Here is a 70,049-nt window from a genome sequence, read left to right as displayed (position 1 = left end):
CCAGGAAGGGTCAGTAAGAAGTAAAGATCTGATAAGAAACACAAATTGAGATGGATGAATAAACAATTTGTTGGCAGTAAGGAAACGACTCAGTATTCGCTCACGTGGATGCTGTAATTATAGTCTTGTCGGCCTTTCCCCTTCCCTTTCCCAAGCTGAAAGGGGGCCCTTGAAGCGCCGACCATAGGGTCTCTCCACCTAGGTGTATACCAGTGAAATGTCTAAGCAACCACAGAAAAATAAGAAAGAGGTGAGAGGAAGGGGAGCCGGAGGAACCTGCATCTGAATTAGACGTGCATCCCATCAATGGGAAGTAGCAAGTTTCCTTGACGATGTTCAGGGCCGTATCTAGCGGGAGGGGGGATTCAGGGGGGGGGGGGGTGGCAGTTGCTCCAGCAAGAAAGACTAAAAAACTAAGAAAACTAAAGAAAAAAAAAACTAAAACAAAAAGTTGCCCCGCCAGGAAAACTTGCCCCGTAGACAAAAAACCCTAGGTACGGCCTTGATGTTGCTATAGAAACCTGAGTTAACCACTGTTGCGGATGGACCGTTAAGTTTCTCCGAACCCTAGGAATTAAAAGCGATTACTCTCTCCTCCCCCGTAGAGTTTTGGTAAGAGAGGATGGTGGTAGCCCTAGCACGCTGGTGACCACCCTACACATCCCTGACCAAAGCTTACCTATTATTGTCGCTAAGCAGCTGGGCTCAGTTGCAAATAAATGCAAGCTTGAACCAGATCTTAGCGGTTAAATGTAAAGGAAACAAACTGACTGTCATCGCCTCCCCTCGCAGACAGCAATTAACCACCGTCCCGGGGCTCCCTGGTGCTGTAAGGACTACGTTTTCAAGAAAGCGACCTTTCTTCAATTTGATAGTCGCAAACAGCTTGGATCTGACGGCATACGTAAAATCAAAGCAGGTTTAGCTTTAAAGTGAATGTTGATGAACTCTCCATACATGCTCCAAAACTAGATAATTGTTTAATTATCTATTTATCATGTTGACTCAAGTATCCAACGCTTTGCTGACCTGTAGCTACCTGTGCTTTGATATGATAGATTAATACTACTATCCTATAGCAGTTGACGTTTTAAAAAAGGTACCGTTATATTAACATCAAATGACGTATACTTAACAATTATGCCATGATTGCGCGTTGGATATGAGTTGGTAGATAGCCAACGAGGCGCGAAGCGACGAGTTGGCTATAACTACAGAGGTATCTCATATCCAACAAGCGCGAGTGAAGTAATTGTTTTATTAAAAACACCCAAAGAATTGCATTGAAATCCCGATTGATTTCGATATGAGCTCATATACCATGGCATGTAAACCAATCAAAACTCAGGAATTTCAATACACCATGGTTAGTTTTTAATAAAAAAATATAGATATAGTGTATAATTATAGAGGGTTGTGGTATCAGTTCGTCCAAGTTCAAGGGCTTTAATCCTTGGAAAATTGACAACACTTACTTCTAAAAAGCTTGTCTCTGAAAAATAATTAACAATTATTCACCGAAGTGGAGGTGAATAGTACTTTGCTAATCACCTCCGAGTTAACCAATCAGCGCGCACGAAAAGCACTATTCACTTGTGTGGTATAAACTAATACAAAATAACAAATGGAAAGATAAAAGCTGTGTTTACATACAATCATTGAAATAGTTCAGCAGTGTTACGGAGAGGTTGATGCTTGAATGAACGTAAGAAATCCTCATCTAGGGAAACGTCAATTTTCAAAACCTCAGAAACGCTATTTTAGGCATTTTGTGACAGATACATCCTGCCAACACAATACTTCAGGTAATACTTAAGGAGATTCTCTAGTATTGCATTGCGCATCCTTACTGTGCAGAATTCTACGCGTAATTAGCGCGCTCACACAAACAAAATGGCGGCTTTTCTCTATGCGGCTTGGCTCGCAAGAGAAATAAATCATCGTTTTCTCATAAACGAGTACGGTGACCTATCGTTTTCTTCTCTTAGTTCGAGAGTAGCGATCAAATTCCTTTAATAAAATAAATACAGATCAATTTCTATGGCAGGATAATACATTAACACCGAAAACGTGTACTTTGCCAGTAATCGCAAAGGAATTATTAAGGGATTATGTGGTAAATGCAAGGTCTTTCTGCAGCTAAACGAAAACGGTGACCCCGCTTTTTTATTTCAAAATTGGTAAACAACCAACCGGCAAAGTTTGGTTGGAAATCTAGGAACAGTTCTATTTCACGTGAATTACCTACAGTTACTTTATTCATACTATTGTTTTTCGCTACCCGACCCTCTCCATTTTGAAGCCATACTTTTACACACCTTGTCCCGCTCCATTCCCAACCGGTTGGTCGGTATATTTGAAAAATCGCTTACCATTATGTAACAGACACAGACACCAACCGGATTTTCCTGAAAATGATCACCACCCGAATGGCAAGCTAGACCTGTTCGGCTCTGTCAAAAACGTTTAGGGCTATCATAACTGACGTCAGAGCTATATGCGGAACGGATAATATATGACGTCATATTTCCACGGAATGATGTAAAACGTATCAAATCAGTAACGGCACATGAATGTTTAAAATACCTTTTAAAATAGTAAAGTGTTGTTTGGATAACGACATTCTAGTTACATTTATTCACCTCTGGGCCTAGAAAAGCCTAGTTAAACAGAAGAAAAATGCCTTTAATTTTTGGTCAAAACGGAATCAGAAAACACACGTACGCAAGTAAAAAAGCAGAAACGCGAATGCGTAATTTGGGAGTTTCCTTGAGAAACAATGACGCAATGTCGTGCGTCAATGCAAAGTGGGTCGAAGTTTGTAGTCCATAAATATAATTTGCGCGCATTCAGCTTTTTGCTTTGTAAATTCACAAACCACTTTTTAACGAAGTATCCTGTGATTTTTCAGCAAAAACATCGTAATATTGAATTATTTCGCACTCACTAGGTGAAGAGAAACTTGGACAAAAAGTTACCAGGTAAGGTGTCATTTTTGATGATTTTTTTTAAATATTTTTTGATATTTTTAAATTGCCCCTTCGAGCTTTCTGCATGTTCATAGGTTTTGTGAAAGCACTAAATTAAAACTGGCAATGATATATTTTTGCTGTAACCCGATCGAGCTCTGAAACTCACTGGTAGTTTTTGAATTTTAATTTACTGGAGGCCATTTACTGACGTTCAAACACCGAAATAAAAATCAAAAATGACTGTTAGCGATATCGTTCCAGTGTTGTAGCTACAACAGAAAAAAACTAAACATTTGACGTCTCGCGGGGTATTACAAAGGCTGAGGCCTATTACATGGCCCAGCAAACTAAGGTTTGTTTTGCAGAGCTAATATAACTTTAACAACATAGTTTAGTTAGGAGGCATTCGCTTTGAATGAGAGTGGTTCAACAGATATTATGATCTGAATCGATACAGAAATGTTATAAACCATTCGAATGTGTGTTAATCGATAGTAAAATTTTTATGAGTCATAAGTCATGATTCAATGAGTCAAATCTTAAATAAGAGTTATAAATTTGAAAAAAGTGCTGCCCTTAATAACAAATAAAAGCTAGTCGCAAGCAAACCGGGGAGGAACAAACTGCAAGCAGACCGGAGAGAAACTAATTAACCGCAAGCAATTTACAACTTGCTCTCGCAATCTCACGCTCAACGTTTACTCCAGACCTCTCGTTCGAAGACCGAGCGCGTTCGCAAAAAAATACAACTGTTTTGCAGTCTCGGCTTTGCCTTACTACGATTTTCAACAATCAAAAAAAAAAAACAGCAAGAATCGTGATTCGCTCACACACACGTTTTCCCGAGCTTCGAGCTAGCCTGTGTAACCGGCGTTCAAAGGGGAAGGAGAAGGGGGAGTTTAAGCGCAAAGCGCGATCAGAGAAGCGGGAGGGGGACGCCTGCAATGAAGCTATTGTTTTTTTCATACCGCCCCCTTTAGTAGTTCGATACAAAATCCTACATCGGCCGTTATAATTTCTTTCAAAGAATCAAGCGCTTCGCAGAGAAATCGCTCAAAACATTCGTCACTGAATTCATCCATATTGAATGAAAGTTGAGAACAGACCACATGAATCGATTGAATGACATACATCTGACCAACCAGAACAATCAATTTTGACAATCTACAAATTCTAACCAATCACGATTTTTGCGTCCAGAATCTAGACGTAAAAACGATGAAAACATAAGCGTCATTGCAGGCGTTCCCCTTCCCACTTCTCCGATCGCCCTTCTCGCTCTCTCCTCGCGCTCGAACTCCCCTTCTCCTTCCCCTTTGAACGCCGGCCACGCAGGCTAGCTTCGAGCCGGCTACATGTACTTGCTTCGAGTTTTGATTACTTCACAGGATGTCCTTTATGATAAGTACGAGTGATTATTTTTGTTTTAATTTTGTTTTATGCTCAATTGAAAAAAGCTCTTTTTACATATATTTTCTTGTTCAGTAGCGATCCACCGAAGCGGAGCTTTGATATCATGAATGCACGAAGATCATCTTCATTATCTGAAATTCCCGAGTTACCAGGTATTGATGCGGCAAAACCACTCGTATTTCATCCAAGTAGCCACGGCTCAAAAGGCAAAAAAGAGCAACGCAAGAAAAACAGGATAAAGGAATCTCTTCGAAGATGCAAATCAACCCCCGAGAAGAAACTAGCGACACAGAACCAAGAAACAAAGCCAGATGCGTGGAAGTGTGCTTGGGACAGAGAAAGAGGCTACGTCACAGACTTGATAGCTAAACAAACACCGACTACAAAGCAACCCCAGCTCTCCTACTTTGCCTATCTGGGTAACAACCACCAAAAGAGGGGGCGATATCAAGCCGTGTCAGGTGATTCAGAGGTGGTTATTAACTTGGGCAGTGGCATCGTCGTTCAAAACTGCTCTTCAGCTTATACCAATTTAGAAGAAAAGAGATTCCAAGGAAACACTGTGCACATCAGCGAGCCGATAAAAACTGACACGGCACAACTTGTAGAATGTTGCTCGTGCATGTGCTGCGTAAAAGCTGTATTCTATCACTGTACCAAGGACGATGAATTCGAGAGAAACTGGGCTGACGAGCCCTGTGCGTGCGAGATGCCTGGGACTGAGTGTGTTGCAAGGTGGAGCATTCTGGGAATGCTCTCTGTATTTATGCCCTGTTTGGTGTGCTATCCTATCACAAAAGTATGCTGTAAATCTCCTTTATAATTCCTCTAAAAAAGATGAATGTCACAGACTTATTGACGTTGGTTTCTCCTGTAATTTTTGGCAGATATTAGTTGCTTTTGTAAAATAACTATTTTATTCACTCGGGGATTCAAGCAATTCAGGTTGCATCCACAATTGAGTGTTGTCAAATCACTGCAAACAGTGAGCCTAGTATTAGTTAACCAGTCGCGTAAGAAATCCACTTTGGGTCTTGACCTCAATCTTTCTGACTCCTCCATTCACTACGTACTTGGTTGAATTTTGACAACTCGAACAAGAGGCCAATGCCTTGCTGGCTAACGTTGTATTATAAACAATACATATAAAAGACAAGTGAGCAAAGAGCTAACGTTGTGTTTACATATAACACAAACACCTGTTATATAGGTGTAGAAAGAATTGGAAATATGTTTTTAAAATTATTCAGTTTACTGAGTTAACGTAAAACACACATGGTGTCTTTTTTTGTATGTATTTCTTTAAAATGATGCAAAGCATTTTTCAAACCAAAAGAGCATAATTTTGAAAAACGAGCATAATTTGAGCATTTTTGGTTAAAAAACGAGCATTGCTAGGAGCAAAAAATGCCAGTTTTACTAGCAAAAACGGGTAATGCCTAGCCAATGGTCTCGAGCTACATTTGGCTCTGTTCCGATAACGACTACCCCTTTTTCCAAATTTCTGGATTCAGTAGTCTTCTTTGGTCTGACGATCAGGTTTGGCAAGTACTCAAGACGACAACGGGCCCTGAACATATTGGCGAGGGCAAGTGCCTGTAATATCTCTTTTTGGAATTGATTTCTCGTTCTTCTACATCAGCAATCGGAGGCGACGAGGATGATCGTTGAATTTGTAATGACTCAATGATCGTTGAATTTTATTTTTTGTTAACAATAACCAAGCAAGCTTGCTGTGGACATCCGTGAACGAAATTTACAAATGATCAAAGTGGCTATAAGCCACTAAACTCGGAAAAGCTATTATGAAACAAGAATCAAAGACAACAAACTGACAAATAAATATTGGCCAAAACAAATGATGTTAAACTTTCAACACTGAAGTTCACTTTACTTAGTTTGATTGTCATCTAGCTGCTAATCGAGAGCAGGCTGAAAGGCCAAGAGATAGAGTTCCCATCCATTGCAAATTGTTTTCTTTTCTTTTCTTTTCTCTTTTTGGTTTTTTGAAGGTTAGGCAAAATAACAATATCATTGGAAAAATTAAGTTTTGGTCTATTTTAGGAAAACTGTTATTAATATAATATTTCTGCTGGTAATTAAGCATGTTATTATTATGTTTTTTAACAAGAAATGTAGGTAATCAGAGAACAGGTCTCATTCTCTAGAGGCCTTAAAACACTTGCACGCATTGCGTGCCTATGTTAACGGGAATCGAGTGAAATTCACTCCTCTCACTACAACTCTTTTCCGAGTTAAAAATGAGGGAAATTACTGTAATAATGAAATAAAGCTAACGATCGACTACTTAGAGTTGCAATTGATAGTGTACTTTGTGTGCATTATGTAGAGTGTGAGATCCCCCCCCAAATTTTTCGAAATTTTCCGAAGATTTCTAAGAAAGTTCAATGGATGTTTTAACTTTCAGACCATTCAGCATTAAAAACTCGTCAGCAAATATGACGTCATTAGTATCATCACGAAAAAAATCTTCACGATTGTTATTTAATGATAGCGAAAGAAATCCTTGTAATTCAACAAATTTTGGCCTAAAAATGTAGAATATTTTGTTGCAGTTATATTGCGTTAAAATGCTTAGAAACCCTACCTTCAAATAATAAGCACATATTTGGAGAATTTTCTTATTTAAAAGCAACGTTTTTAATCTTTTGCAACGTTCGAGCATCCTTGGGAGAAATTTTGAGCATCTACAGTATTTTAGTGATTCCAGTTCAGTCTGAGTAAGTTATGATACATCCATATCTGTTGAAGCCTTGGGTGGGTGTTGTGTTCTTAGGCAAAAAACCTTACTTTCACAGTGCCTCCCTCCACCCAGGTGTATAAATGGGTACCGGCAAATTAAATGCTAATAGTAGTTTAACCCTAGGATGTACTAGCTAGCATCCCGTCCAGGGGGAGTAAAAAACTTCAAGTCGCTTCATGCTATAGAAACCAGTACAAGCCCCAACCTGATGGGCCCCTAGGCTCGAATTCAGACTTAACCTACCTACTCTTGTCTACGTAGACTGCGAGCAGTCTCTCGTTTGCTCAAAGGCCGTGGGGACGAACGCAAAAGCGAGCGTGCGCGACTTCACAGCGGTCAAACGCAAAAATGACGTCACGTCCGGTTTTTGGCGCCTCGAACTTTTCTAAGAATTTGACTCGAAAGTGTGCAAACTTTTGTAGAAAATTGTTATAGAAATAGCAAGGTGAAAGAAAATTTCAAGATGGGAAACTCATGATCAGTGGAGATAAATTATCAAATTTCCCACCCATAAGCTGCGTATAAACCTTAACTTTCCAGGGACGGCGTTAACTTTTGGCTTTAAAGCGAAAGCTATCGGAAATTTAAGACTTTGTTTGGAGAATTTTGGCGGGAATTGCGCACGAATTGCGCACGCGCCTGGCGTTTGACCGCTGTATGGCTGTATGGCTTGTATGGCGATATATGGTTATATACATTCTCGTCCCCAGAGGCCGCGATCCTTCTGGTCAGCACCAGAAGGATCGCGGCCTCTGGGGACGAGAATGAGCGATATACGGGCGGCGAAGCCGCGAGTTCTTTTCCAGCGACCGCGCTTCTCGCACCTCGCGGCTTCGCCCCTCACATATCGCGCCCGCTCGTTTCGCGTTAATCCCCACGGACTTTATTGTACAGGCCAATATAGTCAGAATTTTTGACCAATGAAATCACACTGGACCTTGCCCCAAATATTTTTGAGCAGGGATAGCGCAGTGATGAGTGCGCGCGCTCGCCTTCCACCAATGTGACCTGGGTTCGAATCCCGGACCTGGCCGGCGTCATATGTGGGTTGAGTTTGTTGTTGGTTCTCGTCCTTGCTCCGAGGGTTTTCCTCCGGTCCCTTCAATCGGTTTTCCTCCCTCCACAGAAACCAACAACTTCCAAATTCCAATTCGATCATGGAACAATGGATTATAATTAGGAGCCACTTTGTGGAAATGCCACTACAAATTCCAATCAGTTTTTTTTTTATTTTAATACGTGTGGCTTCAAAGCTCAGTTAGTAGCTATAGAACATCGCAATAGCATAACGCGTAGGTCATGGGTTTTAATCTCGACAATCTCGTTAAGGCCGTGGATTTTTTGTTTATTTCTGGCTTCTTTGAAATTGCTGAAATTGCAAATACAGTTGCGACAATCAACTCTACAAAAAAGTACTATATATAATGCTCACACCGCACACTGTATATAAGTAGTTTTTATTGCAAATATTTGACAATAAAGTACCTTAATTAAAGGGTTGGGTAAAAAAATGAATAAACAAATAAAGATGACATTTGCTTACCCTCGGTAACTAATTTAGCACAAGTGCTAATGGTGTCGAGCATTCAAACGTTAGAAACCAATTAAGAGTGTGCCCGTGAGAGAACAGGGCAGAACCATGCAACAGGTGATACAGCTCATATTACCGATTTCGCCCAAACTTAGCATAAATGTTGGGTATGGTGAGCTATTTACTGTGGCAAAACATCAACTCAAAATATTTTATTCCCCTCAAGTTATGGCACCTTTTGCAAAAATGGCCATTTTTCACTAATTTATGCATATTTAATTAGCTGACTTTGATTGACCAGTTCCACAAGAAAAAAAGACTTCTGAAAATAAAATTCACTGCATTATATTCTGTGGTTATTAGGCTTTAAGTACAATAATTCACTTTAACCGTCTGATTTGATTTCTTCTCCTCAAACGGTCTTTTGGAAGGTACACATTTCGTACTGTTGGAAATAGCCTTTAACTAGTGCCCAATATCTCCCATGAGCAACAACTTATATACATTATTCTTACATGGGTAATGAAATCCATCATTAAACTTCACAAAAATGCCACAAAATGTCTGGGGACTTCAATATTTTATTAGTATTGAGGAACTAAACACACGTGACTTAACGATTTCTTGCTATTTCATCAAAATTCACCGAAACACAGAAGCCATTTATTTGCCTCAATTTGGCACAAAATCGGTACGAAATAGCTAATCAAGCATAAATTTATAGATAACAATCAAAATATTGGCGAAGATTGGCAGTTAGGGCATTTTTCGGAGCGTTTTCAGAGCCATATAATTCGGCAATGTTGTGATAGTAAATGTAAAAATAGCAGCGAAAGATTTTCTTCAAAAGCTCGCTAGCGCTCAACTCAACATTTAGGCACATCAAAGTTAAGAAACAAGAAAGTAATACTACATACATGCCACTTATCGACACACAGATGCTTTCTTTTGAAGAATTTGTTCTTCCTCGCTGCACTTCGATCCTTCGATCGATCTCAATTGACATGTACTGTTGCTTTGAGGCGCGATGAACTTAGCCAATACATCGTGGTTCATTCTTCGTGAAAGGTGTAAACAGGTTGTCAATAAAGTCATTCAAAGAGCTGTTTAAAGTTCACGGAAGGACATTTGTCTCAGCCAGTTTGAATGAAATAAATTTAACTGGAAAATAAACAGCCGCCATGTTGTATTTGTACCTTTGAGCCTGCCGTTTCAGTCAGCGGTACGGCCGTTCACTGGGCATCACGCGTCCATCACGCGTGACCACACGCGCGATCATTTGCTTTTTTTCTCCGCGAGTGTTCGTTGGATGCGTTTGTCATGAAAATGAGAATATTTTCAAATTGTCGTAGGGAAAACAATTTCCTCCGCTACAGCTTGACGTGTTTACCGCAATGTGATGCTGAACGAACTCTAGGGTGCTTACCATTTGTTGGAGAGAACCGGTTGGAATGACCACTGAAAAATGGAAAGGCTTCTTTCCAAATTAAAATTAGCAAACTAACCGAAATAGATGTCGCTTACCATTTGTAGCTCAGTTTCCTGTTATTTCTTTCCGTTGGTGGGAGACCTGAAGGATGGGAGACTAGAACTGGGAAACCTTACAAATGGTAAGAAAATTTCTGACGTTCCGTCAATCTCCGAAGAGATTTTCCAGAAAAAATACTGTTCCATTTGACTTTCACCGAAACAGAGTTCTTGATTTTTCTGTTCAACGGTCGGCATGCACGGCAACCAAATCAAAATAATTGTTTATGTTCCAAAATGACGCTAAATGGCGGTATAAAACTGCTCCGACGTCTCGGCAATACTGCCTTTTTGGGGGTGGCACCCTGAAGAAGGCAGTATTGCCGAAACGTCGGAGCAGTTTTATACCGCCATTTAGCGTCATTTTGGAACATAATAAGTATTTTTAGCATAAAAGACGCTACACAGTTAAACAAATCAAAATGTCGACGTCTCCCAGTTACTTTCCAGACATTTGTATTTTTTATTGCTTGTTCAAATTCCCCTCCCCTGGCGGAAATAGTGATTAATACCGCGCATAACGATTACATTTTTTGACCAAATTCCCCTACCCCCGGGGCATAAATGGGAAAAAATGAATAACTCAGCAAAATTGGAGAATAACGTTTACCACGGGATAAATCACTATACGGTGGATAGCCAGGTAGGTTTTGTAATCGTTTCTTGCGCAAGTGCTTTAGTTGGGGGAGCGTCTGTGCTGAACTGAACAAAAGTATTCACGTACGAAATGCCTTTAGCGACGTAGTCTATATGGCGCAGCAAATATATACATATATCTATAAAGGTGTGAATGTAGAGATGTGGATATCTTTCATCAGCACCTCAACACCATTGATCCAAACATCCAGTTTACCATTGAGCGCGCAAGCCAGAATGAGAAAGGTCAAAGCATATCTTTCCTTGACACACGGGTAACAGCTCTCAGTGACGGCTCGCTAGAGGTAGATGTCTTCAGAAAGAAAACACACACCAACAAGTACCTCGACTACAATTCACACAATCTCCTCCAGCACAAAGAAGCAGTGGTGAGAACGCTACTCAACAGAGCTACCAATTTACCATCGAATGAAAGCCTCAAAAGCGCAGAGACGAAACGTGTGGCTAAAGTCCTAAGGGCAAATGGGTACCCAGACAGGCTTTTGCAGAAGTGCCTTACAGTCAACTCTCGGCCTGAACGTACGCAAGAAAGACCTGCGAACTTTGCCAGCATACCGTACGTACGCGGTGCCTCAGACAGGGTTGGTCGCGTGCTTAGAAAGTTCAACATCCGCACGGCTTTCAAACCATGCCAAACGCTTAGCCAGATTTTTAAGAAACCAAAAGATCGGCCACAAGACCACCAAAGAAGAGGAATCGTCTATAAGGTCAGATGCAATGACTGCGTGTTTACTTACATTGGAGAAAGTAAGCGCTCTTGGAGCTAACGCGGAGCCGAGCACGATCCCGGCCGCGCTTGTAATATGGAGAGTCTGCAATTAAACAACGCGCGGAATCAACCGAGCATGACATCCACCCAAGAAATGCCACGATCCTTGAACGAGGAATCTCAAGTTACACCAAGAGACTGTTCCTAGAGTCGTGTCACTCTACGGTGGATTCCAACGCGGTTAACGAAAGGAAACCTCTTCCGCGCGCTTACACTCCACTATTAAGGAATTAAAGATTGGATGGCGTATTCAAACATGCCTAGCGCGCACTAATATTTTAACGAACTCATTTTCAATACTCTGATGAAGGTGGACAGAGGCCACCGAAAATTTAGTGTTTAATAATCTCAGATCGGATGAATCATTCTACTGAAAGTAGAGAGAGAACTTGACAACAAAGAATAAAACGGGTTTCCCTCGCGTTGACCTCGAAGAAGACAAAAGACTACCTGTGCTGGTTGAAACATTAGCTAATAAGTTTTGCCGTCTTGCGTAGTCCTAGCCTTGCAATAAATTTGTTTAGTTTTAATGCGGGGTTTAAAAGTCTGCATTCGCGTCTTTGTAACTCACATAGCCACTTAAATTGAGTCGGTGATGAAGAAAATTATCATTTGAAGCCGCAATTCGTCACTTGCAATGTGGGCATTCAGGAGGAAAAATTTGTCTCCATAAAAGCCCTTTTCTAAAACAAATTAATAAAACTGCAGTAATGACGTTTATCGGTAAATGGACAGATGGAGAACTTTGTGGGATCCCGAAAAAGAGAGTGGGTACAAATTCAGTCCCCTAGCTGCCAAAGTGTAATATAATATAGACGATTTGAACAGAAGGAATAGATGTACACAGGCCAGGCTGACAACCTGACCGCCATTTCTTCGAATGTCCATATTCACCCCCTCCCCACCTACCAAAAAGACAGAAACAACAACAAAAACAACAATAAACATACTAGTTTTAACCTGATATAAGATGGAAAAACTTGCTCTGATTATTTAATGGTTTCCGACATTTCAGAGCTCAATTTCAGAGCATCAAAACCGATTGCATCGCATACATTACACTGCATCTAGTGTATTTCTCTTCAACTATTTATCAAAAAAATTCAATGGAGAAGTTGAAAAAAATTCTCACTTTTACAAGAAACGCACACTACTTATAAGGCTAAGATCAACCCCGGTTGTTCAGAGGGTAGATAACACCATCCGCTACTCATTCCGACGAAAACAAACATTTGCGGAGGAAAAGCAAATGAACACGCGTGTGTATAGCTGTGTATAGCTGTGTTGGGCTATGTATAGGCGTGTATAGCTGTGTAGGGCTAGGCTATGTATCCCCTCTATGAATATCCCTATATAGGATTTAGTCAAACAACTATATGATGACTACACTACGTACTTGCCCAAGTGCACGGCTTTACCGCTGACTGAAACGGCAGGCTCAAAGGTACAAATACAACATGGCGGCTGTTTATTTTCCAGTTAAATTTATTTCATTCAAACTGGCTGAGACAGGTGTCCTTCCGTGAACTTTAAACAGCTCTTTGAATGACTTTATTGACAACCTGTTTACAACTTTCACGAAGAATGAACCACGATGTATTGGCTAAGTTCATCGCGCCTCAAAGCAACAGTACATGTCAATTGAGATCGATCGAAGGATCGAAGTGCAGCGAGGAAGAACAAATTCTTCAAAAGAAAGCATCTGTGTGTCGATAAGTGGCATGTATGTAGTGTTACTTTCTTGTTTCTTAACTTTGATGTGCCTAAATGTTGAATTGAGCGCTAGCGAGCTTTTGAAGAAAATCTTTCGCTGCTATTTTTACATTTACTATCACAACATTGCCGAATTATATGGCTCTGAAAACGCTCCGAAAAATGCCCTAACTGCCAATCTTCGCCAATATTTTGATTGTTATCTATAAATTTATGCTTGATTAGCTATTTCGTACCGATTTTGTGCCAAATTGAGGCAAATAAATGGCTTCTGTGTTTCGGTGAATTTTGATGAAATAGCAAGAAATCGTTAAGTCACGTGTGTTTAGTTCCTCAATACTAATAAAATATTGAAGTCCCCAGACATTTTGTGGCATTTTTGTGAAGTTTAATGATGGATTTCATTACCCATGTAAGAATAATGTATATAAGTTGTTGCTCATGGGAGATATTGGGCACTAGTTAAAGGCTATTTCCAACAGTACGAAATGTGTACCTTCCAAAAGACCGTTTGAGGAGAAGAAATCAAATCAGACGGTTAAAGTGAATTATTGTACTTAAAGCCTAATAACCACAGAATATAATGCAGTGAATTTTATTTTCAGAAGTCTTTTTTTCTTGTGGAACTGGTCAATCAAAGTCAGCTAATTAAATATGCATAAATTTGTGAAAATGGCCATTTTTGCAAAAGGTGCCATAACTTGAAGGGAATAAAATATTTTGAGCTGATGTTTTGTCACAGTAAATAGCTCACCATACCCAACATTTATGCTAAGTTTGGGCGAAATCGGTGATATGAGCTGTATCACCTGTTGCCTGGTCCTCTTATGGATACACTCTTAAACATAACAAGGTTAAAAATCCTAACTGGTAGGAGGCTTTTCTGTTGGCTATCTACAAGCGTGGACGAGGATTTGAACTTGGGTCTACAGTGAAACAACTCCAAGTAGTGCTCTGAGAACGGGATTTGAACCCGAAACCTCCGGATTTCACTTCCCGCGCCCTGACCACTCGGAAGTGCTACGCTTACATGAAAAAAAAATCTTTCAGTTTAAATAAATTATTGTGCCTTTAGTCTCCTTAATGATCCAGATTATTAAATCTTACGTTGGTTTTGTTTCTTATGTAACTACTTTACTCAAGTTAGCTAATTAAACATGCACACATTAGGTCAAAATGATCGTTTTTGTGGGGCTTCCAAGGGAACGAAATGTTTTGAGCTAATGTTTTGTCATTATTAATCGGGCGTGGTCGATTCGTATTTTACCCTTTGGGCGTCCTAGACGATAGTCTCCTGTCGGCCAAAAAAGACGGGGATAGCCTGGGGTTGCTACAAAACCGCTACGGGTGACGCATACTGCAATGGTTTTCATTTTAGTTTTGACAAGAAATCGTTGCAGGCACACTGGGTCGACTTTTGGGTTAATGTGTAATCAGGTTGTGTTTTTTTCCTTCGGCGGAAGGACAGAGAAAAAAGCTCAAGGGCAAAGTACTGATATTCACCATTGTGAAACTGCACTTACTTTGACAAGTTGAAGTTATTTTTGTAAATGAAAAAGGTAACGTCATTGATGTCACGCAGTGTTTTTTATTTTAGCAAACTAGACGGTTTGCTGGTTTCTGACCGTGAATGGGGGTGTGATCTTGCGGTATATTTTTTGAGCCGAACTCCGCCGTAAAACTCTTTTTTTTATTTAGCAAGAACTGTGTCGATTTTCATTTCTGAACAATTGGTCGTCAAGTCGTTTGTCACAAAGAGTTGAATGTTTGTACAGCATGTTTTGGAATTATTTTAGATTTGGTTAGTAAGACGCTTCTGAAGACCTGAGCAAAACACTGGGAATGTACAGTATTGATAGGAACTTGAATGGAATTTTCCACAAGTTGGATAAAGCTATCAACTGAAAAAAATGGACTTCAAAATGAAAACTTTGAATAATGAGATGTTAATTGGATTTTGTTGTAATTAAATTTTATCGCTGATTGGATGCATAATATCACGGCTTTAAAAGTCTTCAAATAATCAGAAAGGTTCCTTTCTTCCTTCTGATTTTATTGTTATTTTCATGTATTGATTATTTGAAAGTGGTTTCGTTGATAAGAAAAAAAACAGGTTTTCACTGAACTGCTTGAAGTATTTTTAGACGTGATAATATTGGCTTAATCAAATTACATTGTCAGTGCACGAAATATTTTTTATTCTTTTGTCTTGAAACTTTGAGGAAATTGAAATTTTTGTTTGACAGTAGTGTAAGAAAGGCAGTTTATATAACTGAATAAAAAATAAGAAACATTGATAAAGGTTATTTCAAAAGTTTATTTTGCCTGATTTTGAAGGGTTTCAGGAGTTTTAAAGAGTGCTGGTAAACGGCTGTATCTTGTTTGTCTCTATTAATAAACAGATTAAAGGATCTTATTTAGTTTCGAACGCTCTAATTTTTGAAAGGTTAAAACAGGTTAAAACCGGACGGTTTCATGAGTTTTTTTGGGTAGAAAGGTACGGTGGTGCTCAATAAGAAATGTTTAGAAAGGAATGACTGTAGTAGCACGTAAGTCGGAGGTTTGCGTGAGTCACGGGGTATAGTATGGAAGATAAAAAATTTAATTGATGAGGAACTAGTACTGTTATTTTCCAGATATTTCGATCTTTTAATCGAGAAATAAATTATTTTTTGGTTCGTCATTCAAGCGTTTTAAGTTTAGTTTTGGAATCGGGGAAATTTATTTCCCGTAGAGGGATGACGCGACGGGCGTTACTAAACACCGGAACGGAACGGAATGGGCCGGAATGGAGCGAAATGAACCGGAATGAGCCGGAATGAACTGGAATGAGACCGGAATGGGCCGAAATGAGACCGGAACGAACCGGAATGAGACCGGAATGAACCGGAATGAGCCGGAATGAACCAGAATGAGCCGGAATGAGACTGGAATGAGACCGGAATGGTCCGAAATGGACAGGAACAATACAGAATGAGACCACAATTGGCTGGAAAGAAAGAATGGACCGGAATAGAACTACCTTAGACTTGCACATGTCAGCGAATATTCTTTATACGGTATGCTAAATATAATATAGCTAAAGGATTTCAAAAACAATTCTGTATTTTCTAAATTTTTTGTTGTGGGTTGGGAGGGATTAAATCGCTTTTGCGAGGATGTTTTTGATTATTTCCCAGTCACTACTTCCCGAGTATCCGTTCGATGGTAAGTAACCACTTCATTGAGGGAAGTGTCCGCGGTGGGCCTGGGTATAATAAAATTGTGGTGCATAATGGTACAGAAGTAGAAAGCGATTCTATAAAATTGCTAATTCTTTAGGTGAACTCAGTAATCTAAATAATTGACCTTATTTTTTATATCAACAAGCTTTTTAAATTCCTGATCTTGGAAAACACGGCTGTTTGGCATCGACACCTTTCTCCTTATGTCCAGTGTTCCGAAACAAACAAAAAGAAATTAAATCATTTAAATACGTTTAGTCTCCAAATTTCCCTTAGTTTCTCTTTTTTTTTCGCGGTGACGAGCTAAGTTTCTTTAGCTGAGCTTCATTTTCAAGTTTTTCACGCTCAAAGTTTATGTCGTCTGTCACAGACGGCATCGACAATTTTTTGGAAGACAATATGCCCGTTCTATTTTGAAAACAAAGCGTTAAAAAACTAATAAATATACTGATATACTCTTACTACTAGAAATGTTTGGAACGTCAAAGGCTCAAAGTCAGCTTCTAGAAACTCGAAGCTACGATTTTTTTGGGTCTGAATACCGCAACTGCCACGCTAGAACGCGAACTATTTTGAAGTAGTTCGCTGGCCAATAACACCGCGTTTCACGGTGTTAGAACAACCAATTTTTGCTGTAGATTTTTGGTGTCAAACAACAACCTTGCAAAAGCGACTTAATCCCTCCCAACCCGCAACAAAGAATTTAGAAAAAAGAGAAAACGTAGAACTATTTTTGAAACTGAAATTGTGAGTCTCATTTAGTTCTATCAAGAATCTGGACTCATTCCGTCTCATTCCTGTCCATTCTGGATCAGTCCGGTCTCATTACGGTCAATTCAGGTCTTATTCCGGCTTATTCTGGTCCATTCCGGTCTCATTCCGGTTCGTTCCGGTCTCATTCCGGTCCATTCCGTCTCATTCCAGTTCATTCCGGCTCATTCCGGTTCATTTCGCTCCATTCCGGTCCATTCCGTTCCGTTCCGGTGTTTAGTAACGCCCCTGACGCGACATGGCAGAATATGAGTGGAACTTGAATAGGGCCGGTAGCCGGCTGAAACAACCGGCTACTTGCCAAACTTTGGCCGTCTACTTTCGTCTCACCTTACCCTAAACTTTCACAAAAAATAAATAAAATAATGGAAAGATGCCGCAAAAATACTGCAAGACATCCGTGTCTAATGTCTGAGTCCAATTGTAAACGTGTTGCAAGAGTTTTTAATATGTTTACCTTAAAATAAAGCAGTGAAACGCAATATTAATGCGGTGAAATCTACATCTTTTGATGAGAAATTCCGGATGGGACATCTGTGTTCAAAAAAAAAAATTTGCACAACTTCCAAAGTTCCGAAAAAAAGACAACATGTTTTGTAAAAATCACAGGCAAACATGATCGGGAAAACAAAACAGGCCAATGGGTTTTATTCACGAAAATACAACTTTTTTAAGAAAGAGTTTGTTTTCACCATTCATGAACATGGGAAACATGACAGTGGAATCAAATTACATTTCACACGAAATTTGCATACATTTGAACTTGCAACAAAGAAGTATCTCTGGCGAGACATAAAAGTGAAACCTTGCATTAATAATTATTGTATTCTGATCTGATTGTTATTTTTTATGCATTAACTATTTGAAAGTGGTTCTCATTGATAAAAACAGATTAGTACGCGTACAAACGAAAAAGCAAGAAAAAAGGATACTGAAACGGTCAGGAAATGTATGCAAACATTGAATTGAATGAAAAATGCCGAAAATAGCATTTTCAAGCATCTAAATTTCATTTTTTTTTTAGGGGGGGGGGATGCCCTCAGACCCTCCTAGGCGACTCGCGCCTTTGGCGCTCGAAAAGTACCCTGCCGCCTACTTTCCAAAACCATGTTATTGAAAGCCCTGATTTGTGAAAGCTTTAACGCTTCTATATTTTTCCACATTATTCTTTTTTTGTTTTGACGTGAAATGAATTTCCTTTTTATGCCATTCGACTGGTTTGAGCTGATTTTGTTGAAGATTTGTAACGCAATATAAATTTTGAAACCTAAGCTGGAGCTTGCCTAGGCGTGTGTGTTAAAAAGAAGATGACTTCTAGAGCTTACGGAAACTGCGTGACATATGCAGACCTCGGACTATCGTTTAACGGTCACCCAAAACCTCCGCTTCGTTGACACCACCCCCCTTCCCTCCCCCAAAACGCTGGTGAGGGGGGGGAGGTAATTGGAGTAGAAAGCTCGATGGGAAAGGATAGATAAAAGACTGCAGGAGAGGGGAGGGAGTGGGAGGATGGGAGTAGAAAGTGAGGGACAGGTGGGGGTGAAAGGCTAAGGAGAGGGGAATCGAAGGGAGGGAGAATTAAAATCTATGCTTGGTTATATCACACAACCTTTGACTTCTGTTGTTTTCTCACAAGAACAAAACTTAAGGTGGGGTTCTACCTGAATTTGAATGAAATTTTAAGAGATTTAAAGAAGGGATTGAAGAAAAAAAATAGAAACACAACCAAACAGTTGACCCCCTCGCAAGAGCACTCCAGGTTGTCAGGGGACTGTTTGGTGTCCGTCCACCAATTTTTAACTTCAAATTCTAACTTTAAAATCACATTAAATCTCCAAGATTTCTTGTTTGTCTAAATTTTACTAATCCTTTGAGAAAATCTATCGCCTCCCAGACATCCCCCAAATTGCCCAAAAATTAACAAAATACTGCAAAACAAAGATATATGGGATAATTAAAGCTTTTTTTGGATTTCTTGAAACGCGGCTGAAATGGTTTTCAGTATTTTCCCGCCCTTATACTTTGGGTCAGTACTACTATTCTTCATCAGTTGTTATTACAGTAATGGTATGAAACAAATACTTAATCATTGGTCAACAAGTTGTGATCATTTTCTTGACAATAGTAGTTACCTGATAAAGAATTGTAGTACTGTTCCATCAAAGTGTAAGGGCTGGAAAATACCGAAATGCGTCAGCCACCTAAAGCGTTGGAAAAATGGTCTTCAGGTAAAACCCCGCCTTTATTAAGTTTTTTTTCGAAAAGGCTGCACTTTGCTAAGTGTTAAAAATTTATATTTTGTAGTCGTCTAGTTCAATCGTTTATTTGTACTGTGCGAAATATATTTATAAATTGAGACCATTATGTCATTAAGTAATAATGCAATCTTGAAAACACACACTAATACAGACTAATACAGACTACACATTAATACAGCTCATGCAGACTGTGACTTGCGCAAACCTCCGACTGAGTGTTACTTAAGTGACTCTTTTTCCAGTGATTTTTACTGTACTGTACCCTGCCTTTCAAGTCAAAGAAGATAGTTAATTATTAAACGCCCTATTTTAAGCTTCTCAAGCTTCTTGTTATTTTTTACGACATTCTCCATCTGTGCCAAGTTTGAAGGAAATGTAAAATTTGAGCTGTAACTTCACCAGTCTATTATTACAGTAATTTTCCCCGATTTTCGTTTGTAACTTTCGTTCATGAATGAACACGGCTAGCTTGGTAGGTTATTTTACAATAGCAGCTAATATCTGCCAGAAAATAAAAGGAAAACCAACATCAATGAGTCTCTGACTTCCATTTTCTTAGAGAATTAAAAGGAGATTTGCAGCATACTTTTATGATAGGATAGCACACCAAACAGGGTATAAATAAAGAAAACATTCCCAGAATGCTCCATCTTGCCACACACTCAGTCCCAGGCACCTCGCACGCACAGGGCTCGTCGGCCCAGTTTTTCTCGAATTCATCGTCCTTGGTACAGTGATAGAATACAGCTTTTACGCAGCACATGCATGAGCAACATTCTACAAGCTGTTTTGTGTAAGTTTTTATCGGCTGGCTGATGTGAACAGTGTTTCCTTGGAATCCCTTTTCTTCTGAATTTGTATTAGCCAAAGAGCAGTTTTGAGCGACGATGCCGTTTCCCAGGTTAATAATCACCTCTGCATTATCTGACACGGCTTGATATCGCCCCTTCTTTTGATGGTTGTTACCCAGATAAGCAAAGTAGGAGAGCTGGGGTTGTTTTGTAGTCGGTGTTTGTTCAGCTATCAAGTCTGTAACATAGCCTCTTTCTTTGTCCCAAGCACACCTCCACGCATCTGGCTTTGTTTCTTGGTTCTGTATCGCTGGTTTCTTCTCGGGGGTTGATTTGCATCTTCGAAGAGATTCCTTTATCCTGTTTTGCTTGCGTTGCTCTTTTTTTGCTTTTGAGCCGTGGCTGCTTGAATGCCATATGAGAGGTCTTGCCGCATCAACACCTGGTGTCTTTGGAATTTCAGATAATGAAGATGATCTCCGTGCAGCCATATGCATGATGTCAAAGGGTCTGCTTCGGTTGATCGCTATACAAATAAGAAAATATATGTTATTGCGGTTTTCAGTGAAATGCGAACTCTAAGGATGGGCCGATACTCGATACCAAACATTCGATACACCGATATTTTGACAGTTTTGAAAAGTATCGATACTTTAGAAAAATATCGCACTTTCGATACGTTTTCGATATTGCACACGTGACCTGAGCCTACGGTCTTCTGGTCAGCACCTGCGGTTGAAAAATACAATTTTGCTCAAAGAAATATTGATGTTCTTGTCAATAGTTGAATTTTTCTTGCCCATACTTTATGTCCACACATTGCTGATGCAATAGTGAAACAAAAAGACCAAAATCAGCATTCTCGGCTAACATTTATAATGCCAGGTCTGTCTTTTGTATGGTCACGTGACAAACCAATGACATCAGGACAGAAATGACGTCATAATATCGATATCGATATCGATATCGAGAAAAAAGGCAAATATCGTATCGATATCGTATGGTTTTGAAAAACCAGTATCGGCCCATCCTTAGCGAACTCCGAAATGCAATCCTCAACCAACTGTTTACGCTTTTTGCTGCCGTCAATCATCTTAGCGGACCTCTCAGGAAACAGAAGTTCGCATCAAACGGGTCAAAAGGTCACCACTTTCAGTTGTGATTGGTAGATTTCGATCCATTTTGTTTGTTTCTGTTTTTCATGGTCCGATGGCTGTCGCCGTAATTATGATTGACGGCAGCGAAAAACGCAATCGTTAGTTGGATTTTGAATCTTAGAATTCGCATTTCACTGAAAACCGCAATAATCGAGCGGTTTTCAATTGAGCATCGCCGGTAAATTTAAAAGCGAAGTAATCACTCGATATAATCACAAAGGACACAGACAATCCAGTGAGCCAATTAAAACTCGAAATGCAGCCGACGCGAAGCGTGCGCAAGCGAGGCCGATTGGTTTTGGTTTTACTTCTGATTGTTTGAAAAAAAAAGTTGCGCGAGTTTTTGAAACCGATCACTAAACGTAGCAAAGCAAACCCAAAGCAAATGCATGTGACAACCGCTCTACACCCCGTTAGTCTAGATAAAAATGATTGACACGTCGAGATATCGAGAGGCAGGTTTTTAGGGGGCCTGAAGTATTGGAATGTGGTACAAGGGTAACCGCTGAAAAGTTTTCTAACACACTGTACTTTGGTCGATCAATGCTAACCCTCTATATTAGCTTATGTCAAAATAATCACATCAAAGGAATGCTCAATCATTCGAGAGCAAGTAATGGCTATCTGCGTGACGTAGCAGGTTACCATGGCAACAGTATAACACTAAAAGGGTATTAACGTTTTGCGAAGGTTCCTAAAAAATTCCTTAGAGATTAACAAAAATATGAGGTAGAGCTTTCAAAATTTAAATCATAACATTTCTGGATTTGTTTTAAAATATCTGTTAAATCACTCTCCTTCAGAAGCAAATGCACTTCCAAGTGAAGTATGTTGTTGTGAACTTTAACCTCTTAAAAACCAACCTTAGATTGTCGGGCCAAGCATAATGACTTGAGCCTTCGTAATATTCCGCGTGATATTCAAATGTTTCGTTTTTTTCTGTTGTAGCTACAACAGAAAACGGTGGTTGGTGCTTTAGTCATATATGGCTGGAACTACAAAAAGTTTTTAATTAGAGTCCGCCGAAAATATCCGCGACTATAAATTTTTTTAGTGTTAGTATAAATGAACACTAGTCCTGCGATGAATCACAATTTATTTACTAACTCTGCGAAAAAAATAGGCACTGCTCGTAGTCTACCATGCAGTGCAATTCAGGACTCGATCGGATTACAGCAGAAAACATGTTGTTGTCAATTTTAGTACTGTCACAAATATGCACATACGGAACGCTCGAACTCGGGGCCATTTAAATATATTATAACAACATTTTTTGTTTCAAAAATCATCAACAGAATGCAGACTTACCAGCTAACGTTTGCCCAAGTTGCTCTTCTCCCAATGAGCGATTAACTGTGCAAAATAATTCAATATTGCGATAGTTTTGCTGAAAAATTCAAGCAAACGTTTGAAAAATAGACCTGGTTTGTTGTTTACAAAGGAAAAGTGACACGCAAAATAATTTTTGTGGACTATAACATTGTTTATTTCAACTCACTTTGCATTGACGTACGCCAATGTGAAAACTTACGTCATTGTCTTAATTCTAAAATAAACTGTCGACTTCTTTTTAATACTATTTCTAAAACTTGGAAATACTCGATGGGTTTTTTATTTTGTTTCGACTTATTTCATGGCCTTTACTTCTGTTTGGTTTGACTTTTCCAAGCCCAGGCGTGAACTGATAAATGTAAAAAGAATCTTGTAGGCAAAATAGTCATTTTATGTTTTGAAAACTATTTTAAACCACACATGTAACGTAACTCTTACTAAAGCTAATTGATTATTTGATACGTTTTACGTCATTCGGTGGAAATATGACGTCAGTTATGATCAGTTCGTACCTACAGGTCTTAGCTAAATAGCAAAGCTAAACGAAAAGGTTTATTTCGCCATAACCATAAAAGAACAGGTTAAGAGAACAGGTTTAGCTCGCCATAACAACTCGGGGATTAAATGGCTGAGAAAAACGAGCAAAACAAAGGCGGGACAAACGGGACAGGCAAGCAAGGGACTAGGCTCGAGTTCCAGCCGCTTTTCGGGAAAATGCATGAGCCCGCGCTTCTCCCCCCGAAAGCACCGAGACTCGAGAAGGCGGCAGAAATCGAGCCTAGCAAGGAACAAGCGGGACAAAGTATCAACGTGGTACGGTGTTTAAAATTACTTCGTGTGGCATGTAATTTGAAATTGTTACATTTTATGTTTATGTCTAGACATAATGTTCGGTTATTTTTGACGCTCTGATTTCCAACAAACATTTTTCGATTTGTTGATATAAGAAATTCGGAAAAGTGGGTAGGTGGGACGAATTATCTCATCTATTTTTGGCATGGGAGAGGAGGGGGTGGGGAATGCAGGAGGGAGGGGAAGAGGCGTGCAAAACTATAGTTTCAAAATGGAGAGAGCCTCGCGACAAAAAACAGTTACTGTGAATAAAGTAATTTAACTAATAGACCATATTCACATTCACGCCATGATGGTTTTCATATTATAATGCAAATTAGCTGCGTAGTTTGTTTACATGCCGTTTCTCTGAAAATCGGCTCTTCGAAATAGTGAACTATGTGCGCCAAAATAACATTTGAGAGCCAAGTTATGGAATAATGATTTCATTATTAAGGTTGTTTGAAAAAACTGCTCGATATACTTGACTTGTTACTTACGCAAACCGTTTTCGTTTTATCGAAAGCGCCAAATTGCGTAAAACTTAGAATATTATAATAAAGTATTTTTTTCGTTTGTCTCACGATGTAGTCAATTGTGATGGAGATCGCGACGTTTCGACTGCACACTGCTAGTCTTTATCAGGCGATAAGGTCGACTGGTTATGCGTTGCTGCGCTGTGATTGGTTGGTTTTCAACAGCTGTGATTGGTGCATTTTGATCCTCGCTGTTCCGGTGTCCATTTGTTCCCTCGGCGGTCCGCTGTCGTACAGTTCTCCTGTTGCTGTGTTGTTTGATCGTGGGCATCCATGCTTTAGGAATTTCAATTCCACTAACCGCACCTCCACAACTAAATTACTAATCACATTGCTAACCGAGGTGGCCTCCCCTATAAGCCTGGTGGTTTCTGGAGGTCTCCTCGCCTTAACATAATTATTGCTGTAATATTGTCCGCGTGCGCCGAGATTGTGGTGAAACGAAAAAGTTTTAACATGGATAGTAAAAAATAAAGTATTTTCCTTTTACTATCCATGGTTTTAAACAGCCAATCAGATTCAGACGCCTTTGTGGCGGGTTTTTAGAATAGCCCACTAAGGTAAACAACAATTAATACAAAGCCATATTTCGTCAATTTTTGGCGAGATTTTCGGCTTACGTCCTCGATTTTAAAAGCCCATAGTTTGTCATACAACATTTAATTGGCCTAGAACCCTGTAATTAGCACTATCATCCAGCGATCAGAATAAGGCTAGACAAAATTCAAGTGATTATGGCATGCGATGCATTTACTTGTCAAAGAACGCAGACGGTTTTCTCCAACAGCGGCAAAATCTGTCTGCACCGTTTTCACAGACCACGGATTTCCCTAATTAACAACTAATCCAAAGCCCAAAATTATTTGACCATTTATCTAAAGCTATATATTTCAAAAACTAAATACGCAGAGTTTTGGTCTAAACTGTTCTGAAATAAGTGGTAGGGAACTTTACCCTCGAAAAACATTGTCTTTGAATATTTAACTGAAGATAAAACCTTTATTTGGGGATAAAAATCAAACTTCGGCTATAAATATGGATTGTTTTGAAGGCGCGCGGAAAAACCTTGAAAATAAAAACGGATCATTATTTTTAAGTTTCCTACGACATAAATGTGAATTTTGGCTGTTCAAAAAGCTGTTAAAATCCGTGACGTAGTCCCTTTAAGTAATTGGATGCACCATGTTTGCACTTGTTTTATATAACAAGGAAAAAACCGCAAATGTGCCTATGTTCTGACTGAGATTTCGGTCGCCAGTTGGGTGATACAGGGATGATAAATTATGGAAACACTTTCTAAAAGTCTCAGTTGCAAATTTTTAAAGTTTTAAAAATTTTGAAACTCGTTTGGAAAGAGACTGCATAACACGACATATGTACTCGTTGATGACAGACCATAATACTCTGCAAACAATATTAATTTGACATGTTTGAAAGGATAGCATAAATTAACACTTAATGAAGAAAAAATACTTTTGTGAAGTAAAACATTTCTTTATTACTAAACTTACAAGTCAGTTAAAAGTTAAAGAAAGTACAATTCTAAAGTTCTCAACGGAATAGGGATGAACTATTTCATCTCTCTTAAGGTTAAATTACAAAACAAATGTTACAAATAGAACTATTCAACATTAACTTGCTTTAACATCGCCAAAAAGCGTTGAATACAATTCATATGGAAATTCAACGTAGAAATACTCTCATAGCTAAGTCTTTGCTAGGAAACTTAGTGTGCTAATGTTTCAATCAGTTATAAAGAAAACACTGTTACTGAAAGAACTTAAGAGGAAATCCGCCAGGACTTCGAGTAGTTATTGGACAAAATTATGTACCAAAACTATTTACACCTGATTGCAAGCTTTTGTGTTACTGCTTCAAATATCTTATCGAAAGAAATCTTTTCTAACAACACCAAACATCGAAAACAAATTTCAAAGTTCCACTGAATTCCCATGAATCGCTTAAAAAATGTGAGCTTTTGCCCATAGCTTGTGATCTTTGAATATCATTTTCTCAGACTCTGGTAAGAAATTGTTGTACCAGAATTATTTCCACCTTATTGCAAACTTTTTTGTTACTGCTTCAAATATCTTATCAAAAGAAATCTTTTCTAACAACACCAAACATCGAAAACAAATTTCGAAGTTCTGGTACTTGATTTTTGTCCAACTTTAATAAATATTACTCGACTTCCTAGTGGATTCCGTCTTAAAATTTCGGGGTGAACCCTAACGACAATAAGAAGCCCTGAAAAAGCTGATTTAAAACTACGACTACAATGTTATATATTCCTAGTCATTCAATTATTGTTATTACGATTGTTGTTACTATTGTCAACTATGAACTTCTGTCAATAAATTTAGATCGAGAAATTTTTTATCCAAGAAATAATTACATGTAATAAATATTTTCCAAAGAGTGACATGTACACATTATTGTAAAACAGCCCTCAGGTAAATTGGAATTTCTATTTTGACGCGGAAAGTAAGTCTAAATACACACACTTTTGCTCTAATTCTAGGTTGCAAATCAGTTAAGTTTTTAAATTTTTATTTTGCCTTATTCGATAACAATTGTCCGAAAAAAATAAAGGTGTCAGACTGCAGGTTTTCGACCCGTTTGTCGGTTTATGTTGCAGTCCACAATTTATAAAGAACAAAGCCCTCAAAAGCTCAAAATTACCATTCTGTGACACACAGCTGTGACTTCATAAATAAAACAAAAGTGAAAATATTTACATTCGCGATAGGAAGTCCTCATTTTTCTCTCGCATTCACCGCCAATCTCTAAAACAAAAACTAGCGATTTAGACAAACCTTTTTTAAAACAAAATTCAGTATTTATATCAACTCTGGAATTTACTGTTGTTGTGTTGAAAAATCCTATTTATTAACAGAACGCCTCGAAGAAAGCTGTTCTAGTTTTTTCTACGGGCAATTGGTTTAACCGCACGAGATTTAAATACTATTCCGTTGTTTAATATTTCAAAAGGTTTGATCAAATGATCTGAGCCAGCTTTGAATAATCGCAGGCTATGGTGTAATGAGTTGATCCTCCACAACGCTAAGGTTTTGCTGTTCATATTAGCGCTTGAAAGACCAAGTTCAAAAGCGATGATTTGAGAGTGGTAAGCGTGAAACAACTAAAATATTAAACGCATTTCAGACAATGTTGACACCAAGGGTTACTCATTTGTATGAGTAGAAACGAGACGCATAAATTTATCCACGTTAAATTATTTGTGACGGGCATTCGAAAAAATCTACAGGAGCGTCGCCGGTTTTTAGTTAAAATTGTGTGCTACTTTGATATGATAACTAGGTAGCCGGCTGGCTCTTTTAGTGTTTTTATCTAATGGACGAACATTTTCGTTAAACGCGACCGATAATCGCGTGAATTCAACACATACACATCAAAAGCCTAAATTCGTGCAAACGGAAAATTTAGTGCCTTATGTTTCACCGACTCATTCCTTTTTACACCTTCACTAAAAGCCGTTTTCATGCTTCAAAGGAAAAAAATCCGTTACAATTACCAAGTGAAACATACCGTTTCGACAGACTACCGTGCATATGCGAGCTCGGGGAAATTATTCCACCGTAAATTCGAACGTAGCGTAATATTGAGTGTAAACACTGCATAGCAATCCATTAGTTTAGTTTACTTCGCGCCGGCTGGATCCAATAACCGCATAAGAGAAGGGTAACACTGAATGCCGCGTACAAATTCATTCTGCGTAATTGTGCCATCATTGTCACGATCGAGCTTTGCAAACAGCTTGTTAGTAAACTTCTCTGGCGTGTTTTCATCTCTTGGCATATTTACCCGATCGCCAGCCAGACGGAAGATCCCTCGCACAATCTCCAGCATTTCGCGTCGAGACACCGAGCCGCTGCCATCAGAATCGTACATCTCGAACGCCCAGCGAAGTTTCTGCTCTTGCGTCCCTCGGGATATTATGGACAAACCTTGTATGAACTCGTGAAAGTCAATTGTTCCATCGTTGTTTTTGTCGAATGTGCGAAAAACGTGCCCCGCGAAAATGGTGGCGTCGCCAGTGGAATAGTGGTTCTTGTAGATTTCCGCGAATTTCTTTTCGGACATTTTTCCATTCGGGCACTTCTCCCTGAACGCTTTATGCCAAGTGTGTAGCTCATCTTCGGTGAATTCGGTTGATAATCGCAGCTCTTGGATTTCATCCGGCGAGAGCTTGTTTTTACTTGTCTTTTTGCCTGGTTTTGTCCCCTTGTTCCCCATTTCCTTGAGTTCGAAGGTTCCTCAGTTCGCGATCTCGCGATTTCCCGCCCCCAGTGTTAGCCGACTCTCGCACGATCAGCTAAGCGCTGCAAAATGCTGAATTTAAATTCACGTTGCGCTGAAAAGGCTTCACCACGCGATTGGTTGCCAACTAATTTGCATACAACAACTTCATCGCCTCTCAATAAAGTGACTTTGTCGTGGTGACGGAATACAAATGATTCTTGATCACGCCAAAGGTGCAGTGTAAATCATTAATGAAGTTGATAATCAAAATGTCTTCTATCACATAACCCTGAGGAGCAAGATATAAAAAAATACAGATAGAAAAAAATCAGCCAACAATGAGATATTTTTTGCGACAATAAAACGCCGATTTCACGAATAACGTCTACGATACATTAAGTTTACTCTTGTTTCCTTTTTGACAAAGACATTTTTTGAACGCCTTTTTAATTTTGCCTATTGAAAGTTCGTGCTTGAAGGCAATTTTTAGTCCAATCTGCGCGACATCGGTTTTCAATGACAACTAAATGGGCTTTGCAGTCTGATAAGGGAACAATTACGCGAAAAAAGTTACCAATGTTAATATTAATGTGGTAAACATTGTCAACATTGGCGCCTTTGAAGATTTGAAAGTTCCGCGGCGGTTTTCCACAGTTTTTTTAACCAATATGTTGCCCAGTGTTTAAGTTTTATTTGAGAAAGCGTTTCCTTCACGCCCGCGCGTAAAATCACCTGAGACTCGCTTGTGAACATCTGTTACCATCACTTTGAAATTAAAAGTCGAAACGCGGGAAGCCATCTCCAGCAACATATAAACAACAGAAAACAATTAATTTTGAAAACCTTTCGAGCTGCTAAGAGCAAAACTCAGAGTAAATTTGGCCATGACAGAATTCGCGTGGGTATTTTCATCACCAAATTTGGAAATACAGCATTTGTATGGGGCTTAGATAAGCAAAATGTTTGGTCTAAAGTGTATAGTGGCCGGGATAAGGATGTCTGCGTGAAGAAATTAATCTCTGGTGAGAGAGATTTAACGGTCAGAAAATATACAAAAACAGCAGATTTTCCCGTGATACCGTATAATGTTAGCGCAAACAATTAGCACTGTTGTCGGCTGGAAAATCTTCCATTTAACCATAACATAGAGTTATTACGCCTTTTTTTTCATGAGGCGAGCGTTTATACAATTGACAGATAAAATAAAACAAGACACCAGTTATTATTATAGCTCGTAAAATCTTAAGATGAAAAACAAAAATATGTAAACAATTACAAGTGTTTATTGAAAGTAATCTCTGTTCTGTTTAGATTCAAGAACAAGCTTAAGTTGAATTACTTGACTCTTTTTCGGAGAAGAATTTATTCTTAGAATGCAGGTTCGCTTAAAAAAAAACAAAGGAGTTATGGTAAATGCTGAAATTTTCTACCTATTTCAAGCATATTCAATCAGTACTGATTCCACAAACTGGAAATACAAATTAATATTTGAAAAGCAAAACTTTGACTTCTAATGAATATTTATCATTGTTATTTTCTCGTTCTTTCACTGTTCTATTCTGTATTCATAAAAATTGTTTCATCTGCTCATTACTGCTATTTCAATGAAAAAATATTTAACATCAATCACGGCTTTAGATATCGCTCGAAGACCTTGGATATTTTAATTCCCATAAGCAATGCGGTGGTTGAAGGGACATGCGAATTATCTTGTTCAGTGATATATCCCTATCAGTAGATAAATAGCGTTATTTGTTTTACGGTTTCGAGAGAATCCCAAAAACAATCAGGCTTTAAACTGGCGTCCTTTCTTTGTAGACAATGATAATAGTCGCAAATTTACCAGTATCCGGCATAAATACGGAAAACTATTCAATGGAAATCGATTTAATAACTAGGGAAATGCGAAATCCAAATTATTAGAATCGATACACTAGATAAACGCTTCAACAAGAAAATAAACGTCAATAAATTTTCGCCAAGGCCAAAAGTAACTGTTAGCTAAGAGACGAGTCTGAATTTCGCCCTTTATCCATTTTTTGATATTAATTTGTGTGTGTTTATGAGTTGATAGCGTCTATTCAAAAATCGGGAGACATGACTATTTATCATAGAGAATCGAAATTAAAATCACGCCTTGGTGGTGACGGCCCCGGAGTTCAGTGTTAATTACCAAAAGAGATCGTGTGTTTCGATAAATAGTCAAAACATGATTAACAAAAATTCATGTCTTACCATGTTTTTCAAAGCTGAATCAGTTGCATATCGGTTAAAGGGAACAGCAGGTGGGCTTTCCCGTTGCTCGGTTTCCCATAGTTGCCTGTATTTCTCAAAGTTGCTCAGTTGCTCCAAAAATCCAAAAAGTTGCTTCTGATAATAGTTGTCGGTTGCTCCAAATCCATATGCTGCTTCTAATCAAGATAATTTCTCTAAAATATGCTTTTCCCTTTGAGGGTGATTTCTGTTTTTTGCATTTTAAGCAGGTATCTAAAAAAAGGGAGAAATGTTGAGGATTCTGAGATCGTGAGATTCGTGTTTTCTGCGAGTTTTGTATTTTTTGAGAAAGTTGGTCGTCCGGCATCGAGGCGTTCGATCGCCTTTGAACAACACTCGGATAACTGGGATCTCGTCGAGCCAATGCAACAAGTTCGGAGGGGCTCGAAGGTGAAAAGTTGTATCCTGGAAAGTTGCAAAGTGCGAGCACTTGTGTAAAGCTAACAGCAGGCCGCAGAAAGTGATAATGATAACAAGAATTTTCTTCAGACTCAGACAATGTAGCATTTTTTTCTAGGCCTTCATTTGCATGTGAGCGTGGCGAACGAAATACTATTAATTAACAACACCTTTTATTTGAGGCAGATGTACGGAAAACGTTACAAAATTGCCGTTTATTTTTTATACAAATTTGTTTTCTTTTTCATTACATATACGACATTCTAACATTGTAGTTAGGTGATGTATAACTACTTGTCTTGACAAAAGACCATTCTTGACTGTACCTACACGTGTAAGGCCTTGTCTTGACGTTATATTTCAACAGAAGTCTATTTCTGGAGCGTCATTGAAGAACTGAATCGAAGACGCTAGAGGATCAGGTCTTAATAAAGACGAGTTTTCTATTCATATTCAGATCAGCTATCATTTACTTGCATGGATCTCCAGCGACACTGTGGCACTAATACGAATGCTTCCCCGCACGGGCGCAATAAACGCAACTGATACACGCGTCTAAGGATTTCTTGAGAACAGGTTCAACTGGTAAAACAAGATTCACAGAGCTGATGCCACCAGCTGTTACGGCTGAATCAGTTACACTGTGGTTGAACAGCATGCCTTCATGCAAGACATCTGCGTCAGTCTCCGATCATTATCATAATCAAAACCGACCAAAACAAAGAAATCCCTCACAGAGGTTAAAGTGTAGGCGTTTTTGTATCACAAAATCTAAGATGAGTTTCTCTTTGCGATAAACATCATGTTCTTATCTCGTTTCCTTTACGATAGCCATCAGCATTGTGTCACGTTCCAAATCTGTCTTGGTAACATACACTGTGTTTATCGAAATCAAAGCTCATTAATTACTATGTTTGGTCGTTCAAAATTGTGTTTTTCCATTACAAAGGAGAGAGTCTCTCTTAGTAAAAAAGACATAATTGTAGGCATCATAACAAGAACATGCCCCTTACTGAACTATCTTCTCATTATCGCAAAACTCTATCTATGGGATTGTAGAAGGAACCAAACTATTCCAAATATTAAAGCTTTTAATTTTAAAGTTCAAATAAAATATGAAATTGAACTATACATAGCACGTAATGGGAAAAAAAAGGAATTTTTAAGAGAAAAATGGGCTGCTTTTCAAATATTATAATTTATCTTTTTTTTTCTTTTCTTTTTTTTTTGGAACAAGTAGTGGAGAAAGAATGTTAAGTATTTGTATAATTTATATCGTAGTTTTTCCTCTTTTTGTATAAAATTTAGATGTTGTATTTGTAATATTTGTTTATTGTAATATGTGTGTTTTGCAGCAATAATTAAAAAAAAAGAAAATCGTGTTGCGCTCACTCAAGAAACTACAGACCATTACAATGTAAACGACGACCCCTGGAGAGCGTAACTTATTATCGATTACAACAAAACTAAAACACATACAGTTGGCCAAACTGTGACATTACATTTTGTTAATCAAAATCCGCATAACCGTAATGTTTATTTTTACTACAAGAATAAATCTGATTCAATAAAAAAAAAAACTGATATCAAAGTCCAGTTCAATGCACCTGGGCACATTCCTATTATCTTCTAAAAAAATCTCCTCTCCAATTTTTCCAATTAACTAAGTATACTTTGAGTACGTAAGGTACAGCACGAAACACGATTTGTTATAAATTCGGAAATCGCCAAATTTACTTTTATTTAATATCGCTAAAAGTTTATTTGAATTAAGGGTTGCCAATACTATACAGATATGATATTAAACGATGAGTGAAATGGGATTTTACCGTGGAAGACAAGTAATATTTACAAGTGTTTAGTTTAATAACACCGGCCCAGTTTTGATAAATGAATGGTCTGCAGCATTCCATAACTACGTGACAATCGCGTGTAGTATGTTGCGCGTAGCACATTAATTTTCGCAGCAACTTATTTCGAATTTTTTGTTTGTGTGTTTTCGTTTTTTTTTTTAATTAAGCTGTCGCCTTCCTTGCAATAGCAACATTAACCCAAACACCGTATTTTCTCCAATAATCCACCCACTTTTGATTATCGCCCCCACAAATAATCAGCCCCTCCCTTTGAAGGAAATATTCTCAGAAAATTTATTTTTCAGTTTTTGGACAATACCAACAACTTTATCCTACTCGAATAATTACTATCTTCTTGGCCTTTTTGGTTGCCCTAGGGCGATTATTCGTGGAAATATAGTATTTGGTGACCATCCTGTACCCCAGAGAATCTTATCTGTTGGGGGAATCCTGTGTCAGTCTGCTGTAATTAAAAACACCAATCTTATGGGTATTCGGTTGAAACAATGAAAACGTTTCTAATTGGTCAATTTGTGACGCGCGAATAATTGAAACCTGGTGGTTGGAGCGAAGAAAAAAGTGGTGTCAAAAATTTGTGGTCATCGGTAGCGGCTGCGAAATCTTTTGGTGAAACTTTGTTAGAGGATGTTCTTTTGGGATCATCAGTACAAAAGGGATACACACAGTATGAAGATTTTCGTATAAATAGGGCAGATAGTTCTGTTCAAAAGCAACAAAAGCATCAAACAGTGCTTTTGAGACAAACACTTATTGTTAAGTACCTTTTCTTTTCAATCCATATGACGCTTTTTCAAGCCTAGCTTTAGCTAAAGCGAAGTCTATAGCTTTTCTTTAGCGCCGCCATTTTTGGTTTTGGGCTGTGGAGCATGCGCTGTGAAACTAACATAACCACATTTTGGCTCCGTACTGAGTTTCCCCAGAGCCTTCTTGTCCTGCGCAGTAAAGAACCTCGGGCTATAGAGCTCTGGGTTCGAGAACAATTTGGTGACCCAATCGTTTCATCTGGAAATGAGCTAGGTAAGTAACACTTACACTGCATCTCATAATCGTATAGCATAAAAAGTAACAGAGCAGTCTACACGAGCTTGTATATTCTTTCTGCAGTCAAAATTATACCTGCAAACAAACTCTGCGCTCTTTGCTGTGCCGTTAAACCAGACGAGGAAGCAAATAAACGCCTACATCCAGTCCGGGATTTTGTTTGCTTTTTTTTAAAAAAATGAACCAGAACGAGATTATCGGAGAAGTTTTTTTCGCGCTATAGTTAGACGCGATTAGACCACAGGAAATTACTCGCCTTCGTTTGCTGCGAGCGACGCTCTGACTAAAATAAATATTGCGGAATTGTTTGTTCTCTATTTCACCGCTGTAAGGTAATGTAATCAAATGAATTCACAACTTCATTAAAAGGGAATTGTAATTCTCCGTTTTAAAAAATGGTGTTTGTGTGTCTAATTTAAAGACGCAGGAAACTATGTCTTTCTTACACGAGAAAACGTCAGCATCAGTTCTTTTCCAAACAATCTTAAAATCTACAACACTTAGTTTTGTCTGTATTTGTCTTCATCTTCTTTCTATAACGAGTGCTAAAGACCTACAATATTATGATTAATTACCCTGTAACTTTCTTGGCAAAACATTAGAAATTATCATCTAATTTATAATTTAGGTAATTCTAAACTTTTCGCCAATCACGTAAGGCATCTGCAATGAAGAGAAATATTTGCCTAATGTGTATCTTTTGATGTGTTAATTGCGGTTAAAACTCCATTATCGTTCCTTCGTCTTGACAAAGAAGAACGAAATTATTGAAATGCATAGCGATACAGTAGCTAGGAAGAAGTACTAAACAACATGGCCGCTACCAAATCGAAACCAGTCCCAAGAAAAGACAAGATTTGCGTTTGGACCTTGCCTGAAGGCACACAGCCTGCAGTTCGCGTTACAGTTGATGGCGGGAAAATCCGCACAGAAGATCTGCTTGAAATAGTTGGCAAAACTTTAGAAATTCGTGCTAACAGCCTGCCGTTTTTCGGGCTCTTTCGCGGTATCGAGAACCCCACGAAGAAATATGGAAATAACGAAATGATCTACCTTCCTTGCCGCTACGTGATTTCAATTCAACGCTGGTCTTTCGATATCCCGAGAGAGCAAAAGTACCTGAAGACAGACGCGGGTGCCATGCGTTTGATTTGCGTGCAGTGCATGGAGGACATTAGATGCGGCAGACTCAAACCCAAACCCGAGCACATTCCACTAATGAAGGAATACAGAAACCCTGCTTTTCCTTGCGACAAACAATACGTGGAATTGTGTCAGGCCATGCCTGGTTATGGCTATGTTTTCCTGAGTGATTGCACGGTTCAGAACGATGTTAAGGTGAAGGATGTCCGACTGACAGAAGGAATGAAGGTGGATCTGACAGCCAATAGAAGAGGGTTATTGATAAAATCAAGTGAGTATATTACAGTGAAAACCCACGTACCGTATTTATTCGATTAAACGCCGCCCTCGAATACATGCCGTGCATTTGGGCAGGAATATTAATTAATGCTGCCCTCGAATAAACGCCGCACATTTGGGTAGAAAGATTAATAAACGCTGCATCATGATTCGGCGTTTATTCCAATAATAGAGTCAAAAGGCAAATGCATTAATAATCAAGTTTGCGCAAGCCTCAAAAATAATATTTTCGTTGATTGTAACAATGTTTTAAGACATTGAAAATGACTTTCAGACAAGCAATAAAACTTTTTTCTGTTTTTAACATTTAAATTTTCAGTTTCCGGCTATATATTGTTCAGGGGGGGGAGAACCCACAAAAAAAAAAAAAAATTTTTTTTTTTTTTTAATTTAAAAAATTTTTTAAAAAAAAAAAAAAAAAAAAAAAAAAAAAAAAAAAAAAAAAAAAAAAAAAAAAATCACCAACAACAACATCTTTAACAACCGGCCCATGTATATCTGGTATATGACCCCCTGATTTTCGACAACAGCTGAAATGGTTTGAACTTATACTGACTGAAAAACGGCAAGGATGGGACCAAAAACCAGGCGTCCGTCTTATAGAGGTGTCTGTTAATTCGTTCTTATGTAAATGGTGTTTATTTGGCCAAATTTCAGCCTGGAGTTCCTTAATCCACAGTTTCTCATGTGGGTTTTAAAAAGAGAAAGATATAATTTTGTTTAAAACTAAACTTTCACGACATCAACTTTTCGCGTTTTTCTTTCGTTTTCTGGCGCAATAATTTGACAGTGCAACGAAAACAATCTCACAAATTATTAAGTGTTGCAGAATATTGCTTTTGCCTTTGTTCTGAGGAATGCTAGCTATGTAATCCTTGGCATAGGCTTCCATACCCTCTCAATCTCAATTCATCTCATACAATAATAATTAAATACCCGTAATGATTTAATGCACATCAATTTCAACAGAAAAAACATCTTTTTTCGCTCCGTGGCAAAAAATTCGGCGCTGGACCCAGGCGCAGGGAGACAGTGTTCACTTCGAGATTTACTTCACAGAGGAGCTGCGTTTTGAGTGGGTGGAGGTAGAAACGGAACAAGTTGCGTTCCTTATGTCAGTTATTGCTGAGTTTGTCTACCTTAAGCAAAACGAATCCAACGAACCAGAGGTCGATAGAACCAACTGGAACAAGGGCGCCCAGACCAAAAAGCTGACATGGAAAATGATCAAAAAGGAGCTGTTCTCCAAGGAGGAAAACAAGGAGGAAAGTGAAGATGAAGACGAACCATGCCAAGGGTTTGACAACTTGGAAGACGAGGCGTCAACTGATGATGAAGCATCAAGCGACGGCGAGGAAGGCGCTAAGGCCGCTCCACCTTCACGCCGTGGCTCGCAATATCGCTTCAGCTGACATTTTTTTCTTCTTCTGTAACCCAGCGATGTCTTCCGTTACCGTCTGAGAAAACAGTGGCCATTATCTTTCGAAATCTTGGCACAAACAACTTTTTTCACGTACAAAAAAGCGCTTGCACTAATCTCATACCCAGATCTTTTTAAACCTCTCGGTACGACATTGCGACATTCACGGGGGGGTTCCCAAATTACCCCCAGCATGGCCCCACAAAAATAACTAATCTGCTTAGCACCACCTCTTCCTAAAACTGTGGGACCTACAAGACAGCATTCCCACCGAAAGAGATACTACCCCCCCCCCCCCCCCCGCCTTTCCGAAGTAGACATTGTCTTTGATGTGCACGGTTTACATTTAGTTCACTCTTCAAGTACATTTGTACAAAATAAAACATAAGCGGTTTACACCGAACACAGGCATATGAGGGTACAAAAGTAAAAATAAATTGTGTTTTGCATAACCTGCCTGGCAGGACGAAGTCAGTGGGGAAGAAATGTGAAGTGCGTAAAGAGAGCTTAAAACGCAATCGCTTGGGGCTGGTGTCTGTGGTAAGAAACAGAACAAACAGAGGTAATTAGTTGTTAAAAGTTTATTAAAACGAGCTGCATGTTCAGTTTTAGCTCCAGTCCGGCACATTTGTATGACTGTTACAAGGACACAATGGATAAATTACAGCAAAAATTCAGATATCATTTTATAAAACACTCATAACTTTCAATGATGTATTTTCATAACAGTACTGGCTCTGGTTGTTCAAAGCAAGATTAAGCAGCATTAGTTAGTGTGACCTCAGTTTTGTCAGTTTGCGAGTGAGGTATTCTGGTTATATTTTTTTCTTTGGCTTTGATGTCAACTAATCTTAAACCCAACAAAATCAAAGCAGTTAAAAACCACTCTTTTATTCAAGAAAAAACTAAAGCCTCAACATTACTGTGCGACTACTCCAACCTAGGCCACCTGACAAAATCTGTGCAAAATAGGGAATGAAAACCTTATATGTTGACATATAGACATCCCACAAATTATGGATCTACACCAGCTGCATAGAGCAGTTTTCAATTGAGTGTCGTAAACCAAACCAAAGTAACCCGGCCATCCCCAAGTGAACCAATCAACTAGCACTGCTGGCGGCGCGGGGTGCGCGGCGGTCCGATGTGGTCCGGGCTGTGGGGCGCGGATTTTCAGCCAATCACTCGTGTTGCAACCAAAGCAAACGCAATTTACTTTCGACACTCAGTGAACCGCTCTAATACAGAAGCAATTAATTTGTTACTGTTTTTATTGTTTTAACATGCAAACACTATTGGTCAATTTGTAAAGAATTTGCTTGGGTGGCCTTGGTTGGAGAAGTCACACTACCACTTTAAAGGGACATAGTCAGCGTTCAGACCGCGCTGACCTGGACACTAGTTTACACGTTTTGAAAAAAGGCCACCTTAACCCGAAATCAAAAATATGCGTAGAGAACCTTCAGAAATCTACTTCAATCTTCTCAGTGTTATTTTTTTTCTAAATTTTTCCCATTTAGTGAAACACTGAGAAGATTGAACCAGATTTCTGAAGCTTCGTTTTGAAAAAAGTCCACGGTGGACTTTTTTCAAAACGAACGCTGACCATGTCCAGAGCTGTGCTCTAAGGGTGTCCGGGTGCCTCAGGCGACTAACTTTTGTCTTTGGGCGACCTGATAATCTTATTTCTTTCATATAAGCTTTATTCTGGGCACCCTGGGTCTCATAGTTTGGAACCTTTGGGCTCCTTGTAATTTTTCTTAGAGCACAGCATTTTTGTCCCTTTAAATCCTGTATTAATGTTAATTTGCTATCGAACAACCAGGCCCTGTACAAACACAAGTGAACTGTTAAGACGGAATCCACTAGGAAGTCGAGTAATATTTATTACAGTTGGACAAATATCAAGTACCAGAATAATTTAAATCCTATTGCGTTATTTCCTACCCTTAATAAAAGGTAAAGATGTAAGTAATTATCCGTGATAACACCAACAACAATTTCTTATCAGAGTCTGAGAAAATGAATTTCAAAGTTCACAAGGTATAGGCAAAATCTCACGTGTAGCCATTTTGTAAATTCGTCTTAAGCAATTTAGTGGAATTCAGCGGAACTTCGAAATTTGTTTTCGATGTTTGGTGTTGTTAGAAAAGATTTCTTTTGATAAGATATTTGAAGCAGTAACAAAAAAGTTTGCAATAAGGTGGAAATAATTCTGGTACAACAATTTCTTATCAGAGTCTGAGAAAATGATATTCAAAGTTCACAAGCTATGGGCAAAAGCTCACATCTTTTAAGCGATTCATGGGAATTCAGTGGAACTTCGAAATTTGTTTTCGATGTTTGGTGTTGCTAGAAAAGATTTCTTTCGATAAGATATTTGAAGCAGTAACACAAAAGCTTGCAATCAGGTGTAAATAGTTTTGGTACATAATTTTGTCCAATAACTACTTGAAGTCCTGGCGGATTTCCTCTTAATCCCTTCAGTCCCATTCGCCAAGGTCAAAATGTCAATTCTCCTTACCAAGTTCACACATTTCTTTCAATGTTAGTTCCGAGAATTTGGTATTGCATCAAGACAATATCTCCCAGTTGATGGTTACCCATATCTTCATTACCTGTCTGTGTGCGTACCGTGGACACTGTGTTCACAATATTAAGATATTAGGAAATCATTATCACTCATGGGCATTAAAGCAGTTTTCAATTGAGTGTCGTAAATCTAAAACCAAAGTAATCACTTTAGCCAATCACAAAGTACACAGGCAATCAGTGAACCAATCAAAATTCGTAGCAAGTACATGTAGCTGACACGAGCGCGGGGAAAATGCGTGAGCGCGTCACGATTGGTTTTGGTTTTACTTCTGATTGGCTGAGAAAGTGGCGCGAGATTTTTGAGCCAATCACTAAGCGTAGCAATGCAAAACCAAAGCAAACGTAATTTACTTTCGACACTCAAGTGAAAACCGCTATAAAGGGTTAATAATACTGTCTCTTGTTCTTGAGAAACTCAAGTATGTTATAAATACAATTATGGATCAATTCGACACACTCTGTACATACACGATGGCTGATAGCATACAACTTTACAATGCTGATTGAAAGTAAAAAATGACATCAAACATGAGCTGCGAATGGAATGATAAAGCATAATGATTGTTTGCAATTTGCATAAGCAATTTTTAAGCCTAAAAAAAAGAAAAGAAATCAGAACCTCAACAGGATTTTAACCCAAGACCAATTTTCATGCTACATTGTATACCAACTAAGCTACATGTATGAAACCATAATGTACACAGATTTATACCATGCCATAGAAAATACAGCCAATCAGAATACAGGAAAGCCGTTGTATATTCGACAGTATTCAACCCAACCTTCCCATAGTGCGCTGCGACTGTATTCTCGACGAAATTTAGTAAGCGTATTTTCTATGGCATGGTATAAAATAGTTACACAACACTTTCTCGTGGTATACTATGGAATATCCCACTTGTCACTTGTATTTTCTTGGCATACACCCCCTAAAGCCGTGTGTTCCGAAAGTCCATAGTTCCACTCGCTACTTTTACACACATAGGCCGTTGAAAAGACACCGACCAGAGAGCAATATAACAAGCTTAAAACATTCATGTCCCCTTAATGTGGAGCTGTATAAATTTTAGCCAGTTATTCATGACAGAATCCTGCCAGAGCACCCAGGTCCTACTGAAAGCCATGAATTTCCTTTGGGAGAAATGTTTTTACAGTGAAAGGCTTCATATAGCTCAGTTGGTTTATCACACCAGTGATAGAAGGGTCACCAGTTCAACTCAAATTTAAACCCTGATTTTTTTCTTGTTGTAAATTGCAAACACATGGTTGTTACAAGTAATTGCCAGTAATTAATATCGGTTCAGCTACATTTTTACAAACAGTAATGATTATTGCACAATAATTTATGATAGAACTCAACGTCTCCTTGGGCTTGAGCCTATTGCGGCTTTCTTTGGTGCTGTTTTACTGGTAGTCTTTTTCTTGCTGCCAGTAGAGAAGTTCTTGGCAAACCAGTCTGAGATGTCTGGTAAATCTTTGGACTGATTAAACATGCTCATTGACGATTGCATTTCCTAAAAGAAAGGATTAAAACTGGTCAGAGCTCTAGCAGGTAAAATTCAACTCAGGCCAAACTGGCCCACAAAACCAGAGCTTATCCCAGATATGGGGAGCAATTGAAGCAACTAGGAGTATTCTAACTCTGTTTGAATAGGATGTTAGTCCATCACAGGTTACCCCGCATTTGTCAGGTTGCCCTTACAGCCGATTTCAGTGCAGTGTTTAGACCCAGGTTTTTCAAAACATCATTCGCCCGTCGATCAATCGCCCCAATGTACTGGCGATAAAAAATTTCATTCCGTGGCCACAACTCTTTACAGAATTTTTAACTGGCACAGCCTGAACCCTTGTGCAGTTAGGTTATCAGAAATGGCTTTGCTTTGTTTAACCATCAGAATAAAACACCATATAAAAAACAAAAGATACAATAATTCCATGCTAAGCGAGCAGTAAACATCTGGCACAACAGTTTCATCCACTTGACAAACGTAGAACTCTGAAGGCTTGAAATTGAAGTTTATGTCTCCCAAATAAAGTTTGACCAAATTTGTGCAGGCACAAAATTACTTATTGACACTTTCGCAAATGCCTTGGGCAAATGATCGACAGTTGAATGATGTTTTGAAAAACCCTGGTCTACATACTGCACTGAAACGGCTGTAACAAACTGCTGGTACCCATTTTACCCCTGGGTGTAGAGATGCACAGTGAGAGTGAAGTTTCAGCATTGCTATCAGTATTGTACAGTATGTAACACTCTAATTCATTTTCACTTTACTTTTTCCTGAAGTCACTTCTTGTCGGCCAGATTTGTTTTTTTTCTGCCAACTTTTTAATGCCAGTAACACATGTACCGGTCACCTTTTGTCTAACTCCTACCTTTTGTGTTTCTGGATCTTGGCTATTTATTAGTTTGGGTAAAACTAACAGCAGAAGCAGTGGTAGCACCATCATCAACACCTGTGCAAAATGAAAATGGAAGAAATAACTTTAGCTTCAAAGCTTTTTTAACCACTAAAGCATCAGAACTAGACAAGTTTCCTTTACAGATCAATTGGCAAAACCTAGGACATGTCAATGTACAACAACATGCACTAGCTGTCACAGGGCTGCAAATAAAAGTCAGTCATTGGACATTGGCCAACCAAAAATTAATTTGCTCATGTCCGACGAACTGCCAAGTGTCGTCGGACATGATGTCCGGACAATTTTAGGATCGTAAATCATTTTACGCCAACGATGAATAAAAATCTGTCCGACCTCAATTTTGTTTTGCCCGACCAAGATGGTGTCTTAGTAGGACATATGTCCTTTCAAGTGAAAAAAATAATTTGCAGCCCTGTTATCATGTATCCCCGGATTTTATTTTAAGTCAGTGCTTATGAATGAAAAAATTGTGTATCACTGTTCAGACAAAGCAAGATTTTTAACCTAAACAAACAGCAACAATCACTTTGAAAGTTAAGTAGAGTTTATTTTCACCATCACGTACATACTGTAAGTCTCTAAGTCATTCAATGGCATTTTAATGCAAGAAACCGACACATAATCCTCCTTTTGGTGCAAAAGGTCATACAGAAGAAAAGGTACAGGTAATGCCTGCTGTCAAGCCAAGTGGCTCATCAGGCTGGAGCCTATCCTGGTTTTGCAGGCATGAGGTGGCTAGGAGTATTTCTACTCCCCCCCCCCCCCCCCCCCCCCAAGATGGGATGCTAGTCCATTGCAGGGTTACCCCAAGCAGTAAATTCTTTGGTGCCCATTTATAAACCTTGTTGGAGAAAGGCACTGTGAGAGTTAAGTGTCTTGCCCAAGACCACAGTGCAGTGCCCTAGCTAGGGCTCGAGCCCGGACTGCTCAATCCAGAGTCTGGGGCACTAACCGTCAGGCCACCGTGACTCCCAATGCAGAAGAAAAACTACCAGTAAGCACTAAAGGCATCTGATAATGATACAGTAGCCTATGCTCTGCTCTTACTTCATGTAGATGCATAAAATGACAGATGCACAATAGGCCATTTCCGAGTTACCCTTTGCCTCTGTTTCAAAACGAGTCCACATGCAAAAACATCAATATGAAAATGAGTGTCACCTACAGGTCCATTTAAATAATAATAATAATTTATTTCTTGCGCATTCAACGATGAAAATGCACACCCCCTGTAAGTCTTGGTCTTAAACACTGGTTTGTGCAGTCGCAGGTGATCATGGTTGGAACGAAGACACCTTATCGGTTGATGAATGCAAATCAAACTCATCTTCAATTTCACTTAAATGGTTTCGCACATAGACTCATTTTGAAACAGAGACAAAGGGTAACTCTGAAATGGCCTATTTGTTTTGATAATTATTATGGGCAAACATCTAGTACAGTCTCATACTTACCATAGGATTAAAAAGCATATCAGTCACTTTCCATTGCTCTCGCTTCTCAAAGAAAGGTGCAGGTTCTTTAGCTTTAAACTTCAGAGGATAAGGAACTGTAACAACAGCTGAATTCTGAAGAAAATTCACTTTTCTTGCTCTTATTTTACCCTTTGCTCTGCCGCTGATATCAACTCTGACAGGTTCAAACATGTTATTTGGTGTAAGAACTTCAACTACATAAGAACCAGCAGGAACATCATTTACAGTGAAGCTACCATCAGTTTTGAGAAACCCAACATAACTTCCACCATCTACAAGGACTCTTGTTTGCGAAATCCAGTCTGAAGAGAAGTTGAATAAAAAATAAATAAATATCTTAATTGACCATTCCCTGAATAGGACCAGGCTTTTAGCCAAAATTTAAAAAGTGGGAGTCCCCATAGGAGCGCCTGAGGAGAATGCAAGGTGTTTTTCTGCAGTTACAAGTGCAAAGGTATCTAAAGACCCCTAACTTTCCAAATTTGCTATAAAAAAACCTCTGTATTCCGGTATTTATGTTAATTTTCTCTGAAAAGTAGCTGCCCATAGGACTCCTGGACTCCCACCTGGCTAAAAACCTGAATAGGATTAAACAGATACTGAAACAAAATTAATATCTTAACACACAACTGGCAGGAGGCAGACCAGTTGGTTATTTAAAAATGTAGCCGAGGAGATCACCTCAGGAATACCAAGAGCAACACCAACTACTGGTCAGAACGACATTAATTTTGAAGTCCCCATGGCCTCCGGATTTTAAGTCCAGGGCTCTAGCCACTTGGCCACCATGCTGCCTAAATAATGTCATACATGTATATTAACTACACTTTGTTTATTTCACCCTGGGCCAACTTGCCAAACCTAGGTCTTAACTTTGAAATGGCCATTTTTTTACTAGAGACGCGTTACCCGTCTAGACGAGCTTCGGCAAAAATTTTGTTGCTCGTCTGGTTATGCGTCTCCAGTATAAAGACGGGCATAAGACGAGTTACCCATCTAGACGAGCTACTTTTCGAAATGCGTCTTAAAAGACGGATAACGAAAGGAAGCTCGTCTAGTCGCGTAACACGTCTTGTGCCCGTCTTTATGATACTAGAGACGCATAACCAGACGAACAATAAAATTTTTGCCGTTCTCGTCTAGTCGCGTAACACGTCTTGTGCCCGTCTTTATGATACTAGAGACGCATAACTAGACGAACAACAAAATTTTTGCCGAAACTCGTCTAGACGGGTAACGCATCTCTAGTAATAAAAACGGCCAATATACTCTAGTAAGAATGGTAATATGCATATACATGTAACGTACACAGACAAACACTACAACCACAACTATATCTGGTCCAGGACTCTTATATATACATGTAGATTCGGTTGGGCAGATGTCAAATGTCACATGTTAAAATTAATGTTGGATGTCGGATCTCCAATGGGGGATCTCAGAGGTCGGATTTTAAGAAGTTGGATGTTAGGCTTGATTTCCAGACACTTTTTCGGGAAATGAGCCCACGGTCAACAAAGACCGGACCCGGGAAGGCAGCAGGAATCGAGCCGTAGTTGGATGTGGAATGGCACTTACAAGCTCCATTCTTACCAAGGGTACTCACACTCGTTTAACGCAGAAAATTGGTCTCTTTTTATTATCCCCTTTATGTTTGCACCATGTTACAGGATTTCATTCTGACTTTTTACAAGTTCAGTTAGTTCAAAATGTTAACTAATATGTCTTGAACAAATTGGAGATCGTTCCTTCATGTACAGCCTCAGTGTTTGGCAAAGAAAGGTATTTAAGCTTATAGTCAGAAAAAATGCAATTTGGCTTAATAAACAAACACTACATCACAGCTTAGTTCTTCCATGCTAAGTCAGGCTAGAGTAAACACTCAAAACAACTGAGATAAATAAAAGACTTAAGAACTACACTAAGTCTTGCTGTAGGATCTACAACACCACACTAAATAGATCAGCTGCATCGTAACTTACCGGCTGGCTTGAAACCTTGAATCGTTATCTTGCCTTCAATTTTGTAACGTTCAGAAGTCTCCTCCACATTGCTGCCGCTTGTTCGCCGTGTGTTTGGAAGAATTAACAACGTTAAATAAACTAGTATACTGTACAATTCTTTCATTTTAACCGCTTTTATGGCAAAATTGCTGAATAATAAACTGCATACAAGGAATATAACATCTGACGGTTCGAAAGAAATTTGCCGATTCACCGACTAACTAGTTTCCAGGCCACTAGTTCCGAACGAAGACGACGTGAACGCCTGGAAGATGTTGAATGTTGGAGGCTTCCATCGCTTGTATCAAGGTTCAGTATGGCATTTGATCAGAAAAGTGAGTTTACCTTCGTATGTTATTTTATACATAGGTAATTAGTTGATTTTTAGGTTCATTTCCTTTGTCTGCACGTGCTTAAGCGGTTTTTGACAACAAAGCTCTTTGTGCAAAGCTCGAAATGTCCAAAATGCCAAAATTGTAATGACGGCGCGCAAAGCAGTCTGGTCAAGTCTTTTCACGGTTTAATTAACGCTGTGATCGGTCTAAATCCATTCACTGTAACCATAGAAACATTTTCGAGCAACTTTTCTTCCTTTTTCCATATAGAGTCAAGTTTTTCAAACACTTATGAAAGATACATTTGGAAGAACTCAATTTAGATATGTTTCTCAAGGTATGTACATGTATGAACAGGGACGACGGAGCCGGGGGGGCTTAAGCCCCCCCAGAATTTCCGAAAAAATAAAGACTTACTAAGAGAAGAGTCTTTTTAGCCCCCCCCCCCCCCACTTCAAGTCACTAGTCAGCCCCCCCACTTGGAAAAATGCTCCGCCGTCCCTGATGAATGGGGTGAATTGGTTTGCGGTTTCTGGTCCCCTTTTTCTGCGCAATATTTCCCAATTTTTGAAACTTTCCCCTAGCAAAGTCAGGGACGGCAGAGCCGGGGGGCTGGGGGGGGGGGGCTTTAGCCCCCAACTTTTACTGAAAAATAAAGAAATAAGAGACCAGTCTCTTAAGCTCCCCACTTCAAGTCACTATCAGCCCCCCCCCCCCCCCAGTTGGAAAAATGTTCCGCCATCCCTGAAAGTAAGATAATGTTTTCTCTGCTACACTGGCCTTTTTTGTAGGGCGTTTACAAAACCTGGATCGGATCAGACCGGATCGGATCGGACCGGATTATCAAAACTCGGATCGGATCCGACCGGATTGATATAACCCGGATCAGATACAAAAAAAGTCGGATCACTGTAAATTCTCGCCAAAATCGTCCCGTGATACCTCAAAAGAAGCAAGTAAGTGGATGTTTGCTGTGTGTTGACCCTGCTGAAATGATTTCCATTCCTAGAGTGTAAGGTAAAGATTGAAGTGGGGATATGAATAAGAAAAGTGCAACGATTGCTGTGATTTCTCTCACTGCTGTTGTGTTTCGCATTCAAGACTTATCTTCATAAATAAATACGACACCTAATTGTCCCACATTCTTACAACCCTCGAAGCACTTCAATTAAATTTCATATTTACCTTTGAATCTTCGATCCTGCAGAAAAGTACAAAAACGGCAAATCGATTGATTTCAAATCATTTGATGAGACTTTCACATAGGAGCAACTGATGAGGTCCACTGAAAAAACCGAAACTCGAGTCTTGCTTAATTAAGATAAAACATTTGCCAGGAGACATTGTTGCAGCCTCCTAGAGACGTGAAATGCAGTGATCAAACTGCCATAGTATTTATTTGTTGGATGCAAGTAACACAACAAAACAGATAAAAAAAAGTTTTATAGCTCCCAGAGCACAAATCACAACCACTCAAACTAAGGGGTGCTTAAAAACAAAACAAAAAAAATCATCGCTTGCAATGCTTAGAGACTGCAGTAGCCTTTAAAAGACTCGGATCTTAGATGATCCTCGCAACCGTGGTAAGAAAACGTTATCATACGAACTAACCGCCACTTCAGAGATTCTAGTTGACAGTTAGAAATCCACTGAACCAATTCACAATATAGACAACAACATTCCTTAAAAGGCTATTAAGAATCTCTCAACAAACAAGAGTCAATAAACCTAACGATCTGCCACAGAGTTAGCAAACACAATTCAGCAACCAGCGGGAGTCGTGTTGGCCTGGCTCATTTTATATTAGCACAAAGCAAACATCCACTTACTTCCTTTTTCGCCATCTTCGATTTGAGCTATCACGTGATGATTTTGGCAGGAATTTACGGTGATCCGACTTTTTTGGATCCGATCCGGGTTTTGTCAATCCGGTCGGATCCGATCCAAGTTTTAATAATCCGGTCCGATCCGATCCGATCTGGGTTTTGTTAACGCCCTTTTTTGTACAATCCTTTGTCATTTCTCTATGGTATCTTGAGCAATCATTTCGGGCTTATTTTACCTTTAGGGCTTCCTAGCATGAGCCTGCTGTTTTTTGGACATGGTAATGTGATAGATTGCCTAATTCGTGTGACGTTTGCATTCGTTTGTAGTTTTGCTTGATTTTGTATGGTTTTTAGGGGGATTCTGAGTGCATGCCCTTAAAAAATGTTTTGAAATCTAGAAGCTCTGAAACTCTTTCTGCAGCATTTTTTTAAGTTATTTCTTGTTCAACTTGGGGAGTTAGGAAGAAATAGAGAGAGAGGAAAAAATGGAGAGGGAGTGGTTTTTAAGGCGCAAAACTGAAAAATGACACCCAATTCAAGGGGAGGAGAAGCATTCCGTGACAACGCAAATAACGGTATAACCACTCATGGCAAATCGCAAATCTTTATAAAATTGCTTTACTAATACTTAAACAAAAAGTTCAGTTTTAAGATACCTTTTGTTCGTTTATCTGGGCATTTATTTTTGCTGATTAAATTTAGGTACGTATACCCTTACCCTATCTAAGGATCACACCACACTGCATCTTCAGTGTTATGGTCAGTAGGGGACGTAAAAGAACCCACACACTCATCGTAAAGAGTAGGGCATGGAGTTCCCGGTGTTGTGGTCTGGTCTTTGCCCCTTGTACTGTGCTTACTGTGAAATGCTCGGAGATATTAGCTGTATAAGCTACTCTTCAAATCCGAGGGTAAAAAGAGTGATGATGACCGGGAACACAAGTCATTGCTAAAAGGAGCAAAAATGACATCCTATTTTAGGGCCGAGAACCTCAAAACCAATGCCCTATCCCACGGCACATACATGTACCTACAGTACCGGTATATAGCCCACATATGGAAGTCCCCCCCAGGGGGGAGTGAGGTGGGAACAGGTCACAAGTCACTTACTCAAAAATTTGGATTTGGTTTTTGTTCTTTGAAAGGTCACAGTTCCAAATCTCAAGAGCCAATTGAACAGTGCAAGCAGTTTACTATCTCGCATATTGACCATATTGTGCTGACAGTCGCAAGCATCGAGTCCACTGTCAAATTCTATACCCAAGTACTTGGCATGGATGAAATAACATTTGGACACGGTAGGAAAGCCCTCTCCTTTGGAAAGCAGAAATTTAACTTGCATCAGAAGGGGAAAGAGTTTGAGCCAAAAGCTGAAAATCCAACACCAGGTTCTATCGACATCTGCCTCATTACTGAAACGCCAATCTCAAGTGTCATTGCGCACTTGAAGAGTCTTGAAGTAGAGATAGAGGAAGGACCAGTACAGAGGACTGGTGCTCAGGGGCCAATTTTGTCCGTTTACTTTAGAGATCCTGATAAGAATCTTATCGAGGTGTCTAACTATAACATTGATCATAAAATGAAGATGTATTGATCTTGGGGCAGATATTAAACAGCTCTCAGAAATTAGAAGGCACCCTTAGAGCTTAAAAACATTATCATGTTTTAAGTGTCAAGGTGCTGGCTTCATTTGAAAACGAATTCAGAGTGCTGTGCACCGTATTATTGCCAGCTCAGTGACAAAGGCTTGGTTTATTTTGGCAAATCAAAATGCCCCTCCCCCGTCCCAAAATGCAAGACTGAAGTGAAGGAGGCAAAGTTGACTACTGTTCAGGGCCGTAGCGGCTTTGAGGTGAACCAAGGCACTTGACTCAGTAATTTTTTTCGTCTTTGTTGTTGTTGTTTTTTTTTTGAAGGGGGAAGGTAGGTACCTAGAGAGAGGTAACTAGAAAGAGAACAAATCCATGGTCATTACCTTAGTACCGTAGTAATAATTATTTTTCTGGCTGTGGCCCTGCTGTGAGAGTGTGAATGTGGAACTTGACAACTACGCCTCTCACAGTTGTTACACTTTCATTCGCCAGTTTAAAGAAAGTCATCAGAAAGTTTGTCAAAACATTTCAAACCGATAACCAATTTAAAAGTTTTGTCAAGTGAATGGTACGGTGCACAGCACTCTAAGATATTTACCAGCCTTCTAATGCCATAACCAAAATATGTAAACCAAGGAAAGTCATTTACAACATAGTTTCACAAGGGAACTAGAATGCTTTTAATGAAGTAAAAGATATGTTTTAATTAATATACATTATAATAAGAATCATGTTTAAACTTCTTGCTTTTATAATCTTTCAGCTTTCTTCTCTTTCAATCTTGAATAGTTTCTGCAAATAACAAAATAGTTTATTAAATACCGTTTGTATTCTTCAAAAACAAGAAGTGTATGGATAGGGCTACAGATAATTAACTTACTCTGACTATTTGTTTTTCTTTTAGAGTAAACGTAATGTCTTGTCTGGGTATGCCGACTTATAATGATGAAGATTTAGATATATACCGTACGTTGATTTTCGTCAACATACCTTTTAGTTCTTCAAAACCTGTGAACTTTATGGACTGAAACGCTGTTTGTAACTGGATTGATCTAAATTGAACAAAATTTAATTAAAGCGTTACTGGTGACAAATTAACGACCGCATAATCAGCATACATCTAGGGGTATACTTCAATTTTACTAACGGCTGGTAGTGAAAAAAAATCCATATCGTTTGGTCTTTTGACGGTTCTGCTAATTTTACCATCTTTTTTCCAGTAAGAAACTTTTTCTAAAGGAACGTCGGGGTTAAGAAAGGCCAAAAACTAAAGAACTGTTTCGAAGCGATTTATCGCACGCAATGTATAAGCTTACCCTATTTAAAAATAAAAACCTAAAAAATGCGGATAATATAACAACGTTTTCAGGCTCAAACGGTCCGAAAATTGAGCCGTTCAGTCTCAGCCCAAATAATGAGACTTCATGAAAAAAAGGAGACTGTATTCGTTACATAATGCGGATTAAGTTTACTAAGTCGACGTTGTATATAGCTATAGCTAGTTAGAAACAGAGGTTAAGACCCAGAAGGAGATTTTGTCCTGTTACGAATAAAATTCTCTTTTCTTACCACTCCAAGAAGACGATAGAGAACCAAAACCAAGGTCATAACTCGACGGGCGGGAAAATGGTTCCGCGCTTCCTGGACGCGGTGTGCTTGTTATGGCCTTACGAAGGAAACAGAAGCAGGATGAATACCGTATGTATTCGATAAAGCGCCCGGCCCTGGGCGCGTATTCGAGGTGGGCGCTTATTAAATTTTCACCATTTCAGCTAGTAGTAAGTTTATTTTGCAACGGAACAAAACGTGAAGATGTACTAAAGCAGAATTTAGACTGTTCATTAAAAGTTTCTGTGAAATACTAAGAAAACTCGGTCTTCGAAAAAGTCTTTTAGTAGTACAAATTTAACAACATTCAACCCAATTGTCACTAAGGTCAACAGTCTCCTTGTTCACTTCAGATTTTTTTGGAGGAGTGGGGCGGGGTTGGCGCTTATTTGAGACTGAGCGCTTATTAACTTTTCCCACCTATAGGGTGGCGCTTAATCGAATAAATAAGGTAAATGTAATCACTATTAAGTATTTAGACTGTTTCCCTGAGGAAGAACATTACACGTATACCTTCCCAAAACGAGTACGATTTCTGGATCAAGGTATTTTGTTTCACTAAATCCACAAGCAGTTTGTAATTTACTACAAGTTTTCAAAATCGTAACAATTATTTCCACGAGTAAAAGACAGATTCCGCTTCTCCGTTCATACCTTTCTTGCTTTCTGTGGCGATATTCTCCTGGTAACAACCTCTCCCTTAGCAACAACTTTCCTATCCCTTATTAAAGCCGGCCAGACAAAGTAGTGGATAGTCGTTGCACTGAACTCGGAGTCGTAAGTTCTTCGGTAGCGTGTTTCATTTATGACGTCACCCTCCAGTGCTGCGGGGAGGTCTATAGGAGGATCCAGGGCTACCATGGCCCAGGCCACTCGTAACACCTCCCGGGTGAAGGGAACAATCAATTTCTCGTTACACGCCATGTAGGGTGCGATTGAAGAGTTGCGATGTAATGATTTGATAACATCCTGCAACGTTACAAGACAAGACGAAAATATAAAAGATTGGTCCTAGAAAAATAGTAACTGTTGTGTTTCGACGGCGGACAACTTCACACTTAGCTAAGCTTATAAGCCATAAACTGGTAAATTTTCCGTCACGCGTAGCGAATTTGAAAAGCTGGCGTTTCGAAGGTTAGCCTTCGTCATGCAGAGCAAAATACTTAGTCTTATTCTCCTATGAACTGTTTATGGGCATGTAAATTAATCTGAATCTGACTCTAGTATGCTGGATTTCCACTGACGCGTAATTTTGTACGTGCGTGAAAGGAATTAGAGACAATGTATGAACGACTTGCGTAAACGTGTACCCAAGTCGTTCATTCATTGTCTCTAATTTTTTCACGCACGTCAACGGACGTAAACAATTACACGTCGGTTGAAATCCATGCCTTTAGAGCAGTTTTAAACTGAGTGTCATAAAACCAAAACCAAGGTAATCACTTTGGCCAATCACAAAGGATTCAGACAATCCAGTGAACCAATGAAAACTCGAAGCAAATACATGTAACCGGCACGAAGCGCGGGAAAAAGAAATGAGCGAATCACGATTGGTAATAATAATAATAATAATAATAATAATAATAATAATAATAATAATAATAATAATAATAATAATAATAATAATAATAATGGCACTTCGGGCAGTATATCCACAGAGTGGCTCTTCGCCTGCCCGATCCTAACTAAATTTACAGATGTAAAAGTTTAAAAAATATCTAAGGATTTATATTTACATGAAAACGAGATAAAATTGTATTAAAATGATATAAGAACTAATTATGTGAATTATAGTATATAAAACAAAAACAAAAAAACAAAAAAATACTTAAGACATGCTAAAAAATTAAAAATGCAAATGTTCTAAAACTCTCTTAAAAATAATGTTTTTGGTGTCTTTACAATTGGATTGGTTTTTGTTTTACTTCTGATTGGCTAAGAAAGTGGCGCGGTTTTTTGAGCCAATCACTAAGCGTAGTAACGCAAAACCAAAGCAAACGAGAATTACTTTCGATACTTAATTGAAAACCGCTCTAAACAACCACAACTACTAATTAGTATATGTTACTTACCGGAATTAACGTCTCAATATCATACTGCTCTGTGTTCTTTTTCATGTAATTCTCCACCAACTCGTTTACTCTGCCCGACTCCTCCAGACCCCCCTGAGGACTGGATTGTAACGCCTGGTTCATCCGGGACCTCATCTTATGCTGTTCCAGCTTGCTCACTGTGAAACATTCCTGCGTTAAAACACGAGTATGTAGTTAAAATTCAACACACTGAAAAATCTCGAGCTCGCCACCTCCTTCTTCTACCAAATGGAGACCCCTGTTGCCGGATTTGCCTTACCTCAGCAATTAAAAACACAAGCCGTTCAGCTGTGGAATTATCAGGCATTCCCTTCAAAGAGTTCATAGTCTGCACTCTGTCGTTCTTGTACAACTCTGTGAATCTCTCCACTAGTTTGGCAGAGCGGGACTGGAACGGGACAACTCCATTGGTGTAAGGTTTGGTTACCAGACGAACAGGTTCGGGTTCTGTTGCAGCATCCAAGATCTTCTTGTGAAGTCTGGAAAAAGATAAAATAAATAACAAGTTATTCTGGTACGAAAAATAAACTATCTTTGGTGAAATACTGGGTTTACCTTGGTGTAAGAACCTGTGATATTTTTCTTCATTTAAGAGCTTTTGTTTTCCTGCTCTATATTGTTTTTGACGCTCTTTGTTGTTTTGTTCGTTCTTTGTTTTACGTTACCGGTGAGTTTCACAGGTTCTTACACCGAGGATGAGCCGAAATACTGAGCTGGGAAAAATAAGCTGGTACCCATTTTTTGCCGGCTGGGCATGTCCAAGAACTAAAGAACATAAAGGACAGACCCAATGCCTGGCCTCCGCAGACCTCGGGTAAGTACAGTGCGACCTCTTAAAGGGACAGTATCACCAAAACATTTGTGCTAGCCTACCTGAAAATCCAATGAAGGTGTTGGTATTAATCGGAAATCCACTAAGGCCTTCCCAATAAAATGTTTCGTTTCCCATCGCCCGACCGACCCATTTTTTTCGAAAAGTAAAAAAAAAAAAAAATTCCAGATTCACTAGTCAAAGAAGCAAGTACTTCAATTTACAAGCACACGGTCTCGTTTTATTAACAAAAATTGGTACGATGTGATGTCTTTGTCTTTAATAAACATCGATACTACGTTATTTTTAAAGGAATAACGAACGAAAAGACCACGTTTTCGAGTTGACTTTGTAATTAGGCTTTCTTACTTAGCAGCCCAGCCTTTTCTGGAACCCAGAACCCTTCCAACTGTTCATTCTTTTCTTTTTTTTTTGCAGGACCGACCGACCCACCATCACAAGAGACGGGGCGATGGGAAACGAAACATTTTATTGGGATGGCCTAAGTGTCCTAGTATTGCTACTAGTATTGCTAAAATGTACTTTTCTAGTCATGAAAATTGTTTAACACTGGTGTGGTCACGGAATGATAGGAACGTAGTAGCCAAAAACTTGAAAACGTCGGGCCGACGTTTTCAAATTTGAATTGTTTTTCGAAAAAAAAAAATCACATTAAAACCATCGATTAAGGTTCATTTATATCTTGGAAAATAAATGTATGCCTTTCTTTTGTTGTTTAAATGCTATTCTGTACAGTTCACACAAAAACTTAGAAGATTTCGCGTGATACTGTCCCTTTATACGGTCGACACCAAAGGAACAGGAAGAGAGGCGCGTTTACACGGCAGAGAAATCTGGGCACGGACATGTCACAAAAAAAACGGTCCGGACCCGACCTTTTTTGTAGAGAAACAGTGAATTCAAAATGGGGCCATAGGCGCCTATAGGTGCGTTTACACGATAGAGAAAATTGGGTACGGACCCGTCAAAAAATTGGTCCGGACCTGACGATTTTTGTAGAGAAACAGTGAATTCAAAATGGGGCCATAGGCGCCTATGGCCCCGTTTTGATTTGACCGTTTCTCTACAAAAGTGGTCCGGACCTTTTTTGCGACAGGTCCGTGCCCAGATTTCTCTGCCGTGTAAACGCGCCTCTAGGTGTCCGTATTACAGAAGTAGAGTTTATATGAATTTTGGTCTGTTTTGCCGGGACCAAGTGAGCTGTCCGTAATATGGAGATATCCGTAAGAAGACTGAGGTTCGACTGTACAGGCGACGTGTTTATCTATTAGCCCATTGAGACTCCCCCAACACAAAAAAAAAAAAAACAGCCTTGTGAAGTTTACCTTCCATGCAGTTCGGAGTTTTCTCTCTTTAATTCAAGAGTTTCTTTAGTCAGCTCTTTTATCTGGCATTCCCTGGCCACAAGTTCATTCTTTGCATGTGTTAACCTTATTTCACAAAAGAGACAGACAAAATCATACAAAAACTGTTTCAATACGTAAACAAATTAATTGTTAAGCAACGTCTCCTCTGTATAAGTCTCGAGAAAGTCTAAATACAACTCCCTTTGCTTAGTTTTATTGCAGCATTTTACAAAAGAGATAGATAAAATTATTAAACATCATACAAAAAACCTTTCAATACATAAACAGATTTATTGTTGAGCAAAAATCTCCGGTTTCCTGGTCAAGTCTCGACAAAGTTTAAATACAACTACTTCTCTTACTTACTAGTTATTTGCACAAACGGTTTCTAAGCGTTGGTTCGCGCTGAGTTTGGTAAAACAACAAATATTTAATTTCCTCTTGTTTATGAATTTCCCTATAGCTATTCTCGCCATGGCCTGTCACTTTGCTTGACAAGCAATGTTATGATATTGTAAGAAGAAATATATATATTCAAAGTAAAATAGTCAAATTTATTTATTGTAAAAAAAAAAATCAAACTTCAACCTCGTTACCAAGTCTTAAGGAACGGAAACGAGGCTTCTTCTTTTTCCTCACCTGTCACAAGTCAGCACGTGCTATAGCGGCTATGTTGCTAGGCGACCAACCGTGCACCAGCGTGACATCTTTCAGCGTCATTAAATGTGAGTCAGTTGAAATGATTTTCTATATTTATTTATATAATTTTCATCATACACTTACTTTTTCCCTAACTCGATGATTTCTTGATAGTCTCCCTGTTGATTTTCTTTTAGCTGTCGGCGCAAAGCCCTCATCTCATCTTCTGCATCAGCTAATCTAACCGAGTTTAATAAACAGAAAAGATTATTCAGTGTCACCATGCAATATTTATCAAAGCACATTTGCATCCCTTATGAAAATACTTTGAGCCAATATTAACGGTCTAGAGTCGGCGTATTTTTTAATTCCTCTCATGGCAGCAATGTTATTTAAGTTTGGGTTATGGCTTATCGCGGTTTTATTTGTTTTGTATTTATCTCGGACGCCCAGCGAGTTAGTTTTGTCCACAACACAGTTTTGCGGAAATAAAGTACTATGTTTAATACAAACAGGGAAATCTGTTTTTTAGTGATATACAGTCTACATGCTACCAGCGTATGTAAAAGCAGACTTACTTTATCCTCAGCTCGGCCGCTTCAACTTTAGAGGCGCTTAAATCCTCGTCCATCTTCTTCACAATTTGCTCGTATTTTTCCTTCACGACTTCTGCATCTTCCGGGTTGATTCTTGCAGTGAGAAAGCCATTGCGAAGCCATGGCAAAAGTCGTTTCTTCAGCGCTTCGCTCCCGCCGTAAATCCCTCCTTCGGCCGAACACAGCTCCAAGAGGTGAAACAGCTGCCCTTGTAGCTTAGCATGTATCTCAATCAGCTCGCAACAAAATGCGGTGTTTTCTTCGCAGCTGTTCCGGTAACTTGTGTCGAAAAATGTTGTTAAATGCTCATGTAAGGTTTTAAATTCCCCAGTCGCAACCAAACGGCTAAGAAAGCCTACAAAAGTTGTACTTGTCATCGTAAACTGTCAATCTGCCGGAGTTATTAGTATTCCCCGTTGATGAAAATTGGATGTTGCGTTAATGAACCCTGTAAACGATCTCTTATTCACAGAGATTTTGTTACAACGAACGAATCACGCATTCTTTTCCGAGGTGAAAATGTTTCTTCGTGCCCTCGGACTGGCTAAGCAGTGTAAAGTTTTTTTCGAGCACTTCACACCTTAATAACAAAAGGTCCTACTGATGATTACAGACATGCTCATAAAATTTCACTCAAAAGATCTATAATTACTTGTCTTCAATAGAAGGCTCAGAATATACTCTAAGATATTCAACGGCGTGTCAGGTAATTAATTCTCTTAAAACCCACAGTATTATTATTTGCACTTGTTAAGCGGGCACCCAATGCACCTGTCAGGCTAACGGACGCTTTGTGAAGTGAAAACATGAAGAAATACTTGGTTATTTCAAAACGCTAATGAGTTGCACCTGATTCTTGTTAACGCCGTTATACAAAGCATTAAATAATTTTTTGTCCGAAAGAAGAGTTAGCTAAGAGTTAGAACAGAAGTCAGTAGCAAAATCTCGATCTAAGAAACGCTGTTTCGAAAGACCAGCAATGTTTGGTGGGAATCTGCGGGGAACTGCATGAGAAGACTAGCAAAAATTATCGTGAAGCTAAAAATATGACATATCGATATCGGGGCATTGCATTAAAAAATAACAACAATTCGGGAATATCGCCCATTATTACATGCACGACTAAGGCGGTCCGAGGGCCAATAACTAAATCAGCCAATCGATATATTTTCCAAGTATCGGACCGGGTTTTGTCCCGGATGATCCCGCGCTAATTCCCGGGCGATTAAGCGCAAGATTTTTGCAAGATTTGTTTTTTTGCAAAAAATTTTCGGAGTTTGTATTGCTTTGAAAATGAAGTGACCCGGCTTACACAGAAATAATTATAACTTCTTTAGCGCGCGTAAAAGTTTTGCCGCACATTGTTTTCCACGACATCCACTTGGTAGCAATTCTCACTACACAAAGTTTCCAGTCGTGTAATAAATCTCTTATTAACCAAGCTTGCTCGGGACCGTACTGGGCGGATATTGGCCCTCGGTCTTTTTTGTACGGACCTCGCTGCGCTCGATCCGTACTGTCAAGACCTCGGGCCAATATTCGCCCAGTACGGCCCTCGCGCGTGGTTAATAAGATATATTTATATGTAAAAAATCTAGAGATTGCTCTGAACGAAGACCTTCATCGCTACATGACAAGTGTTTTTCTTAAGCAAAGAAGCTCTATATAGGGGAAGAACTTGTAAATCTCGAGCACTTTGACAAGTTCTTCAATTAATATAGGTGACACGTCAAGAGAGAACTTGTCATGTTCTGAATGTACACGAGCAAATAAAATTTCTAATGAGCATGTTCGTGCCAAAAATCGGTTCGCTAATTAGTATACAAACCGATCTCGCCTTTAAAAAAAATATATTACTGGCGGCGGTCATAAAAGGCTCCAGTGTCTCCCTTTTTCAACCGGACAGCGTTTCTTATTCGTTCGTTTTTTGTTTTTTGTTTTTGTTTTCAGTAACCAGGCGTCTGGAGAGAATTTTAAGAGCGAACCCAGGTTAAGTTTTGCCAATTACTCGCTATGAAACTTAATGTTTGCAAAGAAATTACTTCTATGGATCTAAATGGCAAAACCATATACAGCTTCATTGCAACCAAATGTGTCTCCGGAGTGTTATAATTTAAAGTTACAAGCAAACAGGATTAACTTTAAAAACTGTTCAGCCCAACAATATTTCAAAACCCCATATCGCAATCCGCTTTAATCTTCGTCGCTTTTGGCCATCCGTACCATTTTTTGTGTTTGGTGTGTCATTGAAATGTTCCTTCACTGCTTTAAGAAGTTATTTTTATATTTTAACGAATTTGATGGTTACATTTTCGATGCCTAAATTTAGCTACAATCCGTGACGCAGTCCCTTTAAGTTTGTACCATTCTCTCCCCAGAGCCGCTTGTCCCTCTTAGCCGGCAGAACCTGGGGCACGAGGCTCAGCCAGCTGAGAGGGAAAAGCGGTTCGAGGTTTGTACCTTTTTAATTGGACCAGGGGCAAGCCCAATTCAGTCTTGTTGTGGGTACAGTTTGTTTAGTTTCATCAGTGATTAGGCCTGTATTTCCGCGCGGCGAAATCACGCAACCATAGCCACGCGCACCTTTCGAGTAAAAAAAAAGAGTTTTCTAAATGAAACGTTTTGCTCGAACGGCAAAAGACGCACATCTCTCCCCACAGTGTTTTCTGGCCATTTCATTGCTACATTTGCTACATCATTGTGATGCAATCAGCATTAGGTAGGTTAAAAAAGGAACCTACGGGCAAGGGTACGTTTTCTTGTACGCGCCATTTGGCTATTATTACCATCCGCGAGAGCAAAATTGTCGCTCCGTTGTCTCTGGGTCTAGGAGTCTTCTAACTGGGCTGTATTTCTTGTTCAGTCTTACAAATCGCCTACGATAATAACTTTTTTTTTACCTGGATCAAAACCACAACCTTCAAATTTATACTTTTATTACTTTCGAAAAATTTTTCTTCCAGGTCACGAACTTTGTTGGGCGCAACGGCTCCTAGAAAGACGGCGCAACACCCAGGTTCACAAAATAAGGTTTTCTGTTTAAATTCTAATCTTTGTTTCTTTAGAATCAAAGTACTTTTGCAATGATTCCAGTTTTGTTAAAATTACGTCTTTCCTTTCCATTTTACATGTTCTCCAAAACTGCTCGTCCTATAGGCGATTTGTTTGGACCATCATTTTACAGGAAATTCAGCTAAATTTTCTAGAAGCATTCTTACTTCACAAAACAACACAGGCATCCCCGGTGCCGCAGTGTACTCTGCCCAGGTCATGTGACACTTCCCGCAACAACGACGGAACCGTTTACAGGGCCAGCGGAGTTCAATTTAGTGATCTATTTTTCCCCACACGTTAAGGTTTTTAAATTAGTCAAGCATCCAAGCTATTTTTCTACATTTTTACGGTCTAGGCCAAGACAAAACACCAGGAATATTTTTCAGTATATATTTTATTTATTCTTTTACAAGTTACAGCATGCACCCATACTTTTTTAATAATATGTCTCACTTCTAGTCCGCACAGATATGCTGTCTATAGTTTATCCCACATTTTAGCTTAACAAAAACTGTACGTATGCCTTTCCTTTTTGTTAAAATCACAGTTCGTCATTAACTGAACCAAACGTTTATCTTTTGAACTCAGCGCAGACCGACACTAATAAGCCTGTTGCTCAAGGGGCGATGACCATTGGTGTTGAACGCCACACCTTTGTAAGACGAACTGGTAGACGCTGTACGGAAGTAGGGCGAGGATAGATCACCGCACCAGCTGTTACACCGCTTGTAACAGTTACCCGTGTAACCGGAAACGAAGAAGCCGGAATAGAACGAATGATCGCAGATCAACAGCTGGTATGAGTAAGCGTTGTTTGCTCCAACACCGTGCCACAACCCGTAGGGACTACCATCATTCCCATATTTCGCCGCGGCCGTTATGGGCAGGTTGGTTTGACGCCTGAAGTAGATTTTAGCTCCAGTTTGGTGATCAACGAAGATGATTTCAGTGAACTAAAAAAATGAACGAAAAAATGAAATATGAAACGTCTGGCATTCAGTCAACGTACGTTTCTCTTGACGTGAATTTCTTGACATCCTGTCGATAAATCAAATTTAATTTCAATTCTTGCAATCCTACACTTTATCTCGAAATTTCTGCTTCTGTTTTGCTCTCTATATAGAATCTTTTTATACAACTCGCGTATACTTTTGTGGCATTTGGCGATATAGCGTGGAAATAAGCTGAGTGAAATTTTGCTATTTCGGCAGGGCAGTGTCCCTTATTTCTGCAAGTAGTAAGCTAACTTACAGGAATGTTGTTACAGTTCGTCCTGTACCCGTCAGTTCCATAAGGAAACTGAGCGCTGTATGTGACTTCGGTCTTGGGTTTGACTTTGTCATCAGTAGTGTAACACATGGTCCATCCTCCATTGAATTACGTCATGTCACAGTAGGCCAGGAATGCATTTGAATGGCTTCCTGCATCCGGGTCCAACCAGTATAACCCATCTACTTGAGATTGTTCTCTGTTCTTGATATCCTTGCAGTCAATACCTACAAAACAAATCAGTTAAAGGATGAGTGCTTTCTAAGCGCAACTCTCAAATCTATGTGGCTCTTTCAGTTGATTTTTGTTACCTTGTTGTTACTTATTTTTTGCGGAAACTTAATTTCGCGAAAATGGAACGAGCATTTTTCGCGGGACTAAATTTTCGCGATTTGGCCAAAGACTACGTTAAAAACGTTAAAAATTACTTTAAGTTACTACTTTGTTAATGTTATTGTGAAATATTTTTTACTTCTTTTGTATGGTTGTTATATTTTCTGCAATCATGTTTGGGTCTTATCAACATGACGTAATGCGAAGCTGACCTGGGTTTTCGCGGGAGTTTTGAGCCGCCATTTCGTCAGGCAGTCGTACCCAGGAATGCCCGTTGCAGAATTCTAAATGCTGGTTCACCATGCGCACCAATCCCTTGTTTGCCTGGTTGCAGCTGGTGGAGGACGCCTGGACACTAAAACACTATGATAAACAAAAAGACGAAACGTGAATTGATTTTCTGAGTCACTTGCATTAGAATAGTCAATTGTGTATTTTTTTTTTTCCATTTTTTCATACCTGATTTTTCCCAGGATTCGCGCAAAGCCCGCCTCTGTTTGAAAAAATTAACATACCGGTTTTGTAAATAAAAAACCAAGAAAGGATAATTATCCTCTCTTGTAAAAACTGAATATTACCGAAAAAATGAACATCAAGATAAAACACTGAGAAAAGCGTACTTACTTTAGAGTTAAAGTTCCCAAGAAAATGACCAAGGGTAACTTGATAAGCATTCTGGTGTTGGTAGATTACTCAATGCTGTGTGAGCGACTCTGGCTGTCCAACTATTACACTTGTATTTGATTACCTCTGATCTGAACTCTGATTGAAGGGATATTTATCGGCTGCCTGAAAGAAAAACGTCAAAGGATTGGAGAATAAGAAACTAAAACTTCCCACTGGTAATCGAAACTAACTCGATTAACAGTTAACATTTGCTGAAAATTTGTTTGTTAAACAATGTTCATGCACAGGGTGGTTAAGGGGGGAGGGGGGGAGGGGTCCCAATCACGAATCACAAACCCATTTTCCTTCAAATCACGAATCACGTAAATTTTTTAGACCGTTTCACGATCACGTATTTAATATACATTATTGGAGAAAATGAGCTTTTAGTGATTATTTAATTTGCATGGCATTTACCTGCCAATAGCCTAAGTGCAAGACTTGATTTCTCAGCGGCGAGCTCACAGTGCGAGAAATTTCCCAAAACCCATAAAATGGAGCTGAGAGAACGCATCCTCCATACAAAATCTGTCTTTGGCTTCATGATTCGTACGGTTTGTCAATTTTGGTTTGCTACTGGTAAATTGATTTCTGGTACTTAATTTATTTTCGTTTTTCAAGAACGATGTCAGCCGTAAACACGAATCGCAGTCCTCAAAATAAGCAGATTACGTATCACACTGAACTGGCAATTCACTGATCACGGACAGATGTTTTCACGAGTCACGGGCTATTTTTGCTCAAATCACGCGTCACGCGAACCCCTTTACCACCCTGGTTGCACGACGAACGTCAACTAAAAGAAAACGCAGTCCTATAAACTATATACGACACAAAGCATGTACTAGAGCACGAATGAGCCTCTATATGGGTATTTCCGAAGAAATCGAAGTCGCGAAGATCACTTTACCTCAAGATTGAAGCGAAGATCTGAAATTGACCAACACTCAGAAATAAAACTGTCAAAACTTGTAAACTCTGTAATTTCTGAATTTTGGCATTTGACCACATTACGAAAAAACTAAAGAACGAAGATAAAACGAAGATCTGTAATAACCAGAATACAGAAAGAAGATCACTGAGCCTCGGCGTGAAATCAAAGTACTAGAGGCTCGAGCCACTCAAAAGAACCCAAAATTCAAAGGTTTGGTTATCGTTTGCGTTAAAAGTTGAAAACTTTATGCGATCTGATATGTGGCAGCAGGCAGAAAATTCATCTTAAACCATGACTTCACTTCTTCAGGGGGCATTCACCAATGAACGGCTCTACGACTAATTCGCTAATAATATCCAATTAAAAAAACGTTTTGCGTTTTCAATCAATTGTCTGTCCACGTCAGCTATCGCGGTATGGAATATCAACGCAGATTTGTTTATCGAACACACCATAAACCCTGTTCAGAAGTATCAAAAATTTGCCCACTTACCTTTACTCGCGATCGGCGCCTGGGTTGATATTTGAAAATAAACGCTACAAAATAGAATAGGAGAGAAATCCGATATCATTAGATTTAGCATCAAAAAGGGTGAATAATTCTTCAAGCCAACAACAAGCTTACATCGGCAGTTTCGTCAATACTTACTTCTCGCTGTTCCAAACTGAATGCGCTTCTCGCTGAACAGCGAGCAATTCTATTCGATAGATCGGTTCGTTAAGTCGCGGATTTGTCCGAACAGAAATTTCACTATCTGCGGCTCCTCGTGAATGAAATGAAGTCATTTCTTCTTTTAAGTAAATTTGTTTTTCATGATTGTCAATAATTAAAATGCTATTTATTTCCTCTGAGAACTTCGTTTTGACAATCTTGGGAACGTGGGGCCTGTATATATAAACGTAAATTAAATCTTCGTAATTGCTTTTAACTATATAAATTATAAAACCAGGCTGTATTCATAAACATGATACTACGCTTCCTATATTTCCAAAACCAATTTAAAAAGAAAACATTAGGTTGCTTTATCCTTTTTCCACCTTGGAATCTCGTTTCTCAGGAAAAAGGTTATCTTTTTCTCCGAAGAAAATGATTTTAGATTTTTTTGAACGAGACTATTGCCAGAGTACCTTTCAGTCTACAATCAAGACATGACAGTTTTTTCTACGCTTTGCACGCTAGCTGTTTCACTTGTGATCACGAATGTTTGCGTTCTTGGTGAAAGGTGTATTTGTCGGTTAATTATCAATGCAAATAAACACTAAGTGGCCATTATCTCATGTTTGCCTTGTTTGAATTTGTTTAGTTAAGAAGAGCAGCTGAGATCTACATCGACTATATTTCAGTTTACGGTCATGGCAGTTTCTGAGAGGCAAAATAATCTGTAGAACATGACAACAATTTTCAAACTTGTGGGGTTTCCAAACAAATCGCGCGCCTATAGTATACCCGGTGTATCAAATCGAACGTTCGGTTTTCGAACTCAATGGAACCCAATCAAAAGTAAATCGAACGATCAAATTCGATGTTGTTCAGTCATCGAACGAAATCGAACTTACAAAAAATAAATGCAAATCGAGCCAAATCGAGCGTTTGATAAAGTCCGATGAGGTTCGATTTAGTTCTGTCGCTGAACGATATCTAAGCAAGCTTACGTCGTATCACAATAGCATGACTTGACCATGACTTTATTTCAGAGAAATTGCCTGTGCTTAAAGCCAACGACTTAAAACGTGCGACACTCGAACAAAAAGAAAAAGAGAAAAAAATAAACAACTTAAAGCCGGGGATCCCAAGGATATGGCAGTCATTTTATTACGAGAAGTGCTATTGGAAATGTGTGTTCCTTTTAAATCAAGCGACATGAAAATGGAGCTGGTGCAAAAAGTTGTTGAGGAGCGATCAACACTTTAATCTTACTTGCGATGACATATGAAGTTTTGAAAAGGATCTAGCTGATAACACTTGAAGTAGCTTATATAGGACTCTGCCACAATTGTCTGAACATGCTTCAAAACTCATGCAAAGGAAGTCACGAACAACGTAATATATTGACTTATTGAAAAATGAGACCAAAAATCCAGTTTAACGATATTTTGAAGCATGACATCAGTTTAGTATAGGAGATGAAGGCGCCTTGACATGGGCTCCTGGAAAAACAGATCCCTAAAAATTCACATAATGATTGCTGCCTTTAACAGTTTTTATCATTATTGGTTGCTAACCGATTGGTTTTCGTTCTTCTTTACGGCTTTGAAAATTAACAGTGTGTTAGCTGTTTTTAGGTTAACGTTTCGCTCAAGAAACAGTTGAAATGTGCTATGCGGCCGATGATGTCGTTTTCTCCATCACATCCAACGTATAGATAACTCAGCCTCCGAGGATAAACACTTCTGCTATTTTAAGCCCACCTCTATAATCGTTTTTTCTTGACTGGCTTGAGCCTCTAGTACTGCAGTCACCTTGAGTCTTTATAATCTTCCCTTCGTATTCTGGTTGTTGAATTCGTGTGTTCTCAAAAAGCCTGTTGGGCGAGATTAGTAATTGGTTGGGTTAGTAGGCCGAATAAGCCGTAGAGCCGTTCATTGATGAATACCTCTGAAGAATTAAAAGTGAAGCCGTGCTTTTGCTGAACTTTCTGCCTGCTGCGCCACAATTCAGCCAAGTTGCATAATGTTTTCAACTTTTAACGCAAACGATAGCCAAACCTTTAAAGTTTGGTTCTTTTTGAGTGGCTCGAGCCTCTGGTACTTTGATTTTACGCCGAGGATCAGTAATATTATATTTTTATTCTGGTTCATTTTTTTGTCTAATTTATCTTTTATCAGTCTGGAGTCGATATCAATACAGTGCAAGGAGGTTTTAATGCGACACGTATACTCGAGCTCGAGTGCATGCTTCATGTCATGTACCACGTTGCTATTGTTAGCGGCTACTAATTTTAGCGATTTTAGCGAGTTGGGCGAAAATTGCTAAATTTAGTACTCGCCGAAAATTTGTCTCGGTCAAAATTTAATACTCGTTAAATTTAAGTACCCACCCCTCCTACCCAAAGGGAAAACAAAATTAAACATAGTCGACTTGACTATGTTCTTTCTTTAAAAAATGGATGCCGGTAACCTTGTTCTTTCTGGCAATAACAATTCTTTCACTAAACATTTATTTCCAGCTCAGCTATATGTTCGTAAAAAACTGGTTTAAACGATATCACTATTCTTTTAAAATTTTCGAAAAATCGCTAAATTAAATACTCGCTAAATCTTGCACTGAAAAAATTGCTAAAATTAGTAGCCGCTAACATTATAATAAAATAATAATAAAAGATTTATATAGCGCCATATCCATGGCTCATGGCCCTTTACAGTAAAAATATTATTAAAAAAAAGTGAAATTTACTTAAAAAATTTACATCAGTGATAAAAGGAAATACTAACAAATAAAATAGCTGAGCTGTAAAAATGGAAATAAAAACTATTCTAAGAATCATAAAAAATCTTTAAATGAAAAACTAACTAACTTAACTAATTAACTAAGTGACTAACTAACTGTCTAACTGAACTATCTAATTTACTGGTTAACTGACTAACTAAAAGTCTAATTATAATATTTGTTAAAAAGGTATGTATTTATACAAGTCTTAAAATCTGATAGCGAGCCGCTCTCTCTTATATAGTTCGGGAGAGAGTTCCATAGGCTAGGTGCTACAAAAGAGAAACATTAGTAATCTTAAGGTATAATACAGTGCGGGACTACGTTTCCCAGTCTTCATCAGACTAAAGTTTAGCCAGCTTTTTCCTTGTGTTGCCAAACGTGCATAACCGTTATGAGTAGGACTTTCATCCAATTCTTAATGTTTTGAATCCAGTAAACTACCCCTTTGCTAGCTAAAAAACGGCTGAAACGGCAAAAACAGTAATAGTTCATTATCCTAAAAACACATTAACAAGCAACACAATTTTCCTGTAATTCAGCTCTTTCACTTCTTTAGCGATTTATCTTACAATATGTCAAGCCCTGGCAAGGTACCGAAGTGTATTGTTAGAAATTTTCAGATGAGACGAAAACGAGCAGCTTTTATCGATCTAAAACAAAAAGCCTTTACATCGTTTATCTTCCGTCCCTGATAAAACTTGCGATTCTCGCTGACTGAATGAAGTCGTCGCGCGCTCAGCGCGCGCGCAGCTTGCATTGGAACTTTAAATCTTTTTTCGTGGCGCTAGCAAGTTTCTCAACGAAACAGCAACTTGACTTCCGCACATGAAGGACTAAGCCCGAAACGTCTGAAACGGTATATTGTTAAATTGGCACTTTATACTCGAACACCGGCGAGAACTTTATTTTACCAAGTGATAGGTATGTGTCGTTAAAGACAAGTGCGTTTACATATTTAACAAAGAGTGAAAATTGCCGGCCCATTCTCGGCAATGAAATGCCAAAAATTAGGTGCTGTCGGATTGCACTTTTGAGGACCTTTACTCTCCCTCCCCCTCCCTCTAGAAGCGGCCAAGCCTACAACTCTTAAGAAAGCTGGCTACGCCCCAGCATTTCACTGGGCCGGAGTTGGAGAAACAAATCTAAAAATTCACACTCTGCCGGCTTTTACAGTTGGAAATTCTCTATTGGTTGCTATCCGACAGTTGTTCGTTCATCTAATTTACAGCTTTAAAAAACTAAAAAAAAGTGTATTAACTGTCTGTAGGTTAACGTTTCGCTTGTGCAACAGTTGAAATGTGCTGTGTGGAAATGTCTTTTTCTTTGGATCTCTCACATAACATCTTAAGTTACTCCTTCCAAAGTTAGTAGAGAAAATGATATCATGCTATAATGAAAGATTCTGTCTGATTTTAGTTTTTCGTGACTTGCATTGCTTACACTGAGTTTTAAAGTATATTCAGATCGTTGTCGCAGAGTTCAATATGGGAATGTCCGGTTTTTATCTAGAGATAATCAATTTTTGACAGAATCGTTTCGTAAAATAAACTTCGGCTCCATGCTGTTTTGGCATGTTAAAAGCCGATAGTAGCTGATAGTGTCTTAATTTCCCAGCTAGTTCTGAGATTTCTTTATACGAATCTCCGCCCCTTGACAAGGACAATATCTGAAACAACGCAAGCAATCCACAAAGCAAACGAATCTGTTGCTAGCTTTACATCGTCTTCGGAGTCAGGGAAACTTTTTAGTGTGCTCTGCATTTTTGCGATTTATCTTTTTGTTATCATGAATCCATCCTTTTGGTCTAAACCCGGGACTACTAGCTATACTGGCGTCGTTCGCGGAGAAACAAATTCTTCTGACAGTGATCAAGACGAACAAGATCAGTTCGCTGTTTCAACCCCGTCTTGGTTGCAGACCTTCCAAACAGTGGGAGAAGATGAGGCCGTGATGATCGCTTTGGCTGAAACAGTGCTGGTAGGTATAATAAACTATCATTGGCAAACTGTTTCCTTTTGTTACATTTATCTTTTACATTTAAGGTTTATCATTTTGCCCTCTCTTTTTATTTTGTGTTAGGAGAAAGTCAGCGAAGAAACTGAGTCCTCAGGAGATGAGAACCTCAGCCATAGAACTCAGGGAAGCCTGGAGTTAAGATTTCTCAGGTACCTTAGGGCCGGGTCGCACTAGAGGACAAAATTGTTTTTGTTGAGTCAAAATTTTACTCAAACTTCTGTTTCCGGTAAAAAATTATTTTGGCGTGCTAGGGTCGCACCAATTTATAACTTTGCCAAACAATGTGTCAACAGGAGAATATTAAATTCGAGATCCAGCTTGAATTGAGTCACGTTAACGTGGAATTGCGGCACGAAGCTTTCGCTTTCCATGGGATTTTAGTCCTTTTAACCTGCATGCAGGCTACAATGGGAAGCATATTCAATATGCAATGTATTTATGCCTACACAACTTAAACATTCAGCTGGTTCTGTTTAATTATGAGCACCAAACCAGGCAACGTAGACGGCGAAGACTGTGAAGATGACACATCTAGCCTGTTCCAGGCGTTCGGTTAGTAGAAATCAACTTAAGCAAAGCATTGGAAGTCATATATGGCCACGGAGGATCCATATCGTGACAAAGTTGGCACCAAAATCAGGAGAATATTTATTTTAGCGCAATTTTCACTTCCCTTTTACGTCTCGATTGACATCTTAATAGCTTTTTTGACGTTTTGGGGCATTTTGTCGAGGTCCAGAGCTTGGCAATTTTAAGTGCCGGCATCTTTGAAAATTTGGTACATTCCGCTCATTTTTGAAAATGTCTGACAAATCGGTCGCACTAGAAAAACCTATTTGATGACAGATTTTTTTGTAAAACAAACAATTTTTTACACTAGTGCGACCCGGCCCTTATCTAAATACATGTCTTGCAATGCGACTACTCTAACCGGTGCCACCTTGCACTGAGCAGAATAAAAAAAAAATTCATTAGTTTATTCCATGGATCATTGCATTACCATAAAACTGTTTAGCTAAATTAACTAAAGTTGCGATACGTTTCCATTAATTTTGTAATGTCGTTGGTTTTGGTTGTCTAAGTGGTTCCGGTTGCAGTAGTCCTGTAACAGATTACGACCACGATAAGATAAAATTCCAAGCCAACTGTCGCCTACAAAAAAGGACAGCCTGAGCTAGTGGGGCAGTATTAGACATCAAGTTAAAAATTCAAACAATGCCCGGTGCGCTTAGTGCAACCGGGTCAATCAAAGAAACAAAATAAGAATACAGTTTTGTTTTTAAAGAAATAAAAACTAGACTAGCGTCTAGAGCAGCAACAAACTCTGCCATGTTCCATATAACAATGATGAACTAAGTGCAATATCACAGAGCAAAGTGCATTGGACACACCCCAAAAGGGGCGATCAAGTGGGTTGTACACTCATGCGGCAAAGTGAGAGCACAAAAAACATAACCAAAGCCGTCAAACGCACAGTAAAATTACTGTGAACAACATTGTCCAACGGACCAAGTGAGCCTTGTACAAAAACCCCGGGAATTACCCAGTCAATAGAAACAAGCAAGGACTCACGAACAATCAAAATTGAGAGCGGCTTGGTAAACAACTAAATTGGGAACTGGCAAGCAATATAATAGTTTCCAAAAACATAAAAATAATAGGAATAATAATCAAACAGCTGCAAACACTTCAGGCAGGCACGATGGCCCGCAAACATCTCAATACTGCCCGTCTCAGACTGCGGAAAAATTTGTACTGCCCTAACTTGTTTAAGCGAATACCATCGCGAGCGAGAAAACGGGATTTGCAGTTCCAAAACCCACGATAACGCCAATATATGGCGTAGGGAATAGGCTCTAGTACTACTTGTAAATATTGAGTTAAAATTCTGACTTGACGAGATCATCCTGACGATAAATCGTCTGACATACACATATAAGTTTCACTCCGTACGACTGGAACAGCAGATGAGTAAGGTCCTCGATCGCTGAACCAGTCGTAACGGCAGAAAGGGAAGTCAAGTCGTTGGTCCCGAGCTGTA

The 70,049-nt window shown here is 39.0% G+C and overlaps 6 protein-coding genes, 1 long non-coding RNA gene and 2 pseudogenes across 9 annotated transcripts; 3 read left to right on the top strand and 6 right to left on the bottom strand.

Annotated features, from left to right (window-relative positions):
• The first annotated feature begins 4,488 nt into the window (after window positions 1–4,488).
• Window positions 4,489–11,631, top strand: LOC144654181 (uncharacterized). The gene is made up of 2 exons (XM_078514267.1): window positions 4,489–5,184; window positions 11,026–11,631. The coding sequence occupies exons 1-2, from the start codon at window positions 4,489–4,491 to the stop codon at window positions 11,629–11,631; spliced, it is 1,302 nt and encodes a 433-aa protein (XP_078370393.1).
• Window positions 11,632–20,128: 8,497 nt separating this feature from the next.
• On the bottom strand, window positions 20,129–20,887 carry LOC144654180 (uncharacterized). The gene has a single exon (XM_078514266.1). It carries the CDS (start codon window positions 20,885–20,887, stop codon window positions 20,129–20,131), a length of 759 nt encoding a protein of 252 aa, XP_078370392.1.
• Window positions 20,888–25,726: 4,839 nt separating this feature from the next.
• On the bottom strand, window positions 25,727–28,956 carry LOC144654661 (hippocalcin-like protein 1 pseudogene; annotated as a pseudogene).
• Window positions 28,957–34,530: 5,574 nt separating this feature from the next.
• LOC144654615 (uncharacterized) lies at window positions 34,531–37,099 on the top strand. The gene is made up of 2 exons (XM_078514808.1): window positions 34,531–35,511; window positions 36,489–37,099. The coding sequence occupies exons 1-2, from the start codon at window positions 34,911–34,913 to the stop codon at window positions 36,929–36,931; spliced, it is 1,044 nt and encodes a 347-aa protein (XP_078370934.1). The 5' UTR covers window positions 34,531–34,910; the 3' UTR covers window positions 36,932–37,099.
• Window positions 37,100–37,505: 406 nt separating this feature from the next.
• Window positions 37,506–40,454, bottom strand: LOC144654660 (uncharacterized). Its single transcript, XR_013570967.1, has 2 exons — window positions 38,174–40,454; window positions 37,506–37,970 (listed from the first exon to the last, which is right to left on the bottom strand). It is a non-coding gene; the product is annotated as an uncharacterized LOC144654660 (long non-coding RNA).
• Window positions 40,455–40,530: 76 nt separating this feature from the next.
• On the bottom strand, window positions 40,531–45,641 carry LOC144654750 (endoplasmic reticulum membrane protein complex subunit 7-like). The gene is made up of 4 exons (XM_078514982.1): window positions 45,419–45,641; window positions 43,416–43,738; window positions 41,914–41,994; window positions 40,531–41,048 (listed from the first exon to the last, which is right to left on the bottom strand). The coding sequence occupies exons 1-4, from the start codon at window positions 45,561–45,563 to the stop codon at window positions 40,890–40,892; spliced, it is 708 nt and encodes a 235-aa protein (XP_078371108.1). The 5' UTR covers window positions 45,564–45,641; the 3' UTR covers window positions 40,531–40,889.
• Window positions 45,642–45,688: 47 nt separating this feature from the next.
• LOC144654752 (glyoxalase domain-containing protein 5-like) lies at window positions 45,689–51,441 on the top strand. Of its 2 annotated transcripts, XM_078514986.1 has the most exons (3): window positions 45,689–45,774; window positions 46,045–46,111; window positions 48,746–51,441. In XM_078514986.1, exons 1-3 carry the CDS (start codon window positions 45,712–45,714, stop codon window positions 49,192–49,194), a joined length of 579 nt encoding a protein of 192 aa, XP_078371112.1. In that variant the 5' UTR covers window positions 45,689–45,711; the 3' UTR covers window positions 49,195–51,441. The 2 variants fall into 2 exon arrangements, with proteins under 2 accessions (XP_078371112.1, XP_078371113.1); XM_078514987.1 differs by lacking the exon at window positions 46,045–46,111 and having other exon boundaries at window positions 45,702–45,774.
• Window positions 49,848–56,889, bottom strand: LOC144654715 (mitochondria-eating protein-like). Its single transcript, XM_078514940.1, has 9 exons — window positions 56,289–56,889; window positions 55,855–55,950; window positions 55,051–55,155; window positions 53,153–53,372; window positions 52,873–53,043; window positions 51,455–51,769; window positions 50,762–50,858; window positions 50,183–50,244; window positions 49,848–49,984 (listed from the first exon to the last, which is right to left on the bottom strand). Exons 1-8 carry the CDS (start codon window positions 56,681–56,683, stop codon window positions 50,210–50,212), a joined length of 1,434 nt encoding a protein of 477 aa, XP_078371066.1. The 5' UTR covers window positions 56,684–56,889; the 3' UTR covers window positions 49,848–49,984; window positions 50,183–50,209.
• A 2,847-nt stretch (window positions 56,890–59,736) lies between these two features.
• LOC144654744 (uncharacterized) lies at window positions 59,737–63,344 on the bottom strand (annotated as a pseudogene). The gene is made up of 7 exons (XR_013570974.1): window positions 63,212–63,344; window positions 63,056–63,099; window positions 61,587–61,751; window positions 61,422–61,455; window positions 61,175–61,325; window positions 60,612–60,856; window positions 59,737–60,313 (listed from the first exon to the last, which is right to left on the bottom strand). The product of XR_013570974.1 is annotated as an uncharacterized LOC144654744 (transcript).
• Between the last annotated feature and the right edge of the window lie 6,705 nt (window positions 63,345–70,049).

The sequence above is a fragment of the Oculina patagonica genome, chromosome 5, assembly GCF_052425735.1.
Source record: "Oculina patagonica isolate OP01 chromosome 5, crgOcupat, whole genome shotgun sequence".
Taxonomy (NCBI): domain Eukaryota; kingdom Metazoa; phylum Cnidaria; class Anthozoa; order Scleractinia; family Oculinidae; genus Oculina; species Oculina patagonica.
Note: the sequence above shows the minus strand (reverse complement) of the source record. Positions and strands in the feature narration are given on the sequence as shown.

What these genes read in the sequence shown, in the direction of transcription:
- LOC144654615 (XM_078514808.1), top strand. Translation starts at nt 34,911, where the DNA reads ATGGCCGCTACCAAATCGAAACCAGTCCCAAGAAAAGACAAGATTTGC. An exon ending in AGGGTTATTGATAAAATCAA is followed by an intron (nt 35,512 to 36,488) that starts GTGAGTATATTA and finishes CAATTTCAACAG; the next exon opens with AAAAAACATCTTTTTTCGCT.
- LOC144654181 (XM_078514267.1), top strand. Translation starts at nt 4,489, where the DNA reads ATGAATGCACGAAGATCATCTTCATTATCTGAAATTCCCGAGTTACCA. An exon ending in TGTGCTATCCTATCACAAAA is followed by an intron (nt 5,185 to 11,025) that starts GTATGCTGTAAA and finishes ATCTTTCATCAG; the next exon opens with CACCTCAACACCATTGATCC.
- LOC144654180 (XM_078514266.1), bottom strand. Translation starts at nt 20,887, where the DNA reads ATGCATATGGCTGCACGGAGATCATCTTCATTATCTGAAATTCCAAAG.
- LOC144654750 (XM_078514982.1), bottom strand. Translation starts at nt 45,563, where the DNA reads ATGAAAGAATTGTACAGTATACTAGTTTATTTAACGTTGTTAATTCTT. An exon ending in TCAAGGTTTCAAGCCAGCCG is followed by an intron (nt 43,739 to 45,418) that starts GTAAGTTACGAT and finishes ACTTCTCTTCAG; the next exon opens with ACTGGATTTCGCAAACAAGA. An exon ending in AAGATCCAGAAACACAAAAG is followed by an intron (nt 41,049 to 41,913) that starts GTAGGAGTTAGA and finishes CCTTTCTTTTAG; the next exon opens with GAAATGCAATCGTCAATGAG.
- LOC144654715 (XM_078514940.1), bottom strand. Translation starts at nt 56,683, where the DNA reads ATGACAAGTACAACTTTTGTAGGCTTTCTTAGCCGTTTGGTTGCGACT. An exon ending in GCGGCCGAGCTGAGGATAAA is followed by an intron (nt 55,951 to 56,288) that starts GTAAGTCTGCTT and finishes AAACTCGGTTAG; the next exon opens with ATTAGCTGATGCAGAAGATG. An exon ending in TCTATCGTCTTCTTGGAGTG is followed by an intron (nt 50,245 to 50,761) that starts GTAAGAAAAGAG and finishes TGTTCAATTTAG; the next exon opens with ATCAATCCAGTTACAAACAG.
- LOC144654752 (XM_078514986.1), top strand. Translation starts at nt 45,712, where the DNA reads ATGTTGAATGTTGGAGGCTTCCATCGCTTGTATCAAGGTTCAGTATGG. An exon ending in TATGGCATTTGATCAGAAAA is followed by an intron (nt 45,775 to 46,044) that starts GTGAGTTTACCT and finishes TTTTCCATATAG; the next exon opens with AGTCAAGTTTTTCAAACACT. An exon ending in ATTTAGATATGTTTCTCAAG is followed by an intron (nt 46,112 to 48,745) that starts GTATGTACATGT and finishes GTTCTTTGAAAG; the next exon opens with GTCACAGTTCCAAATCTCAA.